The 72,089-nt window shown below is 36.3% G+C and overlaps 3 protein-coding genes across 3 annotated transcripts; all 3 read right to left on the bottom strand.

Annotated features, from left to right (window-relative positions):
- Positions 1-22,353: 22,353 nt before the first annotated feature.
- LOC113277761 (early light-induced protein, chloroplastic-like) lies at positions 22,354-23,279 on the bottom strand. Its single transcript, XM_026526757.1, has 2 exons — positions 22,929-23,279; positions 22,354-22,820 (listed from the first exon to the last, which is right to left on the bottom strand). Exons 1-2 carry the CDS (start codon positions 23,184-23,186, stop codon positions 22,473-22,475), a joined length of 606 nt encoding a protein of 201 aa, XP_026382542.1. The 5' UTR covers positions 23,187-23,279; the 3' UTR covers positions 22,354-22,472.
- Positions 23,280-41,504: 18,225 nt separating this feature from the next.
- On the bottom strand, positions 41,505-42,351 carry LOC113277760 (early light-induced protein, chloroplastic-like). Its single transcript, XM_026526756.1, has 2 exons — positions 42,055-42,351; positions 41,505-41,955 (listed from the first exon to the last, which is right to left on the bottom strand). Exons 1-2 carry the CDS (start codon positions 42,271-42,273, stop codon positions 41,608-41,610), a joined length of 567 nt encoding a protein of 188 aa, XP_026382541.1. The 5' UTR covers positions 42,274-42,351; the 3' UTR covers positions 41,505-41,607.
- A 9,140-nt stretch (positions 42,352-51,491) lies between these two features.
- On the bottom strand, positions 51,492-52,792 carry LOC113277759. Its single transcript, XM_026526755.1, has 2 exons — positions 51,999-52,792; positions 51,492-51,860 (listed from the first exon to the last, which is right to left on the bottom strand). The coding sequence occupies exons 1-2, from the start codon at positions 52,260-52,262 to the stop codon at positions 51,600-51,602; spliced, it is 525 nt and encodes a 174-aa protein (XP_026382540.1). The 5' UTR covers positions 52,263-52,792; the 3' UTR covers positions 51,492-51,599.
- Positions 52,793-72,089: the final 19,297 nt, after the last annotated feature.

The following is a 72,089-nucleotide window of genomic DNA, read 5'->3' as shown; positions in this document are numbered from 1 at the left end:
AAAAACATACAGGAATAAATGTTTTCCAGAGCTAAATACCGACATTACATATCAATTAATTGGAATGTCGGTAGCGTGTACCGGCTTGGGACAATAAATTACGACAGTGCCGGCACCTTGTTTTCCGGCGTTGCTGTCTAATGAATAATGTATGCCGGAATATGTTTCAAATTTGGTCTTCAGTTTTGGCTAAGTTCGACAATGTCGGAACATTGGTCGAGCATGCCGGTACTTGTTTCCGGCATAGTGTTTTAATTTCGTTTGGAACTAATTTTCATTCGATCTTTAGGTGGTGACATATATTGATCCAACAAATGCAAAGCCGCTTTATAGGGATACGTCGGAATACTATAAAATACCTCCGATATGTGACCAAAGAATACTTTACTAATGGATTGCTAGTAATGAACCTTCTAATGAATGTGAAATTGATCTTATGTAGGGAATACTAGATCGAAATGAAGCAATCGCTTGTGCTAAAGAGACGGCTCTTAAGAACATGTGTGTGTTGGTGAGGAATACCGAACGTTTAAAGAGGCGTTTTGAGATGGCTTGCGAGAGAAGTGGGAAATAAAAGGAGAAGAATAGCCACAAGAGAAAGGATTATGTATATCCAAAGAAGACTAATAGGGTATACAAGACTCGTACGAGGAAGAATGGTTGCCCGTTTAAGCTTGTTTTCCGTTTAAATGACATGAACAATTGGGATTGTGAGGTTTTGTGTGGCTGTCATAACCATCGGGATTCGAAAAATTTTGTTGGTCACTCCCTAGTTGCGAAGCTGAAACCTCATGAGTTCGAGGATGTAAAGAGATTGACCAAAGCACTTATTAAACCGAGACAAATTCTCAGAGGCTTCAAGGAAAAGGATGAGTTCAACGTGTCTTCTCTACGTACAATTTATAGCGCACAAGAAACTATTAGAAGGGTGGAATGGGAAGGGAGGACCGTTATGCAAGAATTTGAGAAGATGGATTGGGATTACAACTACACTCGCATCATTAAAAGAGGGCCGGACGAGAAGCCCCTTCAAATATTCATTTCGCATCCTTTGCTTTCACAATTGGCAAATACATGTTGTGGTGTTCTTATGATGGATTGTACCTACAAGACAAACAAATACAATATGCCGTTGTTCAACATCGTGGGGAAAACCTCGGACAAGGTAACAGTCACATTGCTATAAATCGATTAAAACACTCATAAAGTAGTTTAAAATCACTTACCTTCTCACAGAAGCCATGGTTGTGAGAGGTTGATTGTCAGAATCCGCTGCTTGTTCTTCTTCTTGCTCTTGAGCAATCTTAGCAATTCTTTGTTCCTGTTTTTGTTGAGCAATTGATTTTGAGTTCGATTGGGCATTCGTTTTATTTCGTGGAGGCATTGTTTATGATTCGGGTAGGTTAATTGACGAAGAAATTTTTGAATCGACGATTAATCGACGAAGAACGGATGAAGAACGATGATTTTTTTTTTTTCAAAAACCTAAATCTAGGTCAGTGTCGGTACTGAGAAGAATGGGGATATGTGTTTGGTTTTTAGATTTTAAGTTTTAGGGGAAAGGGTATAGTAGTCTTTTCATAATGTTTTTTTAATTAATCAAAGGGTATTTTAGTATTTTCATACACAAAAATCATCCCTTAGCACACACCATGGGTTGGGGGAAGTAATCAATATCCCCCAATTCCTTTTTTTATCCCCCAATTAATTATCCTTTATAAATGGTACATTCAAAATACTTTTGTAAATGATATATCCAGGTCCTAAGATATGCCTTAATTTTCAAGGCTCTCGAAAAGGTTTAAATGGTTCTACGATAGATTTAGTTGGATTTCATTCATTCAATAAATATTCATATTGAATGTGCAAAATTACTTCAAGCATAACAACTATATGTGTTCTGGTGTCTGTAAATGTTATTGATGGATTTAGAATTGTTTATCAGAGTATCCTTATTTTAAATGACCTAAACTGAACGGACACTATGAAGAAAATGGTGCAAGATTGGAAGCGTACAAATTTTCTTTTGCAAGAAACTAAAATCCAACATTGCTCTAGTCTCATTGTTTGGAGTGTCAGGGCAATAAGAATGCTAAATTTATTGATTCTCCTTCACAAAGGGAGCTTAGATGGCGTTCTTTGCCTTTGGGAATCTTCCAAAGTTGAAGTGCTAGATATTCTCGTGGGATCATTTTCTATTACCATATTGTACACGTTATCTTTAGTTTTTTTGAGTGGAGCATATTCCCTGGACGATCTTAAAAATAATATCTAAGGACAATCTAGAATAACCTCTTCAAGATCTTAATTCCAACAAGAGCAAGTCATGTATACTCTATTTTTCAAGAACTATATTGAGCAAGGATAATTAAAATACTTATTTGCTTTCATTTTAGTTATTCAAAAAACTATAATGCGAAAATAAAAAATAAAGCAAATGCACATGATTTTGTTAACCTGGAAACTACAATCTTGTAGAAATACATCGGACCCAGTCTAAACTATATATACACGCGCTAATTTAAGTTTTTATACATCTGGCCTACTATCCTACTTCGGACTCAATGTAATACGAACAAGATACACCCTCAAAGTTGTCCTGCTTCAGTTGTATCGGGAACTTGTAAAACTCCTAAGAGAATCCAACTCTCTTTAGAAGTTGCGCTTGTAAATCTTCTATTAGAAAAGTAATTCTCTTTAGAAGTTTCCATCAACGAGACGCCTATTTGATTTCCTTCAGATTTGTTTCAAACAAGGTAACATGAATATATTTTATTTGAGGGATCTTCAGGTAAAAAAAATGTAGAGCAAATCTCAACAATTAAGATAACTTATTCTCTTTAAAATCTATAGAGATGTCTAATTAATTCTACCTCACAAAAACAATTTTAATCAAGTTGTTAGTCTTGCAGAACTAGAAAGTGATAGAACAAGAACTCCTTTTAGTTTCGATCAATTTTATTCCTCAATCACATAGTTCTTGAATGACTATATAGAAAAAAGAGACAAGCCTTTAGAATAAACCAAAACTATGATGATCAAGAAAAGATTGTGGATATCAAGGATCTATCAGGTAAAAGATTTTCTGAATAGGCTTCGCGAGTCTCAAGTAAATTTTTCGAATTCACAAACTAATTATGTTTCTCGAAGAAACCTAGATCATTTTAAGACGACTCTAACAACAACAAGGTCATATTATCCCAACCGTAGACAAAGTCGGGGTAACTTATGGTTGGGAAAATTGTGAAGATCAATCACTTACGGTTGGGAAAATTTTGAATTATTTGTTTTTGAAATTTAACATATGATTAGATTTCTGACCGGAAACATTATATAGGGTTGGAAGTTCATATTTTCCCGATTGCAGAATATTTTTACGGTTAGGAAATTTCATATTTTCCCAACCGTATGCAGTTCAGAAACTAATTTTAAAGCCTTAATTTAATCAAATTAGCATACTCATGCAATCAAAACAAATAAAAAAGGCTGGATTTTTCGATTCTTACCTAACTGAAGTAATTACTTGCTGAGAATTGACGATTGATCGTCGTTGAAGGGAAAAAAAAAGAGGAAGCCTGGAAAAGAGGAATAAAGGAAGAATATGAAATATATTAGTTTAATTAAGTTAATTTGTTTTAGTTTTTAGTTAGGTTTAGGTTACAAAGAAAGGGAAATAAGGTGGTAATAAAACTAATCAAGGAACCCATCGGAGCCCCCAAGTCCTTAGTTATAATAGGCTTCAAAGTAAAATGAAATTGATTTCACTCCGCGTAAAGTTTAAAAAAAAAAAAAAAAAAAAAAACTTTTCATTTGGACGAAAATTCTGGAGTTTGTAAGACTATAACATCTTGCAACTTAATAATACTTCGTAATATAAGTAGGATTACAAGGTATAATCTAAATTGTATGAAGGATTTTATAACCTGAGTTACTTCATCTTCACCCCCACCCCCACCCTATCCCCTCTCCTGCGATTTCAGGCATCTAGAAACCCTTATTTCAGCGAGCTTCTCTGCTCAGATCTACTTCATTTTGGACTAGATCAGAGCAGTACCCAGTTTCTTCTTTGCTTTTGTTAGTTTATTTTATAGTTTAGTGAGGTTTTTCTAATAGCTTTTAGGGTAAGATCCATTAATAACCTTATCTTTCCGATGGTAAGTTATCTACACATTCATGGTATTGTTTATGTGCTTTCATACCACCTTTTGTTGGCTTTCATGGTTGTTCTTTGTTGAGTTTATCATTTTTCAGGTACATCGGCGGTGAACTCCGAAAATCTGAATCCTCAACGCTCCGCTCAAGATTTGAAGAAAATTACTCCTTTGGAGTATATCTTTCTCATCAAGAAGGATAAAATCATCAAAAATGGTGGACGTATGATCCAAAAACCATTTATTCTCTGATTCAATCGGATCTCTTTTCGTACATGTTTTTAGTATCCTCCAATGTTATACCTCTTCTCTTGTTGTAATTATTGTTAAGACATGTAGATGATATAGAAATATCGCATTGCTGCACTAGGTTCTATATTTTTATAATTGTTCCTTGAGCATTTGGTTTAATATTATGAAAAAACAAGTTGTACTTGCCCTTCCAAATGTACCATACAATGTGCATTAATCCGCATACATAGCTTTCAGAATTAATAACATTATCAGACAGATGCTTATCACTATCAGTGAACCAACTTGTCACTCATTCTTATAAGGAATTAAAAATCCGTGTAGAAGCAGAGATATTCACATCCACATCCAACCATATTAATCTAGCATAAGCACATTCACCAAAAAGATGTTTTGTTGTTTCTATGTTATTATTGCAGAAACTGTAATCTATTTCAATATCATTCTTGTATCTTGTAGTTTCCTCTAGTATGCACAACATCTTTTAAGTATTTCATAATAAATAGTTGAATCCTACGAGGAACCCTAATATTCCAAAGTTGTTTCCAAACATCTCTAGAAGTAGTACTCCACTTATAGTACTATTGACATAATTAGAACACAAAGTATTATAAACACTCTTCACTGAAAATTTACCTCTCATATCCAGTTTCCAAATAAGATAATTCTCACAAGTTGAAGGAATACTCATTCTAAGGATAACACTGGAAGTATCTTCATTAAATATAGAGTTGATGAGTTTAATATTCCAAACTCTAGTGTCATATAGGAAAAGATCAAAAACAAAATTATAAGAAGGCTAGAAAAACCAATAATTAGAACAAGTGGATTATTATAACCAATAATCCAACAATCTATCCAAAAGTTTATTTTAGTACCACAGTTAACATCCCACATTGAGTTTTGTTGAACCACCTTAAGCCATCATAAATGCTCCTCCAAAGCAAGAACAATCATCCTTGAGTTTACTTAAGTGAAGTAAACTTCCTTTTTTCATATTTAGCTCTAACAACTTGCATGCAGAGAGCGTCCTCATCACTGCAAGCTTTACAAGCAAGTTTAGTCAATAAAGTAGTATTAAAGTGTTCAAGATTCCTAAGCCAAGACCCCCCAAAGCCTTAGGGATACTAAGCTTATTCCAACTTATCCAGCAAAGACCCTTATTATTCTAGTGACCCCACCAAAATTGTTTCTGAATATAGTCCATTTGGTCAATCATATTCCTAAAACTACCCATTTGATGAGTTGGTAAAGCATTTAGGACATGCTTAACCATAGTATTCTAGCAGATTAGTTCATGGTTTTACCTTTCCAAGTTTTAAGCTTGGAATCAAAAGAATGAATTATTGTCTTACAAGCTTTGGTTTTGTTTCTACCAATCAAGATATTAATACCAAGATATTTTTTTATATCCTTCATCTCAGTCATTTTGAGTTCTTTGACAATGTCATGTCTAGCACTAAGACTAATATTATGACCGAAATAAACACTAGATTTATCTAAATTCAGCATTTGACCCGAAACTTTACCAAATTGATCTAAAACATTCATTATAACAATAATATTATGCGTATCATTTAGTAAATCTAATAATATCATCGACAAACTTGAGATGAGTAATACCTGGAGCATTTCTAGCTTCCTTAACACCTGAAATTATGTGATTAGTTTCAGCATTTAACAAAAGTATCAACAGATGTATTCAAACCAAGTTTCCAAAATAACAATTAAAAAAGGTTATTCTAACCTATTAAAAGCCTTAGAAAGATCTACTTTTACAGTCATATTACCACTGTAACCCTCTTTATGTTTCATGGTTTTTTTTTTGCCTTTTTCTTTTTGAAGCAATAAAAGAATTTTATTAGATCTCATATTAAAGAGTTACATTCTTAGCATCTTCAGCTAACTGATGCAAACTAATTTCTGGTGGGTTAATACCCAAGAATTGGTAACACCATCTACTCTAGCCAATTTTGAAAGAATGTCAGCAACCTTGTTCCTTTTTTTGGAACATAACAAAGTTTCCAAGACGTGAAAGATTTAAAATACTATTTGATATCCTTGTTCAAGTTTTTCAACCTCCAATAAATAACTCCTTGATGTTTATTGACTATATCTACTACGAACTTCGCGTCAAGCTCAAAGATCACCCTGGATAACTTTTGTTCTTTAGCCCATTGCACTGCTTCCCAAGGTCCCAGACCTTCAGCCTGCTCCGCGCTCCTGACATCCTTCAGATGGATGCATTTTTCTTCTTGTTGAATTCCTGCAAAATTGTGCACAATTAGACCAATGCCACCAAGATTATTTGCAGATTGAAAAGAGATATCACTGTTAATAGTAAGAAAGTCAATAGGAGGGGGATTCCAGTGATCAATCTCTTTATTCACACTATTTTTCCTAGTCAGTTGTGTATTCTGGGTAATCGCATGATCTTTAAAACACACTCTGCAGGAACTAATGATCTAATCAATGTTCACATCTTTATTTTGGAATACTTTATCGCATCTGGCTGACCAGATATTCCAAGCTACAATAGCACGTTTAACCAAGTCTTGTTCAGTGATTTGATTGTTGTGTAGACTATCAAACTAGCTGCAAATCCAATTTGTGAGACTAATATGATTACCAGATACCCAACTAATGGTGGCAAACCAAAATGCTCTGGAGGTGTTACAGTTCATTAAAACATGAGGTGCAGTTTCTTGATGGAGACCACAAAAGGGACACGAATCATCTGATCCAACAATGGCAGGGCCTAGAGCATCTCTGGTAGCGAGAAGATTCGAAGAAGTTTTCAACATAAATTGACAAACCCTAGGAAGATTAGGGAGTTTCCACAGTATTTTATAGATCTTTTGCATTATGGGGCCCACCGATTGGTGCGAATATGATTCTTCATACATCTTTCTATATCAAGACTTGACAGTGAAGTCACAATTCTTCTCGAGCAACCATATAAGATTATGTGTCTGATTTGTATGGATAGAGAGACCAATAATGCATGCAGCTCACCGTATTTGCTTCGAAAAGAACATTAAGAAGATTAATATCCCATGTTGTAGAGTTTTGTATAAATAACTGATTCACTTGGGTAAAATTTGCACTGATCATACAACCATGTTTAGTTTGTGGAGGAGCTTGCAACTCTGGAATCCAACGATGTTTCCATATGAGGATAATTTCACCATTGCCCAAATTCCAACAACTATATTTTTGAACAGAACTAATACTTCTCCATGACCAGGTGGAGTTGTACTTCTTTTTAATTTCAAAAACATCTCCATCTGGATAATATTTTTCTTGACGAAATTTATCCATGATACTAGATTTATCAGTGCAGAGTTTCCATGCTGACTTTGCAAGAAGAGCTCTATTGAAAGTCTTCATATCACAAAAACCCAAACCCCCCTCTTCTTTTGGTTTACTTGTTCTCTTCCAAGTAACTATATATCTACATTTGTTAGACTTTTTATTTCGCCAGAAAGCTTGCTGAGAAGATCTCATCTTATTGATGGTGACATCAGGTAACTTGAAGATATACATGGGAATGACATTGGTAACATTTCGTATCATCACACTTCTAGATGCCTCTGACATGTTGTTGGCATTCCACTTAGAGTATTTATAATCCATCTTATCAACAAGAACGGAAAAGGGTATTTTCTTATTCCTTCCAACAAAAAAGGGGAGTCCCAGATATTTTTCTTCTTTGATATCCAGTTGACGAACCTGAAGTAAACCACTGATATCCCGGCAATCAGATGGATCCATATTACCACTAAAATAAACTGCAAACTTGCTAAAGTTGATGAGTTGTCCAGAACAGATACTGAATTCATTGATAACCTGCAATAATTTGGTTATTTGAGAAGTATTAGCCTTGCAAAAAAGTATGCAATCATCCGCAAATACTAAGTGGTTTATTTTAGGTGCAGAACGAGAAATTTTCACCCATGTGAGTTTTTCATGTTTTTCACAATGAGCCAGAAATCTAGAAAAACTTTCCATAGCTAAGATGAATAAATATGGTGATAATGGATCACTCTGACGAATCCCACGAGTTGGATGGAAAGGTGTTGAAGTATAACCATTGATGAGAACTTCAATTTCAGTAGTAGAAATGCACTGAGAGATCAGTTGGCAGAATTTACTGCTAAAACCAAACTTCTTTAAAATATCAGTTAGAAAACTCAATTTTAGCCTGTCAAAGGCTTTAGACATGTCCATTTTTAATGCTAAGTTACCTCCTTTTCCTTCTTTCTTCTTCATTGCCTGAACAATTTCTTGTACTAAACATACATTTTCAGAAATCAATCTTCCCGGTACGTAAGCAACTTGCATAGGAGAGATTATACTTGAGATGTGTTTCTTCATTCTTAGAGCAATAACTTTAGAAATTATCTTGTACAATGTGTTACACAATGCAATTGGTCTAAAATCCTCCGGACTGTGTAGAGATTGTATTTTAGGAATCAAAGATACTTTAGTTTTGTTCAGTTGCTTCAAGAGGAAACCTGAATAGAAAAAAGACTTGATAGTTTTACAAACATCATCTTTAACAATCTGCCATTGTGTCTGATAAAAACCAGGTGGAAAACCATCTGGACCTGGAGATGTCCACGGATCCATAGTCATCAAAGCATTATATATTTCTTGCTCAGTTGGGATGGCTTCTAACTCTTCATTGTCTTCCTCTGATATACAAAAAGGAATATATTTAAGAAATCTGCACTATTGGAAGGATGAGAGGTTGTCATGATATTCATAAAATGATTTTTTAGAAGAACTTCCAGGGATTCTCTATCCCTACACCAAGAACCATCTGTTGCAAGTAAAGCATCAATTCTATTACGCGCTCTTCTTCTGTTAACCCTGATGTAAAAGTATTTTGAATTCCTGTCCATTTCATTGAAGTATAAATCCCTTGACTTTTGTCTATTTGAACTTTCTAACATATTAGTTAATTCACGGATATCTTTTTCAAGATCTATAACTGCAGTTGTTTTGTTACCATCTATATCTGTAGCTTGGAGCTGAGAGATATTTTGCTGCAAATCTGAGATTCTTCTTTGTATGTTACCAAAAGTAGTTTTACTCCACTTAGACAAGATATATCTAGTGTGAGATAACTTGTTAGAAAAAAAAAGCATTTGAACCAGAATAACAAGCAGACCAAGCTTTCTTAATTTCATCATGACAAGTTTCATTTTTTAACCAATATTCAAAGAATTTCCAGTTTCTACCTTTAACTAGACTTTCCTTGTGTAACTCTAATAAAATTGGAGTTTGATCAGAGCCTCTTTGGGGGAGATAGGACAGAATAGCATTAGGATAATCTATTGACCAAAGAATGTTAATTAAATACCTATCAAGTCTAGATTTATACTTTCCAGTGCCATGTTTATTACTGGTCCAAGTATAAGGACAACCATTGAACCCTAGATCATATAAATATGAGTCTTTTATAAGCTCAAGAATTTCAGGAGAAGTAGTAGAAGAATTAGTATGGTTTCTATCTTCAGTGCTCATAGTGATGTTAAGATCACCTAAAATACCCAAGGAATAATAACAGATTTACTAAGATCCTTTATATAAAACCATTGTTCTTTTTGATCTGTTTTATATAGAGTACCATATGTACAAGAAATAAACCATTCCCCTTTACTAGGGTCATTGGACACTATAGCATGAATCATGTTACTAGTGGAGCCAACAATTTATACTGAGAAGCCATCTTTCCACAAAAGAATTAGGCCTCCAGCAGCAACAACAGATGGGACTGTTTGTGGGTAAAAACTGTTTCTGCTGGTTTTGGTAAATTTGGGTGTGTGGATGAGAAACAAATCTAAACCTAAAACAAATGCACTGCACGGGAGTACTTTAGATTCGAGAGATCAATCTGTACAATCCTGGCCTAAACCAAGAAATGGTCGTTCCAATCTTGCTTCGGTCACAAAGTGAAGGAGAAGGGTTGGTCTTAGGGAGGGAAGCGAAGAAGGTGTTGAGACCAGAATGGTTAATTCTGAAGGTGTGGCTAGTTTATGACTTGTATCATAATTTTGGAACTGGCTTGTGGAATGAAAGCTATCAGTTCTTTGGTGTTTTTCTGGATACTGTGTTGTTCTAACCAAACTTGTTGTTTGGTCGAAATAGGTAAAACCTATTTATACAAGTCATATTGAACGCACCCTGGTCTCGTAGAAAGTGGGAGTGATTGAGTAATGGAGAAGTGGAACTATGTGTAAATGCCAGAGACCACGTTCCCATCATGGAGGAAACTGGTTAGTTTACACCCACTACTTCTTACCGGTACTAACTTCCTGATAAGCACGAAAGTGCGACGCATTTTCACCGATAAAAAATACATTAGCTGGGACTCATTTTATCACTAATAAACTTGTTTTAATTATTTTCAAGGAAATAAGCTCTTTTGGAAAAATAGATCGAAAAAAGTGTTAAAAGCAGCCAGAAGAACTGATAAAGGCACCCATCATTTCAGATACAGTCACCCAACTTGTTAAAGACACCCAACAAATGAACAAATGGATAGAGGCACCCTCTTCTTCTTCATTTGAAACAGATTAACATAATTTATGGGAGATCTCAAAGATTTAAGGCAAAGATATCTTGTTTCCTATTATACAAGAAGTTTTCATATCTTGAAGTTAAAAGAGATAATATATTGATGAGTTTGTTTTTATTGAAAAGAAGAAAGAAAATCTGTGGTTTTATTTATAAATAAAAAAATAATAATATCCCCAGGATTTTATTCTAGCAAATAGAGGAAGATGTGTGATAATGGAGAAAGAAATTATTCCTGAGATATCTTTCATCAAAGAGAAGATCTGGTGGAGTCACGGAAGAATATTTTGAAAAGATGTTTGAGTAATGGGTTGTTGTGTATAAATAGCGTGCTAATAGGACCAAACAGGAGAAAAAGAGGGGGGAGTTTTGGTAGAGTAAAATTGTTGCGTTTAATTTTTCTTCATTTTCACCATTGTAAACACCATTTGAGCTATTAATTATATTTTTTGAGTGTGTTTTCATCATGAGAAGCTAAACCCCAACATTGGGTCGACGGAGGAAGCCGAACTTCACACATGGGTGAGTTTGTATTATTTTCTGTATGACTTTTGCACTTTTTAAATTGATTTATGATTCGAATTAATTAGTTATCATTTTATTAGATGGGTCATACTTGCTTAGATGTTTGATGTCCCATGCTTACGATTTATAACTAATGTATTGAGGATCTACTTTGGAAAAACAAGAGTCGATGTTTTATTAATTTATTGAACTTTAATTGTTGAGAATAAATAAATTGAACCATGTGTTATGAATTCGGTGGATCATAGTCCCAATGAATCTCTCTTTTATTTATTATTTTATTTAAACCTTTAAATTTAGTCTTCACAAGTCTTAGAGTTTGAATCCTTATTACAACAACGACAATCAAAAACATTATCATTTTGGCGCCGCCGACACGGATTTGTTTTTAGATTAACTTTTTAGGTTTATTTATTTTTATTTAGTATAGTATTTTCATTTCATTTTAGATTTTTTTTCCTTTTTATGCGTTTCTTTTTGTATTTCTTTTTAGGGACTTTTTGAGAATGATGACTTCTTCTGAGGAGACGTCACCTACGATGACGCTGGCGGAATATATGCGTAGAAAGTCAAATTATCAGGAAACCTCATCTGAGATGACGCTTGCTGAATATATGCATAGGCAATGGTATGGAGTTTCTACTCTACATGAGGTAAGTGAAGAATCTCCTCTAGAGATATATGAGAAGTATTACAAACACACACCGCCTAGTTTGGAACAAAGATTGAGAGTTCTTGAATGTAAAAGATTATTTGCTGATGATGATGAATCTGGTAGTGACTCTCTGTTCCAAACAGAACATATAGATGACCATGTGGATGATTATATGGATGATTTGCCTAATTTCATAGATGAATATACCTCACAAGATCATTCACCCGACTTAGAGGTTGTTTCTAGACCCCTAGACTTCCAAAAGTTTCCTAATTTAGGGTTAGAATTGTGTGCTTCTAAAGTATTGTTGGATTAATTTGCATCTAAGTACCCAGAGGACTTGCCTATTCCTGATATCGTGCATGAATCAATTGATATTTCCCCAGTCTCAATAGAATCCCCATATTTTGTTCTTTACGCACTTCCTTGTGTAGTAAAAACTTGGTTTAGGGGTAAATCTTGGTTTTTGACAGTTTCAATGTCACCATATTTTCATAGCATAATTGTGAAGTTGTCGTTTGTAAATATACTGTATTTTGGGTTGATCCCCAAATTTTCAGACTGTAAATTTTTAGGGATCCTTTTTGTATATTCCATTAGGTGTACTTTTATCTTATTTATTTTTATATTGTGTTTACTTTTTCCATTATGAATTTCTCATCTTAAGTTTTGCGTTGGATGACTCAATTACATTGAGGACAGTGTAATGTTTAAGTGTGGGGGAGTGGTTAACTTTTTACTTTAGCGTTTCAGGAGTTTCATTGCAAATCATGATCAGCTGTTGAGCGAGTCTATTGAAGGTTTGTAGGTAGTTTATGACCAGCTGTTGAGCGGGTATATAAAAAAAATGTAGTTGTTAGGGTTATGACCAGCTGTGTAGCGGGTCTCTTTCTCTCTATCTTATTATATGACCAGCCGTGTAGCGGGTCTTTCCATTTTTTCTTACATGTTACGGCCAGCTGTGTAGCGGGTCTTTAAAAAAAATAAATAAATTATGACCAGCTGTGTAGCGGGTCTCTCTCTCTATCTTGTTATATGACCAGCTGTGTAACGAGTCAATTTTTCTGTTTTGCTCGAGGACTAGCAAAATGTAAGTGTGGGGGAGTTTGATAAGCACGAAAGTGCGACGAATTTTCACCCATAAATACATTAGCTGGGACTCATTTTATCACTAATAAACTTGTTTTAAGTCTTTTCAAGGAAATAAGCTCTTTTGGAAAATTAGATCGAAAAAAGTGTTAAAACCAGCCAGAGGAACTGATAAAGGCACCCATCATTTCAGATACGGTCACCCAACTTGTTAAAGACACCCAACAAATGAACAAATGGATAGAGGCACCCTCTTCTTCTTCATTTGAAATAGATTCACATAATTTATGGGAGATCTCAAAGATTTAAGGCAAAGATATCTTGTTTCCTATTACACAAGAAGTTTTCATATCTTGAAGTTAAAAGAGATAATATATTGATGAGTTTGTTTTTATTGAAAAGGAGAAAGAAAATCTGTGGTTTTATTTATAAATAAAAAAATAATAATATCCCCAGGATTTTATTCTAGCAAATAGAGGAAGATGTGTGATAATGGAGAAAGAAATTATTCCTGAGATATCTTTCATCAAAGAGAAGATCTGGTGGAGTTATGGAAGAATATTTTGAAAAGATGTCTGAGTAATGGATTGTTGTGTATAAATATGGTGCTAATAGGACCAAACAGGAGAAAAAGAGGGGGAGTTTTGGTAGAGAAAAATTGTTGCGTTCAATTTTTCTTCATTTTCACCATTGTAAACACCATTTGAGCTATTAATTATATTTTTTGAGTGTGTTTTCATTATGAGAAGCTAAACCCCAACATTGGGTCGACGGAGGAAGCCGAACTTCACACATGGGTGAATTTGTGACTTTTGCACTTATTTTAAATTGATTTATGATTCGAATTAATTAGTTATCATTTTATTAGATGGGTCATGATTGCTTAGATGTTTGATGTCCCATGCTTACGATTTATAACTAATGTTTTGAGGATCTACTTTGGCAAAACAAGAGTCGATGTTTTATTAATTTATTGAACTTTAATTGTTGAGAATAAATAAATTGAACCATGTGTTGTGAATTCGGTGGAATCCTAATCCCAATGAATCTCTCTTTTATTTATTATTTTATTTAAACCTTTAAATTTAGTCTTCACAAGTATTAGAGTTTGAATCCTTATTATAACAACGACAATCAAAAACATTATCATTTTGGCGCCGCCGACACAAATTTGTTTTTAGATTAATTTTTTAGGTTTATTTTTTTACAGTATTTTCATTTCATTTTAGATTTTTTTTTCCTTTTTATGCGTTTCTTTTTGTATTTCTTTTCAGGGACTTTTTGAGAATGATGACTTCTTCTGAGGAGACGTCAGCTACGATGACGCTGGCGGAATATATGCGTAGAAAGTCAAATTATCAGGAAACCTCATTTGAGATGACGCTTGCTGAATATATGCGTAGGCAGTGGTATGGAGTTTCTACTCTACATGAGGTAAGTGAAGAATCTCCTCTAGAGATATATGAGAAGTATTACAAACACACACCGCCTAGTTTGGAACAAAGATTGAGATTTCTTGAATGTCAAAGATTATTTGCTGATGATGATGAATCTGGTAGTGACTCTCTGTTCCAAACAGAACATATAGATGACAAGCTAAGTTTTCGATCTAACGGTTGAGAAATATTAGCTTGAATCTAAATCAGGTTTTCATCTAAGGGTTAATATGGATTATGTAGTTGAAGGAAATCCTATACTACACCCCTCATATGATTTCATTAATATTCAACTCATTTTTAGATTTACAAACTTAATTTTATTGATGAATCTTTGAATATTCTTACAAGAAAAGATAAAAGAATCAAGAATAACCTCTGCTCTAGACTTTCTCTCTCTTATTTACTTATTTCTTACTCAAAAAATATCTCTTTCCCTTTCCTCACAGCTGAACGACTATTTATAGGGAAATACATAGTGGATGACAGCTAATCTGTCCTTTATTTTCGGATATGGCTTGCGACATTCTCGCAACCTTACAAATGTTAATCTCGCAAACTCTCTAATTTTCGCAGGATCGTCACATCTTTCTCATGATTTTAGCTGACATTGTTTATTATATCGTTTCTGAAATTGTTCTGCGACGCTGTTGTGTTGTTGATAATTTCGCTGAAATATTATTGCTGCGAGATTCTGATCTTACATCTTGCCTCTTCTCATATCTTCTCTGCAAAGTAGAGAATGATGTGAGAAATGCCGCAGTTGTTCATCTCTTCATATTCTGCATTTATCATACGTATTCTTTCTTCCATCTGTTTCTTGACACATCTTTTGTAACCGCTGCTTTTTAACCGCTTATATCTTTCCGTATTAATCGTGTTTTATCGTCTCGAGGAAAAATTCCCTCTATATATACTCTTTATCATTCTCTTTTTCTTTCTTTTTATTTCCTCTGCAACTTCATCGTTCTTCTGAAAATTCCGTTATTGCAACTTTTCTTCTTTCTTCTTCAGTCTTTTTAAATTCTTCTTCATCTTCATACTATTTCCTCTGAAGATCTTCATCATTCGTAATTTTCTTCGAAATAATCTTCCTGCTAGTGTTTTCCATGGATTCATCAAGGTTAGTTTTCTTTTTTCTTCTTTATGGGTTTTGCTGAAATTGATCTTGTTTACTGCCTTATTTGATGTTGTTTATGTGATTCCCATACTGTTGTTATTTCAGCAAAAGCGCCTCCAACACTAAATTTACGGTTCAGAACCCTAATATTCCCAAACCGCAACATAAGATTGTTGCGCATAAAAGAAAGTCTGCGAATCAGAAGGTAGTAAGAAACATTATCCTTTTTTAATAACAATATTGTTGCCTCTGTTTCTTATCTAGATTGTAATTCGCAGGGTGATAAGGATGTCAATAAACCTCTCAAGAAATCTCGCCACCTTAAAACTGTTGAAACTTCTGTTCCATTCCACTTACTTATGTCTTCTAAATCTCCTGCGACATCTTCGCAAGATAAACCATCATCTTCAATTCGCGAAAAAGCTGCCTCAGACTTCATTTCTTCAGATGCCATTATTAATCCCTCTGTAAATGAAACTTCTTCTCTTCCTATTGATAATATTTCTCAACCTTGTATCATTGCCAGTTCTCTACCTGAGTCTCTTCCCTTTTCGAAAGAAACCGTGGAAGGAATAGATATTGCTTTCAAAGTTTTGTCTGAGGTCCTGGATGATGGTAATAAGACTTCCATTGATCCTGTCAAATCTAGTATGTGCGAAATTATGAGTAGGTATTTCGGTTCTGACAGAGCTGCTTCGCAAACAGCTTTTGAAAAAGAGTGCAATGCTTTTCGTCTCGAAAATCAAAAGCTTCAGAATGTTTTGTTGGATCGTGACAACCTTCGCAAGAAGAATGATGAATTGAGAGGTATGATTTTCTTATCTGTGTCTTCAATTTTCCTTTTTAATGGTTTTATCCTTCCCATATTTAATTATCCTTGAAATCCCTCTTTCGCATGTTAAGCCTTAAACCAGAAACGAATAATGGAGAGATATCAATTTGAATCTGCTGTTGAAGAAGCCCGTGTTGATAAAAAAAATTTGATGGATCAATATAACCAATTAGATAACCTCTATTCATATTCTCTTGATCATATAAATAATCTTACCAATGAAAATACCCAATTAGTTCAGAGGCAAGATTTATTAAGTAATGAAGTATCTCGCCTTTCTTATTCTTTAAATAAAGCTAATTTAGGGATGTAAACTTTATAAGATGAGAATAAAACCTTATCTCAAGAGAAGCGAACTTGTTTAAACAAGATGGCAATATCTTCGCAACAACTTAGCATTCTTCAGAAAGTATGTGATGACCAAGAGCAATCTCTTCGCTCATTGAGAAATGAACTTAAAGAAGTAACAAAGTCATCTATCGCTGAAAGAGATAAACTCATTCAAGGTATAATAACTTTAAGTGTAAAGGCGAATCAACTTAAAGAACAATATTCCAAATTAGAAGAATCTTATTCTTCTCTTGCGAAGAAAAATGCCTTTCTTATTTCTAAAGAGAAAAATCTTCAGTCTCGACTTAAAGGTTTAGTTGGAGATAAATTTGATGACGCAATGGACCGTTGGGAAAATAGTTGTCTGACCTTGATTCAACACCTTATTTCGCAAAAGGAAGGTAGTCATAATAGTTTGACTGCCTTAACTATCTTTTCTTTGTCATATCTTTTTGAGTTCTTCGTCTTATTGAAATTTTGTATTCTACCTTTCGCAGAGTCTGAGAAGAATCTTCATTCCTCCATTTCTGTTTTGGAGGCTAAATATGCCAAAATTCGCAAAGAAAATGCATTGCTCGTCTCTGCCCTTATTGGTTCTCGCGACCGAGCAGAAAGAAGACTTGATTATCTTGCGTATTTTAAGGATTTTCAAGATAGGAATCATCAGAGAGCACTTCTTCGTCAAGTTCATCTCCTGGCTGAAGTCCTTGTAAATGATATTTTATTGTCTAAATATCTTCCTCCTACATCAATCGAACCTTTGGAAGTAGATGATGATGAAGTTCCTCGTCCTGCTGATAGTGATTATGATTATGAAAGTGGTGCAGAGGATAATCTCTTGGAATATGAAGAAGAAATTCCTTCTAAGGAAGCATCTACTGGTGTTAATCAAAATGAGAATGAAAAAGAATCTCTTCTGAAGAAGTACTTGCTGGCGATAATCAAGGCGCTAATCAAGGCGAAGATCAGATATGAAATGAAGGAGAGGCTTGCGATAATGAGAACATTGGCGAAGAACGTCTATTATCTCCTTCTACTGGAATTAATATTCAAGCATGAGCTTCTTATCTAGTTCTATCTTCTTGAATTGTCTTATCTTTATTACTTTTTGCGAATAATATTCTTCAACCAACTTTGGAATCAATTTTCCCTTTTAGTATTTTGCTGGTGAGAAAGATAATGCTTCTTGTTTATTGATACCCATACTTTCCTCTCATTATCTTTCTTGCGAAAAATAATCTGTTATGAATACTTATAAATATTTTGTTTTGTCATGTGGTCTTATTTTTCCTTCCTAATTAAAGGTCTTATTATGCCACCTCTTGTCATTGCGACAAAATCGCAGGACGTCCTTGCACTTTCATGCAAAAACCCATTGATCTTGCCTTAACTTTTTCTTTTGTATTATGGCCTCTTCAGGAATGTTGCGACAATATGACAGGCCTAAATATTCTTGCGAAAATAAAGCCCCATGACATTGCCGTCTTGCGACGAAATCGCAGGACGTCTTCGCACTTTAATGCGAAAACCCATTGATCTCGTCTTATCTTTTTCTTTTGTATTATTGCCTCTTCAGGATTTTTGCACAAATATGACAAGCCTTAATACCCTTGCGAGTAAAAAGCCTCATGAAATTTGCGTCTTAAGACACTTATCAGCTCCCTAATGGAGGGTGCCCCCCTTATATCCCCCCTGGGTGCCACTTCAAGGAGGCGTACTTCTACCATACAAGGTTAGCTCCTCCCATCCAGTCTTAACAACAACCAATTGTTTTCGCACCCTCTTATTCCTTTTCCCTATAGGGCTTATGGTTACGAGACTGCACCCTAAGTGGGGTTTTCTTCAGGCCGAGTGCAGTATAAGCCAAGACTTGTCAAGAATGGCAAGGTACGCTTCAAACGCCCCTGGCACTCTTGACTCAACCGTGTACCTCGGCGCCTTGATCAGATATGCACTCCTTGGGAGAGTCCTTATTACCTTAGTCTCCCAAGCTAAGTCATATGCTTAAGCTGAGAATCCAAGGTGCCTCTCCCGGATGGGCTTTATTGACCCCAAATATCCATGACTCAGGTTCCGGTGGCGGTGTATCCTTTCCCTGAGCCATGCAACAGGTACCCCCTAATATGACGTACTTTAGGTCTTACATTTTCCTCTTGCGAAATTTTATTCGTGAACTAAGGTGTACGCCATAAAGGATCGCCCCTTTCTTTTATGTCATGGTTCTGTGATTATCTCTGCGAAAATTTCGCACATCATGATCTTGTTTTGATATGAATAATCTTGCAATTATTCTTTCAGAATCCATAACTTCTCAAAGCTTCTTATGGATAATATTTTTTTAAGTACAACCTGTTCCATGGTTTGTCAAGTCTATGACCAACATCTCTACCTTCTGGATCCATTAATCTATAAGCTCCTGTTCCAACTATCTCCTTAATGATGTAAGGTCCATACCAAGTGTATCAGCTAGAAGTCTGCAATCTGTAACTATTGAAACACTAGATAAAGTTTTTCTGCTAGCCATTTACTTGCCTTTAATAAGGTTTTGCTTCTGCATGAAAAGCCGAAGAAGCCCAGTCTGACCCTGCTGAGATATGCATGAATTCATATTGATCTACTGAAAAGTAAGAAGGCATATCCCATAGACAAATCTTCTATCTTTAAAGAAACGTCAATAAAAATTATCCGGTCTGAATTCAAAGAAGTCCACGATGATTTAACTATTTTTTCCTTCTGCTGGTGAGTGCTTGGCAATCTGTCTTTTGTGTTGTTCAATTGAAGAAACTTCTTTATTTGTTCAATCAGGTTTGTTGGGTCCGGTTTTAATTTTTCAAAAATAACTGAACATCTGTGTTTCGATATGAACCAAAGAATAGTTGCAATTTTATCTGCAAATTGTGTATACCTTGGGTTGGAGATCCAACTTTCTACCCATGTGTTTATCGGGTCAGTTATTATTTGAGTATTAACCGCGTCTAAGGAACACCCAAACCATATTGATCTAGCAAATGGGCAAGACCTAAAAAGGTGTTGCTCCGTTTTTTGGGCTTGAGAATTACACATTTGACAGCTTGATTATTGGAATTACTTACAACTTCCACAATTTTTTCCAAGGAAAATTAACATTTCCATCATTTGTAAATATTTTTTGCTGAAAAATTCCCCGAAGAGCGATGTTTCCATCTAATTTTATTATTTTCTTTACGATTAGGAGATAAAGCTAGAATTTTGCTTTTAGTTTCTACTGAGAATAAGTAATCTAGTTTCGAATTGTCCCAGTTTCTCTGGGTAGTTATTAGATCTTGAACTTTCTGAGGCAACGACTCATCTTTATTAGTTGATTTAGGTATTATATCTGAATTGGGTATCCAACTGTCTTCCCAGATATTTGCATTGGCTCCATTTTTTACCTGTCAAATAAAATTTCGATTGATAACGAATATGCGGGTACTTTCAATCTTTTGGCACAAAGAAGAAGTGGGCTTTATTCTAAGAGTATTGGGTGATATACCAGGCTAGAGGGTTTAGGCCCCGGCAAAGAACTCACATATCCGGAAAGAACGGTTTTTTGGGGACCATGGTTATTTTGGGGGACCATGTTTTTATTTTGGGTAAAGACATTAGAAGTAATTATAGGTCACCCCTTATTTAGATATTTATATTAATACCTAAATTACCCTCTTGATTAATTTTTTGGTAATGATTAGTTAGTGTTAATAATAGTTAGCGTAGTGATTACTAAAATGATTAAGTTAAAGATAATTAATGAGATTAAAAAATCAGATGGCTTTTTTTTAAAAAAGAAGCAGAATTATTGAGAGAGTAAAGTCGGAGAAGATGAAGAAGGAAAACATGAAAAACAAAGGATTTTACCAACCACAACCGAAGGAAGAGTATTTGGGTACCCAGGTATGTTTCAAACTTAGATAATGTTGGTTGAATTGCTCCAAATTTTCAAAAAACTGTAAATTTTTAGGGTAGATTTGGGCTTGTTCGGTTACCTTATGTGAAGAACAGGTTACCGAACTCATCTGAAAGTGTAGTTCGGTTACCTTTTCCATATACGCAGGTTACCGAACTCGTTCTTTAATGGAGGTTTTTAGTTGTTCGGTTACCTTTTCCATACACGCAGGTTACCGAACATTGTTTATAGGACTTACAGAGTAATGTTCGGTTGTTCGCAAACTTTAACCCAACAACATATCTAACTGAACTCCACATGTATGGAATTAGTGAAGAGTTCGGTTTGTCAATATTTTTTGCGAACAAACCGAACATAGTGGAACAAGTTCGGTTAAATTGAAACTCAACATAGTAGGCAAAATAACACAGTTCGGTTACATTGGAAAAAAAATTATTTTTGGAATATAAGTAGAGTTCGGTTACTAGATAGTTTTAGAAATTTTTGCGAACCAACCGAACAAGGTAGGTAAAGTTCGGTTATATCATAACTCAACATAGTAGGAAAAATAACACAGTTCGGTTACATTTTTTTTTCCTTTTTGTATTATGGGTAGAGTTCGGTTACTAACTAGTTTTAGATTTTTTTGCGAACCAATCGAACTCGGAGTTCGGTTATGAAAAATTAAATTCGTGATAGCCGAAGTGTTCTTCGTGTTCTTGGTTTCAGAATGTTCGGTTACAAAACTAGTTTTTTTAAAACTATTCCTAACCGAACATGCCTTTTTAATATCCATTTAAACCATATTTTGATGATTTCTACTCAATTTTCCTATCCAAAAACGAATTAAAAAGACTGATGAGTTTTTCAATCGAACGAGGAACGTCAAGGAAAGAGAGAAGAACAAGAGAATAATTTTTTTTTCAAAATTAAAATTTTTCGATTGCTCTTTTGATTTTGATTTGATTTTGATTTTGGTTAATAAATTCATTTAGATTAGATGTAGGAGTATATGATTAGATTTATATAGTTATGAAGTTAGTTTTAATTTAAATTAAAGTAAAGGGTAAATGGGTATTTACCTAACTTTGGGACACCCCTTATAAGTATAGGGAAGTTGGCCTAATAAGACCATGATCCCAAAAAAATCATGGTCCCTAAAAAATCGTTCTCCCGAAAATGGACAATTAATCAATCATTTTACATTCTAACAGTGGTGTCAGGTGTGAATGGGCAATTACCACCGATCACAGAACTTAGGAATTGGCTGAGGGTGCTCCAGCCTCCAGCCACCACCAAAATCTTAAACTTATTCTAGAAGAAAATTTGCAAGGTATTTATAACGGTGCCACCACTGCCAATAGCAGTGTGGTAACCTGACAAGAAAGCGGGCTCTATATATGCTCAAAGAAAATCCTCCCAGACATAAATGAACTAACATCTCAGTATAGTTGTTGGTTAAAATGAACAAGTGCAATTTTTCTTTTAAAATTTTTCTCCCTTTCATATATGTATTGATCAAAAACATTTACATGGCCTAGTTAGATTAAATTTGTAAAACACCAAGTAGGAATACAGGAATGAGTAAATTAAAAATTAAATTAGAGCTCCACCTTTTGCAACCTCAGTAAGCACTAATGCGACCAAACCCAACATTGTAACTCTGCCGTTCCACATTTCAGCACTTGAAGACATCAAACCGTCCGACTTTGATTCAACACTGACACCTTGAGACAATGGTATAAGAGAGGCCACTGATAGCACAACACTAGTTATCACAAACCATGGAAGTCCCCCATCTGCCAATTGTGCTGCGACGTCGGTACCTCTTGCAAGCTCTACTCCCATAGCAGCAACAAACCCAATCATGGCAAGTCTACCGTTAATTCTCTCCGGTGCTGGACCACTGAATGCTAATAAATCGCCAAACTTTGTGCTCATCTTCTGCGCATCATCAAATAAAAACATTTTCATTAGCTTAACCAGAACATGGTATGCATCAAGTTACAGAGATTAAATTATTATGACATATGTATAATTTGTGCGACATACCTTTGGTGCAGCACGCCGTGGTGGAAAAGTAGGAGTTGCAATTGGAGTCTGTGATGCTGCTGGTGGTGGTGGAGTGGAACTACTGGTTGTCATTGGTTGTTGTGGTTGTTTTTCCTCAGCCATGCAACGAACACCGAAGCTAGCATTTCCTCGTGTCTGGGTTCGGACACCGCTGACATGGTTAAATGAGATCTTAATAAGACGGGAAAATTTACCGTTAAATCCTGTTATGCTGCTTTGGAGAAAGAAAATGATCATGCTTCTCTAAATTTAAGAATCTGGTCAAGACGCTGGCCACATAAAATTGGTTTCTTCCTTTGGTTGGTTTTTCATAAACGTTTAGTCGCTATAGATTATCTTTATAAGAGAGATAAGCTCCTAGTAAATGGTTGCTTATTGTGTTGTTCCGCATCAGTCTCACATCTTTTGTTTCATTATAAGTTCTCTTCTCAAATATGGGACCACTTTATTTCGGGAATGGATCTTTTTTGGGCGCTTCCGATTTGTATCGATGCAATATTAAAGATGGGAGATGTAAACTAGTTCATCTTATAGGTAAAACGCTTTGGCCTTTGATTCCTCCAGCCATATGTTGGACATTGTGGAAGTTTAGGAACGCTATTGTCTTTGAAGATGGTTCTGCCCGAGTAAAAAAAATGGTAAACATGTGAAGATCCAAGTTTTTAATTGGGCTCGTAATGATGAAGTCCTTAAAGGTGTATGTCTTAATTTTATTACCGTTAACTGGGGTAGTTACTTCATTTCTTAAATGCTTCTCTTGTTTAGCTTTTAATTCTTGGGTTTGCATGTTTCTGTCTAGAAAATTCTTCTTCTCAATTGTCGTGGTTTTTTGCTGTAGCTGTTGAGCTTGTTCCCTACTTCTTCTTTGATTTTGTGAATATATTAATTTTTGTCGATCAAAAAAACCAAAGTTACTTAGCAGCAATATCCTTGGCTAATGTATCTTCAATTCAATTAGTCCCTATATATAGAGGTGTAAAACGTGCCGGTCCGGCATAACCCGACACACGAAATCGCGTGCTTCACGTGTCATGTGTCGTGATGTACCAACGATTTAAACATGTTGTGCCGTGCTGTGTTTTACTAGTCAAAAGCTAGGCACATCACAACCCACGGGCACAACACACGAATAAACGTGTTGTCTCGTGCTGTGCCGTGCTAGCACACGTGTTATAAACAATTTGAAGTCACTTAGTGGTATACATTAAGTCGGACATTATCGCGAGAATCTAAATAAACAACATATCATTTGAAATTATTTCAAGTAAAATTAACAAGTTTATTCAATAAAAAGAAATAGCCCATCAAATATAAAATTGGATCATTGTCATGTAAACTAATGCTGTTAAATATAGGTAACGACATTATAACAACGATATTGAAATAAATTTTCCAAATATTTAAGTATTATATGTGTTGTTATAAAAATAAGCTAGCATAAAATGTCAAAAACTAGTTTTTTTTTTTTTTTTTTTATGAGTTAGGTATTACATTAAAAAGACTAACTTATGGCGTTAGCAGCCGTGGTTACATTAGTATTATAGCCATCTATTGCAGCTAACAAATTAAAGGAAATACATGAAAAATAAAAAACGAAAAATAGAAGGTAGATGTGAAAACCACCAAAAAGAGTGTTGGATACGCATATGTTGCCTCGCCAAAAACTTTGTCAAGGAAAACCCAAAGCCAAAGGGATAAAACATTGACGAAGGAAAAGAGCACAACGCGATGAGTCCTAGACAAGATCCTAAAACCAAAAATACAAAGATAACCAAACCATTTTTAATTCTTCAATAACATAGGAAGCATTCGTTCTCCATCGTTACCCAATGAGTAGTCTTCTAATACTGGCAGTATGTAAGGATCCACAAGCGAGTTGTGAAGGTATGATAAAACTATCAAGATGGATTCCTGAGCCCTTCTATCACGATCAAGTATGATAAAAGTGTCACTGCGGCCTGTACAGCAAAGAGATCTCTTCTTAATGATTGAGGATGACGGTTTAGCCTTTTCCGCAATCGAAGATTTTGTTGGTGAGAGTTGTATCTTCGAGAGAATACAACCAAATAGAATAGTGATTCTTTTATGAAATATACACAAAATGTGATATATTATGTCTTGTTATATAGTGTACTTGTGCATGCTATAACGTGTTTTCTTAACGTGTTGTGCTGGACTGGGCCACGTGCTTATCCGTGCCACGTGCTGTGATGTGTTACTGTGCCGATTAGGATAACCCAGCACAACCCATGCAACTAACATGTTGGGTCGTGCTGGGCTAAATCACGTGTTAGATTGGGATGGGCTGTGCTCGTGCTGGCACAACCCAATTTACACCTCTACCTATATATCTTGTCTATGTGCTTATAATTTGTTTTTTTGCTCATCTCATTAGACTTGACTTAAAAGAGAAATGTTGAATCGTTATGGAATGAACCATACTACCATAGGTTACACACGAAACGAGTCCACAATTTTTTCTATTATTTTTCTTCGTAAACGAGGGATTTTGAAATGATTTGGTTGGCCGGTTTAAGTAAAATATGGGGATATTATGATCCAACTTTTAGTTGGGTCGATTTCATTGTTAATGATTCCTTTTAACTATGACGCATAATGATCCTTATACTATATTATCAAAAAGAAATTAACTTGATGCATATTAATGCTCTAATTTTCTTTAACAACGAGATTAATATTTCACTAATGCCCTTATCTGTTTGTTGATTAATGAAAATTGTGGGCATGTTGCAGTAGAAGACGTCACAACTTCCTCTCTCATGAAGTGATCGTCAGGCGGTCACGGGACAACTCAGGGCCGGTTTCATGACTCCATGGTCGGTCCCTCGCCTCGTCATAATTAATTAGGTTTTCTCACCTAAGGCTCATACGAGTATTTTCGAATAAATGATTAAGCCAGCATTTAATCATTCTTTCACCAACAAATCGTCAACTCTTCAGGAGTTCTTCGTATTTGCTCACGTGAGCATATGGACACTACATGGTTGATCCACGGTCCCATGTAGTCGCTCCCTCCTTCATCCCATGGTTTAAATTCTTACGAACCATGAACTGATCATCAATTGATCAAATTAGGGTTTCTGAATCCAAGGATCATCATTCCAGATTCTAACCTTAATAATTTTATGACGACCTCATGGTCATTAATTTTATTAATTATGCTCGGTTCAACGACCAGTATTCTAATTAATATTTTTGGTACGCTGCCAATAATCTATCAGACGAGCAACACATGCTCAGACGATCAAATATTCAACAATTCATCACATGAACAACACTTGCTCAGATGATAAATATTTGTTCAAACCAAGGAATATTGGTTCAACAATCAATATTCAACGATCCACCGAATGAGCAATACTTGATCACCTCATCGTAAGAACTATACCTCTGTCTCATGACATGTTCAATTCACGAGTTTCAGAACATCATGTTCAACTCAGAAACTACATGGACTCATCGTCCCATCAAACCACGAAGTCATCAATTGACTAACAAACCACGAGACGTTAATCGTGTCACTTGGGGGGATATCACTTAGGGTTTTGGTCTGGCGGTCTACGGCCCGTGTGTTCAAACGCACAATAGAATGTGAGCAAGTCGTGCAATCAGTTAAAGGAATTCACGAGGTAGTGGGTGGAAAGCGACCAAGTCTCCACACGTTGAGAAACTGGTTTCAAACACGATCTCCAATTCCCCACTCCTTGATTCCATCAACTGTCACACTTCATGGAATCATGGTGTCTACAATTCCAGCGATATAAATAAGTCTCTGAATCATGATTGAATCATCATCGGTATCATCAATCTCACGTCTCATCGACAACACGAGATCATCAACACATCAATTGAGCAACTACTCTCAATTGAGCAATTTCAATCACTCAGGCTTATCGTATTCGGAATTCACACACCCACAATCTTTGATCACCATCGATTCCACACATTTCTCAGCTTCCCTCCTACAGATCAACCCATCCTCTCTTGCGACCGAATTTACTCTGGAACGGTCATTGTCTTGATTTAGGCCGGAGTACTACATATTGATCTCTCGAATCTAAAGCACCCCATTTGCAGCGGTGCATCTGTGTGAGGTTTAACATTTCGGTCGGTTCGAGGAGTCTCCTCCGTACGGTCGTCTCCTCCGTACGGTCGTCTCCTCAATTCCTTAAAAACCAGCAAATCATTTTTCCCCATCTACAACAATCTAACAATTGGGGGTCCATATGATAAAAGTGATGCCTCATACTGAGGTAGCAATTGTGATACATAAACAACTTTCCCTTCCTTTGGAGGTATAACTGACGCGCATGTGTATCCTGCAATAAACAAACAAATATAAGGTTAGTGTTTAACGTCTAAATTTCTTATAAAATCAAGTATACATTTACGGTCTTTCACCCACAATCATTTCTTCATAACACCCTTCCGACACATTGCGATATATTGGTATTTGGAGTGTAACAAAAATGTTGACCTCCCTCTTTATGGTGAAGATCCGCGACTTTAATGATTTCCATGTCCGACGATTGTTATTTCCAATTATTTCGGTAAACAATTGAGGGACACATATCCAAAACTCATTTGATTTTTCGTCCATTAATACGTCTGGATCATTCGAAACGTTGCAGTACGTCCGTGTTAGATCTTAATCTTCCTGTGAAGTGTACTGGGTTGCCATGCTACGTAGGTAAAGTGTGTAAAACTAAAAATAAATAATACTCAAAGGATAAAAGTAATATTACAATTTAAATATATAATTTTTTAAAAGAATTGCGTATAATGGGGGACAGTGAAGCATATTTATAGGTAAAATTCGACAATCCCGGTAACAGTAAACGACTTTTACTTTCTTCGAGAGGTGAATACTGTTTACAAACGTCCCTTAACATTCCATACCATCCCAATCTTTTTTTAACCAACCTGAACTATTCACAAACGCCCCTGACTCTTTCACCATGTTCAATGGTTCTGATGGAGCCTATTTATAGCTAATAATCAACAGACACGGTAAGAGTAAATGACTTATACTTTTTTGAAAGAGTATTTTCACTATTTACCATAGATATCCATAGGTCTGTCACAGCATGAGCATAAATTATCGTCTTCGAACAGAGGAATACCAAGGCGGTATTGCAGTACTGCCTGAAATTGACTGGGACCAATAGATTGACCAAGCCCTGGGATAGGAATTGCTTTGAGAAAGTCCAAAGCGTGAGGAAGCCGGTTGTTGTGCCATAAGAAAAGATCTCGCTCTGTGAAGGAACAAGTTGTTGGCAGGTTTTCAGCGATAATACCAAAGTATTTTGCTACCAGTTTGTGCATAAACTGGGGGGCAGTGTCGTTGATGTTGAAGTCGGAAGGAGAAATGCCAATAGCCTGTGTGTATGCAAGTAGGGAGACGTTGTAGTTGGCACATGAATCTAGTGTTTCCGTGCTGGCTAAGATAGTGTGTTGTAGCTACTGCGTTTGGGTGCATGAGGCAAGGTAGCAGTATACACTAGCATATGTCATCGTGAGGATGCCAAGGCCACCAAGTTTTATAGGCATGGTGGCCACGCGTTGTTGTGTAGCGCCAAATCCTGATCCATCACCAACAACTATATTCCGTAGGTAGTGCATAAGATGTTGGTCGAAGTTTGAAGTCGCGGGGGTGTGATGCTTGGGTACAGGTTTTCCTTAACGTGAAATATAACTTCGAAACACCACTGCAGTTTCGTAACGAAAGTAATTCAGCCTGTGGATCATGTAGTTTCTGGATTTTGGACATCAGCTGTACCGTACGATCGACCCTGTATTGAACCATATCTTGGCAGAATTGTAAGTCGAGACTGACCGACCCTCCTATCAGTTTCACCCCCAACTTTTGTGTGCTGATCTGCGTAGGGAAAACTCTGTCAACATCTCTTCTGGGATCATACGATGGCCAGAACAGCTTCGTTTTGGATAGGTTTAGGTGCAAGCCTCTCCGTGGACCTTCAGTTTTCAAAATATGCAATATCTTAGCAACCTCTATTGTGTCTCATGTTATTGTTCCATCGTCCAAATACCAGGCATGGAAGGAAAGAAAGCAGTGTGTAGCAATCATTTCGGCGATAGGTTGGAGTGCTAGAGAAAACAGAAGAGGGCCAAGGGGGTCTCCTTATTGGACACCTTGTGCTGAAGATAGCGCAGACTCTTTGTAATAAAGCTTAGCCGGAGATGAATAGCAGAATTCAACCCACTTTGCGATGTTGGGACAACGAGTTCTTACTTCTCTGATGATAGTTGAACTGTCAACTAAATTGAAAGCGTTTGAGAATTCGATTAATAACATTGTCATGCTGGGGTCATTAGCTTTCAGTTCTAGTAACCTCTTGGCAGCGTGAATGATACTTTCTCTACCACAGGGAATACCAACCCCAAATTGATAGGAACCTCTTGACTGCTAGAACTTCAACTGAGATAGGTGATGCGGGAATCACCGGAGTCCGTACCTCTGGGTGTTTGAGTTGGAGTTCATGCAGAGTGGCAGGGGTGGAGGGTGAAAATCAATATGATGATAGGATGCGTATTGCTGCAGAGTAGTGTCCATTGCTAATCTTCCATCGGTAAGCCTCTATGTTAGCGTCTTTCTTTTGCTTCTTGACGGATGCAGTGGGTCTTGGTTTAGGCTTAGAAATATCAAGCAAATTCTGTGTCAAATGGTAACACCCCTGTGGCTCATTCCATTTTACCAGAGCCTGATTGATGGCTGCAATTTGCAGCTTCTTACGAGTACCTGAACGTTCCTCTGCGGAACACTTTTGGACCTACAGATTTAAAGTGCAGACCGGTAAAAGAAGAAGCTCAAGCCATACATCCAGTTTTGATGGTTGTGCAATAACATCATCCAATGCAAATTTAAGGGTTCTGGAGAATTGTAAACGACACGGAGGGGGGATAGTTACCATTGTTGTAATTTTCTTACGGAAAAGCAAATCGAGTATCTCCTCTGTGAGATTTACGGCTTCTTCAACAGATTCCAAACCAAGCATAACCCAGATGTAGAAGCGCCACTGCTGCCTTGTGGTTTCGAAACACCGTGGATGAGAAAATATGCGCCAGTTCCATTGAGAGGGCCATCAAAGACCTTTGCAGGGTGAATTTTGGAGGTGCAAGGTTTTTTCCATGCATGAATGCATATGCATTTAATGCACAACCACATACGCATGTCTGTAAGAACTCCTTCCCAAGCATTGTAACAGTCGATATTATTTCTAATCCTCTTCCTGTAATTCTCCATGTCTGTGTCAGTACAGAAGTGTCGATCTGATGTATGCTTGTATAGTGCACCTTTAGCGTATCCTCTACCACCAGTTTCATTCTGGCATCTGTCATAATGTGTAAAGGGACAATTGAGTTTATCCCTCTGAGATGATGGGATGGTTGAAGTCTGAGATGGTGGAGGGGATTGGGACAAGGCTTCTATATCGGAATCATCAGGGGTTAGGGTTCGAGAAGAAGATGATGAACTTCTTCTCGGTCTGGGCATAGTTTTTCAAAAATAAGGATCCTGTAATCGTATAAAATTGAAACAAAAACCCCTGAAAAACTATGGTTGAATGATTGCATGAATAGAAAATAGTAACGAGGAGGGAGAGAGTAAGATTGTATGAGTGAAATCACGGTGAAGGAGGAAGATCAAATCCTGGTTTTCAACCACCGGGAAGAAATCGTCACAAAATCGCTGGAGTCTCTATCTACTGTTATATTCCCACCACTTGCTTACATAATGCCACCAGATAATTAAATACTTAAACTCATAAGAATAGATAAATGCAACTAACTGTTTGGCATTAGGTATGGCGGCGGTTTGAACCACGACGAATCATAATCACGTTTTTCATTCCCACGATAAAGTCCCTTTCAATTTCGTAGTACAGGATATTCAAATCAATTGACATTATCTCTTGTTTAGCTTTTAATTCTTGGGTTTGCATGTTTCTGTCTATAAAATTCTTCTCAATTGTCGTGGTTTCTTGCTGTAGCTGTTGAGCTTGCTTCCCTACTTCTTCTTTGATTTTCTAAATATATTAATTTTTGTCGATCAAAAAACCAAAAGTTACTTAGCAGCAATATCCTTGGCTAATGTATCGTCAATTCAATTAGCCCCTATATATAGAGGTGTAAAATGTGCCGGTCCGACACAGCCCGACACACGAAATCGCGTGCTTCACGTGTCATGTGTCGTGATGTTCCAACGATTTAAACATGTTATGCCGTGTTGTGCTTTACTAGTCAAAATCTAGGCACAACACAGCCCACGGGCACAACACACGAATAAACGTGTTGTCCCGTGCTGTATCGTGCTAGCACACGTGTTATAAAAAAAATGAAGTCACTTAGTGGTATACATTAAGTCGGACATTATCGCGAGAATCTAAATAAACAACATATCATTTGAAATTATTTCAAGTAAAATTAACAAGTTTATTCAATAAAAAGAAATAGCCCATCAAATATAAAATTGGATCATTGTCATGTAAACTAATGTTGTTAAATATAGGTAACGACATTATAACAACGATATTGAAATATATTTTCCAAATATTTAAGTATTATATGTGTTGGTAAAAAAATAAGCTAGCATAAAATGTCAAAAACTAGTTTTTTTTTTTTTTTTTTTGTGAATTAGGTATTACATTAAAAAGACTAACTTATGGCGTTAGTAGCCGTGGTTACATTGGTATTATAGCCATCTATTGCAGCTAACAAATTAAAGGAAATACATGAAAAATAAAAAACGAAAAATAGAAGGTAGATGTGAAAACCACCGAAAAGTGTTGGACACGCATATGTTGCCTCGCCAAAAACCTTGTCAAGGAAAACCCAAAGCCAAAGGGATAAAACCTTGACGAAGCAAAAGAGCACGACGCGATGATTCCTAGACAAGATCCTAAAACCAAAAATACAAAGATAACCAAACCATTTGTAATTCTTCAATAACATAGGAAGCATTCGTTCTCCATCGTTACCCAATGAGTAGTCTTCTAATACTGGCAGTATGTAAGGATCCACAAGCGAGTTGTGAAGGTATGATAAAACTATCAAGATGGATTCATGAGCCCTTCTATTACGAGCAAGTATAATAAAAGTGTCACTGCGGCCTGTACAGGAAAGAGATCTCTTCTTAATGATTGAGGATGACGGTTTAGCATTTTTCGCAATCGAAGATTTTGTTGGTGAGAGTTGTATCTTCGAGAAAATACAACCAAATAGAATAATGATTCTTTTATGAAATACACACAAAATGTGATGTATTATATCTTGTTATATAGTGTACTTGTGCATGCTATAACGTGCTTTCTTAACGTGTTGTGCTGGGCTGGGCCACGTGCTTATCCGCGCCACGTGCTGTGATGTGTTACTGTGCCGATTAGGATAACCCAGCACAACCCATGAAACTAACATGTTGGGTCGTGCTGGGCTAAATCACATGTTAGATTGGGATGGGTTGTGCTCGTGCTGGCACAGCCCAATTTAAACACCTATATATCTTGTCTATGTGCTTATAATTTGTTTGTTTGCTCATCTCATTACACTTGACTTAAAAGAGAAATGTTGAATCATTATGGAATGAACCATACTACCATAGGTTACACACGAAACGGGTCCACAATTTTTTATATTATTTTTGTTTGTGAACGAGGGATTTTGAAGTGATTTGGTTGGCCGGTTTAAGTGAAATATGAGGATATTATGATCCAACTTTTAGTTGGGTCGATTTCATTGTTAATGATTCCTTTTAACTATGACCCATAATGATCTTTATACTGTATTCTCAAAAAGAAATTAACTTGATGCATATTAATGCCTTAATTTTCTTTAACAACGAGACTAATATTCCACTAATGCCCTTATCTGTTTGTTAATTAATGAAAATTGTGGGCCTGTTGCAGTAGAAGACGTCACAACTTCCTCTCTCTTTTAACTTTCCTTTGCATTTTCTTCTCTCTATTAATCTTCTCCTCCTCCTCCTCCTCCTGCGAGTTCAAAATGGAATTCGCGGCCCAAAACCATCCGATTAATAAGATCTGACATCATTTAATTGTGAACTTAACCACAGTTAGATACCCGTATTTAGGACTAAGTTAAGTTACCGTATCTTTACTAAATATTTCAGAAAGCTCCAGTACCATAATTTCTAACGCAAGCCTTATTCTTGGCCTCGAAAGGGATCTTTCATATCTCTTTCTCGTTTTGGAAAACTTAGAATTATATAAACCCTAAGTAAGAACTTATGCTCGCAGAAATAAAATCACGAACACAAAGCTTCTCAAGGAATGTATTTGCTAATATAGATGAAGATGTTAAACAAGTCTTCCAATTTGATACCTCCCTTGAATTTCCGGTTAGTACAGACTTAGGAGAAGTACCCCCAAGCATACTTTAGATGAATCAATATGACTTTGAGTCTTAGTGGAGATTCCATTGAATGGCAGTTGTAGTTGCGGGAAATCCTACACTACACCCCTCATATGACCTCTGCTCTAGACTTTCTCTCTCCTATTTACTTATTTCTTACTCAAAAAAGATCTCTCTCTTTTCCTTTACAACTGAACGACTATTTATAGGGAAATACATTGTGGATGACAGCTAATCTGTCCTTTATTTTCGAATATGACTTGTGATATTCTCGCAACCTTACAAATCCTAATCTCGCAAACTCTCTAATTTTCGCAGAATCATCATATCTTTCTCATGATTTTAGCTGACGTCGTTTATTATATCATTTCTGAAATTGTTTTGTGACGCTGTTGTGTTGTGTTGTTGATAATTTCTCTAAGATATTATTGTTGCGAGATTCTGATCCTACATCTTGCCTCGTCTCATATCTTTTCTGCGAAGTAGAGAATGATGTGAGAAACGCCGCAGCTGTTCCTCTCTTCATATTCTGCATTTATCACACGCATTCTTTCTTCCATCCGTTTCTTGACACGTCTTTTTTAACCGCTGCTTTTTAACCGCTTATATCTTTCCGTATTAATCATGTTTATCTTCTCGAGGAAAAATTCCCTCTATATATATTCTTTTTCACTCTCTTTTTCTTTCTTTTTATTTTCTCTGCAACTTCATCATTCTTCTGCAAATTCCGTTATTGCAACTTTTCTTCTTTCTTCTTCAATCTTTTTAAGTTCTTCTTCATCTTCATACTATTTCTTCTGCAGATCTTCATCATTTGTAATTTTCTTCGAAATAATCTTCCTGCTAGTGTTTTCCATGGATTCATCAAGGTTAGTTTTCTTTTTTCTTCTTTATGGGTTTTGCTGAAATTGATCTTGTTTACTTCCTTATTTGATGTTGTTTATGTGATTCCCATACTGTTGTTATTTCAGCAAAAGCGCCTCCAACACTAAGTTTACGGTTCATAACCCTAACATTCCCAAACCGCAGCATAAAGTTGTTGCGTATAAAAGAAAGTTTGCGAATGAGAAGGTAGTAAGAAACATTATCCTTTTCTAATAACAATATTGTTGCCTCTGTTTCTTATCTGGATTGTAATTCGCAGGGTGATAAGGATGTTAGTAAACCTCTCAAGAAATCCCGCCACCTTAAAACTGTTCAAACTTCTGTTTCATTCCACTTACTTATCTCTTCTAAATCTCCTACGACATCTTCGCAAGATAAACCTTTATCTCCAATTCGCGAAAAAGCTGCCTCAAACTTCATTTCTTCAACTGATCTTTCAATGATTGAAACCCCCTTTGTTGATCCATCTGTGAATAAAACTTCTTCTCTTCCTATTGAGAATGTTTCTCAACCTTCTATCATTGCCAGTTCTCTACCTGAGTCTCTTCCCCTTTCGAAAGAAACCGTGGAAGGAGTAGATATTGCTTTCAAAGTTTTGTCTGAAGTCCTAGATGATGGCAAGAAGTCCTCCATTGATCCTGTCAAGTCTAATGTTTGCGAAATTCTGAGCAAGCATTTAGGTTCTGACAGAGCTGCTTCGCAGACAGCTTTGGAAAAAGAGTGTAATGCTCTTCGTCTAGAAAATCAAAAGCTTCAGAATGTTTTGTTGGATCGTGACAATCTTCGCAAGAAGAATGATGAATTGAGAGGTATGATCTTCTTATCTGTGTCTTCAATTTTCCTTTTTAGTGGTTTTATCCTTCCCATATTTAATTATCCTTGAAATCCCTTTTTCGCATGTTAAGCCTTAAACCAGAAACGAATAATGGAGAGATATCAATTTGAATCTGCTGTTGAAGAAGCCAGTGTTGATAAAGAAATTTTGATGGATCAATATAACCAATTAGATAACCTCTATTCATATTCTCTTGATCACATAAATAATCTTACCAATGAAAATACCCAATTAGTTCAGAGACAAGATTTATTAAGTAATAAAGTATCTCGCCTTTCTTATTCTTTAACTAAAGCTAATTTAAGGATGAAAACTTTATCAGATGAGAAAGAGAAGCGAACTTGTTTAAACAAGATGGCGATATCTTCGCAACAACTTAGCATTCTTCAGAAAGTATGTGATGACCAAGAGCAATCTCTTCGCTCTTTGAGAAATGAACTTAAATAAGTAACAGAGTCATCTATCGCTGAAAGAGATACACTCATTCAAGGTAGAATAGCTTTAAGTGTAAAGGAGAATCAACTTAAAGAACAATATTCCAAATTAGAAGAATCTTATTCTTCTCTTGCGAAGAAAAATGCCTTTCTTATTTCTAAAGAGAAAAATCTTCAGTCTCGACTTAAAGGTTTAGTTGGAGATAAATTTGATGACGCAATGGACCGTTGGGAGAATAGTTGTATGTCCTTGATTCAACACCTTATTTCGCAAAAGGAAGGTAGTCATAATAGTTTGACTGCCTTAACTATCTTTTCTTTGTCATATTTTTCTGAGTTCTTTATCTTATTGAAATTTTGTATTCTACCTTTCGTAGAGTCTGAGAAGAATCTTCATTCCTCCGTATGTTAAACAAAAAGGTGACATTCCAGTAGCTTCTCTTCTAGTTGTATTATAAGCCCATATTGCATTATGTACTTGTTCGCACCATGTTCTGTGATGTCCTTCCAATTTCTTCTTTAATATATCTGCAATTGTTTTGTTTGTTGCTTCTACCTGCCCATTAGCTTGTGGATACAAAGGAGTATACTTTCCATATTTTATCTTGAATGCATTAAGTAGCATTTCTATATTCTGTCCTTCAAATTTTTTCCCATTATCAGATACCAACTGAGCAGGAATTCCAAATCTGCAAATGATATTTTCGAATATGAATGTAAAGATATCTTTGTCGCGAATATGCTGTACTGCTTTCACTTCTGTCCATTTTTTGAAATAATCTGTTGCGACTATTAAATATCTTATTTGTCCAGAAACTGGTAAAAATGGCCCCACAATATCTAAGCCCCACTTTCCAAAACTCCAGTCACTGGTTGAAGATGATAACGGTGCTCCAGGTGCACGTATTTTCTTTCCATGCCGCTGACAATCTTCGCAGCTCCTTGATATTTGTTTTGCATCTTCGTGCATGTACGGCCAGTAATAGCCTTGCATTTTTGCTCTATGTGCCAAAGATATTCCCCCGCTATGATTTCCAGCATCCCCACTATGTAACATTTTTAGCACTTTTTCTCCTTCCTCTCGTGTCAAACATCTGAGTGAAGGTCCGTTAAAGGATTTTCGGTATAGCAGCCCATCTCTTAATTCATAATTCGTTGCGCGGCTTTTTAATTTGTGTGTTTCTAACCTATTCCTTGGTGTTTCTCCTTTCGCCATATATGCATGAAGTTCCATTCTCCAGTCTGCGATATTGTTCGTTTATTCTTCTTCTTCATTATCTATTATCATCACATCCACTTCTTCTTCTTCTTTATTGATTGATGGTAATAGAAGTGTTTGTATTTTTATGCATCTCGCAGTTGGATCTGTCATCATGCTTGAGATGAAAGCAAAAGCGTCTGAGTCTGTTATCCTTTCTTGAAATGTGCCTCCATTTTATTTTTGGGATTTTCGCTGACAATTCTTAAACGAGCTTCTTGTATTTCTTCAAGGATGGTTCATTTGTAGTATACTCTCCCTTTATTTGGCGAATAACTAGATGCGAATCACTAGTGATCCTGGCATTTTCTAGTTTCATTTCTATTGCGAATTTTAAGGCATGTATCACAGCTTCATATTCCGTTTCATTATTAGTGGATGCGAATTCCACTATGAATGAAAAAGCCATCTTTATTCCTTCTGGCGAAACTAAAACAATTCCAACTCCATTTCCTTCTTCATTTGATGATCCATCTACCAATATCTCCCATCTATTTGGTTCTGTTAAAAAATCTTTTGGATCTCCGTGTTCTTCTTTTATATTCATCATTTCTTCTACTGCTTCATCTTCTTCTAAATGAAATTCTTCCAAGAACTCTGCAACAACTTGTGACTTTCGTGAAGACAAAATTTCATATTTAATATCAAAGTGGCTTACTTGTGCATTCCTTCTCTCCACTCTTCCTGATCTTTTAGAATTCTTCATTACTGATTCAATTGGTACTTTTGTTAATACCTTTATCTTATGCGCCTGAAAATATATGTGGAGCTTAAATGATGCATAAACTAATGCTAAGATTAACTTCTCAACCTTTGAGTAATTCTTCTCGGCAGTACTAAAAGTTTTGCTAATGTAATAAATGGGTTTCTCCACTCCTGCGTCTACTCGCAATAACACAACACTTAATGCATGCGACGTCGTCGTAAGATAGATCAATAATTCTTCTCATGATTCTGCTTTTTGTAAAATAGTTGTATTCATCAGATGTTCTTTGATCCCTTGAAAAGCCTTTTCACATTCATCAGTCCATTTAAATTTCGCACCCTTCTTGAGTATATCGAAAAAATATTTGCATTTGTCTGATGATCGCGAAATGAATCTCCCCAGCGAAGCTAGAAGCCCATTCAACTTCTTTACATCTTTTATTGTTGCTGGTGTTGGCATGTCATGAACTGCTTGCACTTTTTCTGGACAAACCTGTATTCCTTCCTTTGATACAATGTTGTCTAAAAATTTTCCCGATGCAACCCCAATAACACACTTCTCAGGATTCAATTTAATGTTATACTACCGCATTTGTTCAAAAATATCCCTCAGGTCTTATACATGGTCTTTAGCTTCTTTACGCTTTACTAACATGTCATCCATGTATACTTCTAATGTTTTGTATATCCATTTTGCGAATACCTTCTCTACCATTCTTTGGTATGTCGCTCCAGCATTTCGCAAACCAAATGGCATTTTCGTGTGACAATATAAACCTCTAGGGGCGAAGAAAGCAGTATGTTCTTGATCTTCTTCAGCGAGAGGGATTTGGTTATACCCTTTGTACCCATCTAAAGACGATACTCTATCATTTCCCGCTGCGGATTCCACCATTTGAGGAATATCTGGTAACGGAAAACTATCTTTGGGGCAAGCTTTGTTTAAATCAGTGAAATCTATGCAAATCCTGATTCCTTTGTTTTTCTTTGGGACAATGACCATATTCGGTATCCATTCTGGGTATTTAGCTTCTCTTATGATTCCCGCATCAAGCATTTTCTGTAGTTCTTCTTCTATTTGGGAATGATAAGTTGTTGCAATTTTTCTTATTCTCTGTTTAAATGGTCTCACATTTTTGTTAATCTCCAACTTGTGGCATGCAATTGATGGATTTATTCCCGGTATCTCATCCATGCTTCCTGCGAAAACATCTTTATATTCTCGCAAAAGGTTAACAGTTCTTTCTTCTTCTTCCACATCCATTTTGGTTCCAATTCTCAATATTAGAGGTTCTTCTATAGTCCCAACGTTTATTTGTTTTGTTGGTTCTGCGGCAGTGTAACTGGGTTTAAGTTCTCCCATTGGTGTTGGTTCTTTTATTGTTTTCACAGGTCCTTCTCCTTCTTCCAAAATTTCGTTGGGTATTCCTTTGCCTTCTTTTGCCCTTATCATATATATTCTGAATTCTTCTTCTTTCTTTGCTTCCTTTGCCAACTTTCTGCGAAATTGTTTCTTTTTTGCTTGTCCTTCATAATGCTTTACTTCAATTTGATGACATAATTTCGCATTGTCAACATCTCCTGTGATTTCACCTATTCCATTTGGTGTGGGGAATTTAATACATTGATGCAACGTTGATACTGCAGCTTTTATCGCATGTATCCATGGTATTCCTAATAACATATTATATGGAGATTCCATATCCACCACGCACAGTGTTACGTGTGTTTCGATCTCTCCAAGTGGAATTCGTACCACTATTTCTCCTTTAGGTTTCGTTGTTGATTTTCCAAAGCCGTGAATAAAATATGTTGAACTGGACATTTCTTCGTCTTTAAATCCCATTCCCCGAAATGCATGATAAAATATTATATCCACTGAACTTCCCGTATTGATTAAAGTTCTGTTCAATATCCACTCTTCCGTGGATTTTGTTGTTGTCTCCTTCTCTTTTCGCATTATAGGCACTGTAATAACCAATGGAGACGTGTGGTTCAAATTTTCTTTTGGTATTTCTGCCTCCATGAATGTAATTTTTTGCTTTTCTCAATCTTTCAAGGGTGATGTCTTTTCTACCGCCGTAACCTTCCATCCTTCAAAATTTCGTTTATGTATTCTTCCTTTGATGTTTTCATGGAATTCATTAATCATCGTTTTTGTTATCATATTACACTCCAATCTTTTGTCATCTTCATTAATTCTAATCATCTTTCTTTTAACTGGTTCATTGATTTATTTAATCACTTTCTTGATTTGAACATTCTCAACAACAATTTTCAACTTTTAGTTCCCTGTTTCTAGCGCCATTATGTAGTTGCAGGAAATCCTACACTACACCCCTCATATGATTTCATTATTACTCAACTCATTTTTAGATTTACACTCTTAATTTTTATTGATCAATCTTTGAATATTCTTACAAGAAAAGATATAGGAATCAAGAATGACCTCTGCTCTAGATTTTCTCTCTCCTATTTACTTGTTTCTTACTCAAAAAAGATCTCTCTCTTTTACTTTACAACTGAACGACTATTTATAGGGAAATACATAGTGGATGACAGCTAATCTGTCCTTTATTTTCGAATATGACTTGCGACATTCTCGCAACCTTACAAATCCTAATCTCGCAAACTCTCTAATTTTCGCAGGACCATCACATTTTTCTCATGATTTTAGCTGACGTCGTTTATTATATCATTTCTGAAATTGTTTTGCGACGCTGTTGTGTTGTGTTGTTGATAATTTCGCTAAGATATTATTGTTGCGAGATTCTGATCCTACAGCAGTACTATCTTTAAGCAGCTCAATTCAACAAAATTCTAATATCAAACTGGAGATTCTACCATTCCATGATATCGATACTCTGTTACCGTCCACAGCTTCACTATGAGATTTGTACGCGATTAACCTATTTTTCCAATTAAAAAAGCTTGAAATCCTGTATGGATTTCCTAGGAACACTCAAGGTGAAGCAACCCGTCGTATCAGCAGAACTATAGAGTTAAATGAGGTAAAAAATTCATGTATTATGTCTCTTTGTTTTTTTACTCCTGCAATTCTTTTGTTGATGCAATGAAATATATTAGCTAGTATATGGGTTCATGAAGTACTGTATATATATGTAGCATCAAAAAAACTTGTCTGCATGTGCATGTTGAGAGGTATCTAGTGCAGTAATAAAGAAACACAATAAGTGAATATATGAAAAATCAATTAAAATACGACAGTTACACCAACTACAAGTATCTAACTGTGGTTAAGCTCACAATTAGATGATGTCACATTTTAGTGATCGAATGGCTATGGGATTGCGAATTCCATTTTGAACTCGCAGTGCGAGTTCAAAATCTTTTTCTTTAATTAACTTTCCATGTGAAAGTCATTTTTTTATAATCCAATTCCATAGACCGAAACTAATCTATAACATGTTGCTCGGCCAACATTAATCTTATTGCACTTAAATCAAGTTTGATCAAGAACCATAGATAAATCTATCTTGATACATAGAACCCTAAGAAAGATCGAAAAGATTTTAACTGCAATCCTTCTTTTTTTTTTAATGAAAGAAATCCTCCTTTTATTTTTTTTTATTATCTTGCTCATCTCCGTTGAGAAATTAAGCCATTAATCTAAAGAAAAGGGAAATTGTTGACTTCGCAATTACTATTGTTATTCTAATGTTTTAAAATTGGATAGATTTTGTTTTCATGTGGCAAACGATTAAGGTAATTGAAAATTTGGAAAAAATATTTTTTGTTACCGGAGTTTTGTATTACTGTTGAGATCTGTCATCAGAGAAAGAAGGGAAGACTTCTGTTTCCCCCATGGGGCCGACAAAATCAAATAAATACGAGGATATGTATGTAAACTATGTTTTATTAATTAGAGTAATCTTTTAAAAAATAGGGTTTTAAAGTTCCAAAAAAAAGTTTTGAAATCAATATAAAAAATGATTAACTAATTAATGCTAATCCTATATACTGGTATACAACTTTAACACTCTACTAGTTGCAGAAGTTTAACAGGTTAATAAAAATGAACAAGTGTTGTTTCTCTTTGCATCTTTGTCTTTCTTTCATTTATATATATGTTGATCAAAAACATTTACAGGGCCTAGTAAATTAAAATGAAAATTAAATTAGAGCTCCACCTTTGGCAACCTCAGTAAGCACTAATGCAACCAAACCCAACATTGCAGCTCTACCGTTCCACATTTCAGCACTTGAAGACATCAACCCATCTGATTTTGATTCAACACTGACGCCTTGAGACAACGGTATAAGAGAGGCCACTGATAGCACAACACTGGTTATTACAAACCATGGAAGTCCTCCATCAGCCAATTGTGCTGCGACGTCAGTACCTCTAGCAACTTCTACTCCCATAGCAGCAACAAACCCAATCATGGCAAGTCTGCCGTTAATTCTCTCCGGTGCTGGACCACTGAATGCTAACAAATCGCCAAACTTTGTGCTCATTTTCTGCATGACATAAATAAAAATGATTTTGATTAGCTAAACCACAACCAGTAATTATCACACTGGTCTAAATTTAATTAAGATATGACTTGTAAAACGAACCTTGGGTGCAGCACGAGGTGGTGGAAAAGTAGGAGTTGCAACTGGAGTCTGTGCTGCTGCTGGTGGTGGAGTGGTACCACTACTGGTTGTCATTGGTTGTTGTGGTTGTTTTTCCTCAGCCATGCAACGAACACTGAAACTAGCATTTCTTGGTGTTTGGGTTCGGACACGGCTGACATGGTTAGCCAAGATCGAGTGATTAATTGAAGCAGTAGCCATTACTATGAAAACTAAAGGAAGTGCTGAAGAGCAGAGAAAGAGATGTAATAATGTGGATGATAGACTGAAGCTGCTTGATTGATGTTGAAAAGTATATATGTTTTAATATGGTATATATAGAGAGGAAAATTTGGACATGAATTGGTTGAAGTCCACATGATGAACTAGAACTTGTATAAACCGTTAATTTACTGACACATGAAGGTCTTTACGTTCACGGTCTAGAAGTGAATGACGTGGGTGAAATATGAACCGGTGCTAGTAAATATTGAAGGTGTTGTGTGTTGGTCGAGTTTTTTTGGTTCATTCACGGGATATACAAGACAAAATTGTCATAATGCATCGAGAAAGTTCAAGTAGAATCATGGGATGAAGTACGTCGACGTAGAGGTGGAGCTTGGAAGTGTCACGAGGTACGGACAAATAATCTTTGCTAGTGATTATTGCTGAACGAATGTGTTGCTGTGCAAAGAACAACAAGGCCCATAATCCACTTGATCATTTGTCAATAGAGGTTTCTTGATTTGAATTTTTAACTATATATCCGAAGGTAATAATTAGAAGGTATTTAAAGCAACTGTAAACATAACCACGTCTCACGGTAACAACCCATCAATGTTTATTTAACCCAAAAAAACATGCCCACACATAAAGAAATAAAAAACATAAAAAAAGGATAAACACAAACATTCTACATCTATGTCATTATCGCTTGACCTGCGATTACACTTAGCCCGTGTAACAAGCCTTTCAACCATTAGGTGACCCTACTGGACAAGTTGAGTCTCGTGAGATGGTGCTGCAGTTGTGCTAATCTTCGGCCTTATTTGGCGGAGGATTAACATCTTCAAGTTCCAAGAACTGTGGATCAAAATCCTCTGGAAAATGCATCTTCCAAACCTGGAAAACCTCGGCATGTATCCACACCTTCCTACAACCTCCCTATTCTTCATACTTAAGCTGACCTTCTCGGTACTGCAGTCAAATTCCAAATAAATGTTAGTGGTGGGTTCTCCTTAATAGAAGGTCAAAAATAATTTTGTTTAATATACTCACTGCAGTTTCCAAGTTGTATCCTCCGTCGAACATGTCTCTACAGTAATCCCTAACATGTGAAACATATCTTTTTTACCTCCGTTTTCAAATTACTAACCCTCTGCTGCAACGACTTCGTAGTTCTTACGGGATACCCTATCATTGCCGCAGTATCTTCCGCATGAATTCTCGCCCACAAGATCCCCGAATCCTCATACCTTTCCATGACATGATCACTCACAACCGAACAAAACACACTCATAAGAGATACATCTTGAGCTCTATCAAATTTTTGCATCTTTTGTAACTAACAGATGAAAATATTGGAAAGGATAAAATAAAACGAAGAAAGTAAGAGTACTTTGATGTGTTTTAGTTTGTACGAGTGAAACTATATTTATAGAGTTTGAGAAAGGGGACGACCAACGTTATTGTGTCTCGCCTAAGCATCCCAAAGTGTGAAGGTCAGACCTCATCCATATAGTCAAACTATTCTATATTGAAGATATTAAAAATACAACACGTTCGTATAATGAAATTTTAGTGTTTAAATTAATAATATCACAACTTCCCCCAGGACGTATCATTAAACACTTCTAACCTATAGTGGTATTAATTATTTAATCTATCAAAAATACAACTTACTGGTATTAATTATTTAATCTATAAAAAAAACAACTTGCACTAGGCCATATCATTACCCACATAACTTTAGTGTAGGACGTGGCAATTCAATGTCGATAGTTCAAAATATTGATGCTAATAATATAGCGGGTGTCGGAATCACGTGGGAAGGGAAATCAAACAAATAAAAATAAAATCATTGAAGATTGGGGATACGTAAGAAGAACCAACGACTTTTTCTTTAGTTGGATACACTCCTCAAATTTATTGGGACAAAATCAAAAAGGAAAAAAACAAATTTTCCATTATTAAATATGTCCTTTTCGCAGGACCCGCAGTTGCACTTAGCCCATGTAACAAACCTTTAAACCCCCAGACGACCCTAGTGGACGAGTTTAGTCTCGTGAGGGTTTACATAGAGGTGCACCCACAAAACCAAATTGTTTGATGTAATCATCCTGCAACACGGGCTAACAATTGAGGGTCCATATGAGAAAAGTGATACCTCACACTGAGGTAGCAATTGTGATACATAAATGACTTTCCCTTCCTTTGGAGGTATAACTGACGCACATGTGTATCCTGCAATAAACAAACAAATATAAGGTTAGTGTTTAATGGCTAAATTTCTTATAAAATCATTAAACATTTACGGTCTTTCACCCACAATCATTTATTCAGACCACCCTTTCGGCGCATTGCGATATATTGGTATTTGGAGTGTAACAAAAATGTTGACCTCCCTCTTTATGGTGAAGATCCGCGACTTTAATGATTTCCATGTCCGACGATTGTTATTTCCAATTATTTCGGTAAACAATTGAGGGACACATATCCAAAACTCATTTGATTTTTCGTCCGTTAATACGTCTGGATCATTCGAAACGTTGCAGTACGCCCGTGTTAGAGCTTAATCTTCCTGTGAAGTGTACTGGGTTGCCATGCTACGTAGGTAAAATTTGTAAAACTAAAACTAAATAATACTCAAAGGATAAAAGTAATATTGCAATTTAAATATATAATTTTTTAAAATAATTGCGTATAATGGTGGACAGTGAAGCATATTTATAGGTAAAATTCGACACTCCCGGTAACAGTAAACGACTTTTAATTTCTCCGAGAGGTTAATACTATTTACAAACGTCCCTTAACATTCCATAACATCCCAATCTTTTTTAACCAACCTAAACTATTCACAAACGCCCCTGACTCTTTCACCCTTTTCAATGGTTCTGATGGAGCCTATTTATAGCTAATAATCAACATACACAGTAAGAGTAAATGAATTATACTTTTTTGAAAGAGTATTTTCACTATTTACAAATGACCTGTTATTGTCACCAACGTTATAAACTTTTTATAAACGGCCATTGATGTTTACAAACGTCCCTTTTGCATTTGACTGACACTATAAAAACACCATTAAGGTTACCCAAAAATATCCACAAAGTATCTCACATCTCTTCAAAATAAACCTGGGTAGAAAGACAATCCTTAGCAATGAGTTCTAATCACAAGGGAAAAAAATAGTTTGTGTGGAAGCCAGAGAGATTTGTCCATTATGTTACAAGGATAACAATAGTTTTCTTGGATGCCCGTGGATCTACTCAAAGTGTCCCCAAAAAGATTGTACTGGCATTAATATGGCAATGGAGAGGATAAGATACGGTATTTGAGGTGTATGTACGAAAATTGTTGTGAAGAACCGCAATTGCTGTCAGATGCAATGAAAGCCAAGGAAGATGAACAGATCGATGAACTTTGCGAAAACTTGAAGAAAAAAGGAAAAATAAATATTGAGAACCAAAAAATTGCTTCTTGCTCAACTCTTGACTGCAAATTTTATATGAAACTCCATTGCTCAAAAGAAATTAACACGTTTGGCAGACATTTCTGGAAATGTTCACTATGTAAGTCCGTGGAATGGACCAAATAGGTGTCGCTATGCTAAAGTTCAATGAAGCTAAAGTTGGTGATGTAACGTGTGGTTTTATGTTTCATTGTTTGTTTTAGTTTAATGAACTAATTTATGATGTTAAGTGTGGTCGTATGTGTTAGTTGGAAATAAGGAGCAAAGGTAATGGTTGTGATGTAATGTATTCATTTTTTATTTCTATGATGTAATGAACACCTTTTTAATGACGAGTTTTATTATAAACATCTTAGTACATTAGAAATAATAATTCAAAACCTAACTCATTTTTGTAGGAATCACGGTTACACTTAGCATGTGCAACAAGCCATTAAACCTTTTGGTATCCCAAAAGGACGAGTCATGGTCTCGTGAGGGTTTAGAAGTGATATACCCACAAAATCTTTAGTAAAACCTAATTACCATCTACTCAGTAATCAAAGGGTAAACCGTCTGAGTCAAACTCTTCCTCGTACGAATCTCCTGAATTCAGCGTCATCAGGAAATTCATAAACTTCATTGTGAGGAAATTCCACCCCATTTTCTCGTCGGTACTCCTATTTTACCAGTAACTCCTACAACATTTAAATATTAACTATAAATCCATTTTGATTAAGTTAAAATCACCATAAACAGATGGTTAAAACATTTAACATTATCGATTGGGTCATCTCTTCGGGATTAGGGTAGTTATTTAACGCGCGTTTCTGTTGGAAGCAAAGACTAAAAAGTTTAGATTGGATTATTGTATACCTATCCTTTATGTGTTTTAATGTTCTTCCCCTTTCTGTTCCAAACTCCTCTTTGTAATACCAAAAAACCCTTAGCCAGAAAATTTCTTCTGTTATGACGCCTCGCGTCCATAGTCTTCACTATGTTTTTGGGCCAACCATATTTTCATAATACCAGATCTTCAGCAGAAACAAATTCGGTCATTGTAGCTTTGAAGGTTTATTTTTTAAACGACAACCTAACTAAAAATAGATCTAAACTGTTTACGGATGATTTTGAAGAGTACAAAAGGTATTGGTGTGTCAAATACTTTTGGGTAACCCTTCCTTTTATAGGATCCAAATAACATCTTGGTGTCAGGTAAAGTAAAACGCCCCTTATTATTGGGAAACAACCTTTACCGTACGTTAACATCCCTTACTATTATAAAACAACCCTAAAGCAATTCAAGAGACCCCCAGAACTATTCAGGAACAATAGGGGATGTGTAGTTAAAAATAAGGGATGTGTCGTCCCTTCGAGTCACTCTACACGAATGTATAGTCTCATTAACTATTATTGTTGCTTTACGTAATTTTTGGGGTTATAAACCCTTAAATTGGACTGCTCAAAAACAACCCAAACCTTATTCAAAAGTCGGTAACTTTAACCAGACAACCCTTACCTTTTAAGAAAAATCATCCAATAAATTTAAAAACATATGACATTTTTGCTGGGATCACTACTGCACTTAGCATGAGTAACAAGCCTTTAAACCCCGGATGACCCCAGAGGATGAGTTTAGTCTCATGAGGGATTACATAGAGGTACATCCACAAAACCTTTGCTTATATTGCTACAACAAAAAAATGTGATTTGTTTTTACACAACCACGTAATTCGCTTTTATTTGCGAGTACCAAATAATTCGTTCACCCCGAACTGTTTAAAAGGACGCATTTGTTCTGCTTCATACATGTCCATCACCAGTCCATGATCACCATTTCAAAGAACAAGTTACTGCCTAAAACGACTATAATACCTCTTAAGCGTGCAAACGCGGTGTTGGATACGTTGACGGGAATACGTATTTCTACCACTCCCAATTTTGAATAATACACTTTGCACCAAATTGAAACCAAAACTGCCTCCCCCATTGTAGGTTTATCTGGATTAAGAGACAGATCTTAAACCCTGAAATAACTTATGACGAGGGCATTAATTTTCTCGATTGAAAATTGAGGCATCGTGAGTGATTATTGTGGTAGAAATAGAAAATGAAACTGCCAAAGTTTGGGATTAAAGATTTTTATTTGATGGTTGAGTTTATATACCATTACACCTGTAGATATAATTGGGAAGACAAAAAATTTTTATAAATTAAATAAGTCCCCTGTTTTCGGCAGACTTCAAAGCTCTAAAAAATCTGAAAGATTAGTTGAAAAAACAACAAAGGGGATAGCCAATACTTTACATTGGGATGTGACAAAGCATGTCTGCATTATTGAGTAACATTATGTTTTGGATAACCTGCAAACATTATTAAAGGAAAAAGGTAACATAGCTGAAAAGACCCGACGATGCAAGGTAGGAAGAACATACTAATGCAATCTGCCCCTACAACATACAATAACTTAATGATCTCCCTACCACAAGTTGTATATAGTGTGTTCAGTCCTTTTGACACACCCTTCACGGATGACAATTTTATGGAACCCAAGTAACACTGTAAAACATTGATGCGGAAATTAAAGACAATCATTGTTCCCAAACAACCTTATATTTGCATCAAGAGTCGGCAACTGTTAACGCTGAACCCATTATAACTTGTTTGTATCTTTTCACACCCTTACTGAGAACTAGCCTGTCCAAATGTGATTAGTCTTATCAAATACTTCATGACAGTATATTAAGTTCATCTGTGAGGGCATAGACCACATACTTTTGAATGTCGGTGATTTATTTTCACCCTCGAACTTCCTATTTAAGGTCGTCCAAATAACCCAATACACTTAAATAACTCGTGAGACAAAGTAGTATATAATTTTAATTATATATAAACCATGCGCTTCAGTAATGAAGAAGATTAAGGAGTTGTGGGAGCACGGATTGCAATGACAAATCAAGGTCCACAGGGGGGTGGAGAAGATGATCAAAATGTTTTCCGGAACCATGTTTTTCAAAACTTTAAAGATCTTACCGGAAACGATAATGCCAGAACTAAAGCCTCCGTTAAAAAAATATTTTCTTTGATAACCACGGAAGTCGATGCTTTTGTTACATGTCTGCTTCATGTAAACATAAGCCATCCTACACTATCGTACGAAGCTCGGGTGAGTAAACATATCCTTCCATAAATACCCAGTGTAAGCACTCTAATTCGTAATACCTACCCCAACTAACCTGAATTATTTTTATTTTTTTACATGTACAGAAAACCAGAGTCAGGATCGATTTTCTTGTGGATTCAAAGAGGCCTTTCAAGTATAATGATTTATACGATCTCCTAAAGGACATAGTGCCGACCTACAATGTGGAATGAATAAATACACGTAACGGAATGCTAATAAAAAATCGTATGTTTTTTAATGCTAGGTTCAAAGTGGTTTCATTAAAATTGAAAGCTTAAAGAACATCGGGGGTACAGCGAATTAAGTAACTGCCACATTGGAAATTAATTCAAAACGGGAAATTAAATACTATAACGAGGTTTTGATAATTTTTCATAACAAGAGGTCTTTTACACGTCGATGGTGGGAAGCCTAGCAACAAGCTGGGCACCAACACCTTTTTGAATAGTTATTCCAATTCTATGAAAAAGACCACCTATCTTATAATTCGCATGTGACTTATAAGTCAGTTTCTTAATCTGTTCAGAAAAGCAATTGTGTCTTCCACTAATTCCCCTAAGGTTGAGAAAGCGAGTACGCCAAATCCATGACCATGAGTGGTGAACTTATCGAGGTATTTATTCCGTTTACGAGTGATTGCCATGGATATTGCATGTCCGGGAGTAAAATTGCGAGTGCTAGCACTTGTAAAGGGAGAGACACCCGTGACATCAAAACACACATCCTTTCCACCTTCCCAGTTGAGCACAAGAATGTCTGCCGGTTTAAGATCTTTGGCTGAGGTACATCGTAAGCCTAAGGAAGCTTCTTTTCTGGCTGGTAGACTAGCTTTATAACATATGTCTGAAAATACATCTCTCACACCATCATGTCGGTATTTACTTCCCACGTCTTTGGCACAGTGGACAGCATGGTCACCATAGATATCCATAGGTCTGTCACAACATGAGCATAAATTGTCGTCTTCGAATAGAGGAATACCAAGGCGGTATTGCAGTACTGCCCGAAATTGCCTGGGACCAATAGATTGACCAAGCCCTGGGATAGGAATTGCTTTGAGAAAGTCCAAAGCGTGAGGAAGCCGGTTGCTGTGCTATAAGAAAAGATCTTGCTCTATAAAGGAACAGGTTGTTGGCAGGTTTTCAGCGATAACACCAAAGTATTTTGCTACCAGTTTGTGCATAAACTGGGGGGCAGTGTCGTTGATGTTGAAGTCGGAAGGAGAAATGCCAATGGCCTGTGTGTATGCAAGTAGGGCGACGTTGTAGTTGGCACATGAATCTAGTATTTTCGTGCTGGCTAGGATAGTGTGTTGTAGCTGCTGCATTTGGATGCATGAGGCAAGGTAACAGTATACACTAGCATTTGTCATCGTGAGGATTCCAAGGCCACCAAGTTTTATAGGCATGGTGGCCACGCATTGTTGTGTATCTCCAAATCCTGATCCATCACCAACAACTATATTCCGTAGTAGTGCATAAGATGCTGGTCGAAGTTTGAAGTCGCGGGTGTAATGCTTGGGTACAGGTTGTCCTTAACGTGAAGTATAACTTGAAACACCACTGAAGTTTCGTAACAAAAGTAATTCAGCCTGTGGATCATGTATTTTCTGGATTTTGGACATCAGCTGCACCGTACGATCGACCCTGTATTGAACCATATCTTGGCAGAATTGTAAGTCTAGACTGACCAGCCCTCCTAGCAGTTTCACCCCCAACTTTTGTGTGCTGATCTGCGTAGGAAAACTCCGTCAACATCTCTTCTGGATCATGTCCAGAACATCTCCGTTTTGGAAGGTTTAGGTGCAAGCCTCTCCGTGGACCTTCAGTTTTCAAAATATGCAATATCTTAGCGACCTCTATTGTGTCTCCTGCTATTGTTCCATCTCCAAATACCAGGCATGGAAGGCAATAGAGCACTGCGTAGCAATCATTTCGGCGATAGGTTGGAGTGCTAGAGAAACAGAAGAGGGCCAAGGGGGTCTCCTTGTTGGACACCTTGTGCTGAAGATAGCGCAGACTCTTTGTAATAAAGCTTAGCCGGAGATGAATAGCAGAATTCAACCCACTTTGCGATGTTGGGACAACGAGTTCTTACTTCTCTGATGATAGTTGACTGTCAACTAAATTGAAAGCGTTTGAGAATTCGATTAATAACATTGTCATGCTGGGGTCATTAGCTTTCAGTTCTAGTAACCTCTTGGCAGCGTGAATGATACTTTCTCTACCACAGGAACCAACCCCAAATTGATAGGAACCCAAATACGCTGCCATTTCTTTAAAAACTGAAGAGGCTCTAGCTTTGAGCATAGCCTACGCCAGATTGTTCCCACCGCAATGGTCCTGATGCCTCCTCCTGGTTTGAGCAGTGGAGTCAACGGTGCGCTTTCAACATATTTCCCAAGTACCCCAGGGCATTTACCATCCATCCATAAGTTTACGACTCGAGCTATGGAGTGTAGGATTCATCTGCAATGGATTGCTGGGCCACCCATGGCATCAAGTAGATGTTGCGACGTAATCCATCCCTACCGCACGAGGTGCCTTTGGGGAAGCTTTTAATAGCTGCAAAGACAGATTTGGCATCGACTGCTAGAGCTTCAACTGAGATAGGTGATGTGGGAATCACCGGAGTCTGTACCTCTGGGTGTTTGAGTTGGAGTTCATGCAGAGTGGCAGGGGTGGAGGGTGAAAATCAATATGATGATAGGATGCGTATTGCTGCAGAGTAGTGTCCATTGCTAATCTTCCATCGGTAAGCCTCTATGTTAGCGTCTTTCTTTTGCTTCTTGACGGATGCAGTGGCTCTTGGTTTAGGCTTAGAAATATCAAGCAACTTCTGTATCAAATGGTAACACCCCTGTGGCTCATTCCATTTTACCAGAGCCTGATTGATGGCTGCAATTTGCAGCTTCTTACGAATACCTGAACGTTCCTCCGCGGAACACTTTGGGACCTACATATTTAAAGTGCAGACCGGTAAAAGAAGAAGCCCAAGCCATACATCCAGTTTTGATGGTTGTGCAATAACATCATCCAATGCAGATTTAAGGGTTCTGGGGAATTGTAAACGACACGGAGGGGGGATACTTACCATTGTTGTAATTTTCCTACGGAAAAGCAAATCGAGTATCTCCTCTGTGAGATTTACGGCTTCTTCAACAGATTCCAAACCAAGCATAACCCCATATGTAGAAGCGCCACTGGTGCCTTGTGGTTTCGAAACACCGTGGATGAGAAAATATGCGCCAGAAACATTGAGAGGGCCAGCAAAGACCTCTGCAGGGTGAATTTTGGAGGTGCAAGGTTTTTTCCATGCATTAATGCATAGGCATTTAATGCACAACCACATACACATGTCTGTACGAACTCCTTCTCAAGCATTGTAACAGTCGATATTATTTCTAATCCTCTCCTTGTAATTCTCCATGTCTGCGTCAGTACGGAAGTGTCGATATGATGATGTATGCTTGTATAGTGCACCTTTAGCGTATCCTCTACCACCAGTTCCATTCTGGCATCCGTCATAATGTGTAAAGGGACAATTGAGTTTATCCCTCTGAGACGATAGGATGGTTGAAGTATGATATGGTGGAGGGGATTGGGACAAGGCTTCTATATCGGAATCATCAGGGGTTAGGGTTCGAGAAGAAGATGATGAACTTCTTCTCGGTCCGGGCATAGTTTTTTAAAAATAAGGATCTTGTAATCGTATAAAACTGAAACAAAAACCCTTGAAAAACTATGGTTGAATGATTGCATGAATAGAAAATAGTATCAAGGAGGGAGAGAGTAAGATTGTATGAGTGAAATAACGGTGAAAGAGGAAGATCAAATCCTGGTTTTCAATCACCGGGAAGAAATCGTCACAAAATCGCCGGAGTCTCTCTGTCCTGTTCTAATCCCACCACTTGCTTACATAATGCCACCAGGTAATTAAATACTTAAACTCATAAGAATAGGTAAATGCAACTAACTGTTCGACATTAGGTATAGCGGTGGTTTGACCCACGACGAATCATATTCACGTTTTTCATTCCCACGATAAAGTCCCTTTCAATTTCGTCGTACAGGGTATTCAAATCAATTGAAATTATCTCATGTCAGTTTCACGCTCGTGGTTCATTGATAACAATTCATTGTTGGCTGATAATTTTCTAATAGATGGACCACCATCGTCTGTTCGAAGAAAATCCATCCTTTATTGAGCTTCTTGTTTCTCCCATTGTAATCTTCGTCGTTCCTTTGTTTAAAATATTCTAACGCCTGGTTCACTCCTTCAGTTGTCCTTCTTTCTTCTAGTCTATTTTGTTTTGCTTGTACTCTCCCAAGGCCCCTTGGGGGACCTTGTTCACGATAAAAAGCATTTCTTCGGGTGTAATCCAAGGATTCACCACCGATATTTTGTGAATCATGCAACGTTTCATCATTATCTTCCATCTCGCTCATCGGTTGGCTTGGTTGGGTAGCTTGGCTTGAAGTTTTAGGATCTAAGATCGACATATCATATTCCCTTGGAAAGTGCATCTTCAGAATTTCAAAAACCTGCTGATGTCTCCAACGTTTTCCGTGTTCCTTATCATCCTCGTATAACACTTCGCCATCCTGACACTGCATTCAAATTTATAAAATTGTATTAGTGTTAGGTCGTCAGGAATTATTATATATGAAATAATTAATGTTTTCAAACTCACCGCAATTTCCGGGTTCGCTCCACTGGCCATATTCCTGAAAGACTGTCTAACATGACCAACAAACCTTTTAACCTCTTTTTTCAAAGTGTCAACTCTTTGCTGGAGGGACTTGGTAGTCCCATTGGTGTCGCCCCGCCATTGTGCCTCGTATTCAACTACAATACGGGACCAGAACTCTCTCCCTTCTTGACCCTTACCTATAATCGGGTCACTTGTTATCGCACACCAAGCACCGATTATTGCAACATCTTCATTTCTAGTAAATTTAGCGATGTTTGATAATGGAAAGGTAGTTTTCGAATGAGAGAAATTAAATCAGAAGAATGAATGGGATTTACAAATTTTGTTGGTGTGTTTGGGTTGGTTGAAACCAAACTCTATTTATAGAGTGTGCAAAATATGAACGTTGGAATTATAAAACGGCCTATTGATACAAACCTTCAGATTGATTGTCCCGTTGGTGATCTAACGGTTCATAAAGGAGAAGTTGTTAGGGTGGGCGTCTGACGCCGTTAGATCATCAAAGGTTCACACAATCCGATGGTGTGTTTCAATGAACCTTTTTGAATTTTATTAGTGTAGTTCTGGGTAACGGCTAATTTCTCCGCCGTCCTGAAATAAACTGTAATCGTGAATCCAATTTGCTATCCCCAATCTTTTGAATTTTGCGTTTTTTTTTTCTACAGTCAGAAAATATTGAATGGCTCAATATTCATTACAGGAAGACAACCACCTTGTTAAAAGTTACTTCAAATGTAACTTCATTACAGGATCACACGCGTATCGGAGTTTGAATAATGTAAATTTCATAATAAAAATCATATTCATGTGAACGTCTAAGCTTAATTTATAATAAAAGTGCTAATCTAATCAAAAATAATTTGTACTTGGTGTTTAAAGTATAATTTGATTTTAAATTTGAAAACTTAAAAAATAATAGGAAATAAAACAATAATGCAAAATAAGTCTTAGGAAATAAAACATAAGTGCAGAAAAAGTCTTAGGAAATTAAACATAAGTGCAGTCTACTCTCCATTCTCATAAAAGATATCATCATCAGTTGGATAAACGTCTGCCTTCTTATCCACATCGGTAATACCGTCATCAGAAATGGGGAGGGCTTCCTGTACCTCAGCGGGGCCGAGTTGACCGTCTCGCAATCCTTTCAAGTGACGCTGTCAAATGTGCTCGGTTATATCTCCTTGTTGTGTATCCACCGGTCATGACTTGTCAAATACGCATGTGCTCCTACCACATCACCTTGTACGGGAGGCGTTGCCTATTCCCTATCACGATATTCACACTCCACACACATGTTATGCGTTATTAAACAAGCTCTCATAATTGTCTTTATGTTACGAGGAGACCAGTAACGACAAGAATTCCTAATTGTACCTCATTTGGACTTTAGACCACCAAAAGCACGCTTCACGTCCTTCCTCTGGCGGAGTAGTATTCATTAAATTTCCTATGGAGCGGCGACATAGTCTGACGTCTCTTACAGACATAAGACTTGTGTAAAGACTCTAGTTGGTTCTTATTGTTATGTTGCTTGGATATTTTTTCACTAAGATTGATTATTTCGACAATCATTTTCTTTGTTTGATCTTTAACTAAAGGATCTTATATTGATTAACGGAAGATATTTTACTCTACTTTATCGTTGATCTAAAATTTATTTGGGAGATCTATAAGTGAGTCAGTTACTTAAACGAATTTATTTCTTTGCTATTTCAGGTTACGATCCATAGGAGCTGAGAACAGAAGTCTTCGCAGCAGTGACATAACTCAAGATAGTGGATTCTGTCTTCGGATTCACGTGCGCATGCCAAATAAGTTGTAGGCGCATGGATTTGGAAGGAACTGAGTAATGAATGAGTGTTTAATTGGTCTCATCTATATGAATTTGCGGTGTTCAATTCGTATGTCGGCTTAATTCTCAAAGTATTCAAAATTGGACTAAGTCCCCATATTTTTCTTCTATGCATATTTTTTCGTTAACAAAATCTTGTGTGCCGTGCCATTATTTTACCTTTCCCATTATAATTACTGTTGAAGTTTAATTAAGTAATTTTACTTATATGTTAATCAGCTGATAACGATCAAATAGTTAGTTTTGTTTCGAACTCTGACTATTTAACTATTTACACCTTGTTGAAATAATATTTTAGCAGTTATTGTTTCTATAAGATTATACAAGGCGTGCCTGTGTAGGTTGATATCGAAAAATTGTGAAAAGGAGAGGGTACCAAGTAAACTACCAACTTTTTCGTTCCGCAACCTGTATGGGCAAAACCTAATACAATTGCAAGTAAATCTAATTAAAGATCCTTGAAAAATATGCATATTCTTTTTTTCTCTTCCATAATCAATATATCCGTGAGCCTGGTTGTGGAAGAGTTCTTGGACGATGTCACAAATCAATATCCAAGATCAATCTAGTCGTATTGAAATCAAGAGGATCCAAATTATGCCAAGTATGAAACTTGTTATCTATCTTTTAATATAAGAATTCAACAAGAACAAGACTATTATTGATCATAATTAATAAGGACTTAAACTACCTAGATTGAATATGTGCTACTGTGTTATTCCTATTATAAAGATAAAAAAATATAATATGGAAAAGGAAAAACGCATGATACTAGAAGTTTTGTTACGAGGAAAACTGCAAACTGCCAGTAGAAAAACCCAGGGACTCGTACAAAACCAGCCTACTATCAGACTTCGAACTGGAATGTAGTTGCGAACGAATTAACTATCCAAATATTCATATGCAGTTGTGCTCCTTGCATCTCTCGAACCTCACAAGGCTCTACGCAATTGATCCCTTAGTTGACGTCCTTTACAGCCTAAGAGTGCTTCAACCTAAGTGAATACTTTTGGTACCAATCTTACTCTAACAGAAAAGCATATTCAATTTCCTATCATATCTTTTAGATTAAGGCTTAGAAATAGTTTTGCAATAGACAAAGTACGACAAACCTCAAGAACGGGAAGACTTACACTCATTTAGCTGAGAATCCTGGATTACTTACTACCTCTCAATAACAATCAAATCCGATCAATAAAGAAGAGTTTTAGATATATATCTTAAGGAATCGCAAAGTCTGATACAAAGAAAACTTTGCGATTTCTATTTTTTTGTTCTTGATCGGAGATTGACGAAAACCTCGACGATCAATACGAACAAAATCAGGATATAAGAACTATGAGGTAAAACATAGTCGGACCCGGATTCACGAATCTCTAAGTGAAGTCTTTAATATGTAAACCTAATTATGTCTATAGGAAATCTAGGTTAATAGAGGATGACTCTAGCAAGCAACTAGGTTACAGAAAGTGTCAGGGATTGGAATTCCTAGTTGTTTGAGTGTTTCTATTCATAGACTTTCAAGAATATAGGTATCTTTGAATTGAAGCTAAGATAACTTGACATTCAAGCAAACATTTTCTTAGTTTAAATAAAATTCTGATTAGGAATTCATGTAAACATGTGAGAAGTGTGCCTTGAAATTACACAGAAGAAAATACACTATAGTCCAGCATTCTGGAACCGTGATAATGATAGTTCTTTGCAAATATGCCTTATTAACTTATAAGCATAATCGTGTTCATTAACACTGAAGACTTAAAACATGATTCACAAACACAAAGTAATTTAGTGAACAAAGTTGTCTAAAAGTGTTTATGAGAGTTGTGGCGATGCCAAACATATTTATTAAAATAGTTTATGAGCATATGCTTAGTTTGTACTTGACAGGTATATGTATGGGTACGCATACCTATGGACCAGTTGGTGAACTCGGGCTTCTAGGGTACGCGTACTGGATATGTGTACCCTTAGCCATTTACGAACTCGGGCCCTTGGGGTATGCGTACCTCCCCTCATTCACAAACTCGGAACCTTAGGGTGTGCCGACGCCCCAACCTCTTAAACCTGCTTATCTAATAGGATTACATCCTAATTGAAGTATCAAATCTAAACTATCGATTTAAGTATCGTAATTGCGTAAAGTGAGCCAAGATAAACCCAAACTCTCTGATACTTTATAAATGAGAACCTCTCAGATGATATGAATATATTAATGTGTTGTTTTACAAATAAAACAGAAATAAAAATATGTAAAGATACATAACGTTCTTAGTAGATCTATAAACTACAAAAACGAATATCTTCGAGTGTGCCATCTCTTCTGATAACTGAAAAACACTGAAGTGGGAACATATGAGCACATCATCCTAAAAGGGTGCTCAATGGAAACAAGTAACTCTCAAGTAATCACTAATATGCTTCACAGTTCTAAGAGAATATAACTTGAAAGAAACAAGAAGAACTAATCATTCAACAATTTATGCAACACGAAGCAAGTGTCACTCTAACCTCGCCAAACTCATTGAGAAAACGACGAAGACGCAACCCTAATCAACAATAATAACATCGTCCACACAGAGTGCCCATACAAACCATGATTCAGAATATTACCATCAAGATCAGAAAGTTAGTCAAACAAGCATAATATGCACACGAGTGATTTCCCTCAAATGGAATAGTATATGTAATATCATAACAGATGAATTACGCCCTACTAAGATAATAATCAAACAGATGAGTTGCCGCCGTACTATATTAATAAGCAATAATATTAAAATGAATTAATTACCGCCTTACCAATGAAAAATATAAAAATATTAAAACGGATGACTTACCGTCCTACTATAATAATATTGTTGACTGATGAATTACCTCCTTGCTTAACTTAGCTAAGAGCCGTGGGGAAACACAGACACTCCTCGCAGGGAAATCTCACAATGCATATCACACACAAACACGTCATAGCAAACATCGTACATACAAATACAACATATACATCATACTCAAAGATACAAAAATAGTATATAAAAGTACACGCAATCATACACACAGATAGTAAAGACTCATCATGCTCGCGGATAAAGAGAAAGCTCAATGATTACAAGAAGGTTACATAGTTCCCACTTGTTTTGATGATAATCCACGCCTACCTTGTATTCCTCAATCCACCGGTTCATCCTTTAAATTGATCGTTGTTAATATAGACTAACTTGGCTTTTAAAGAATGTTCCATGATCATTTCCAATCATCATCATGCATGAAATCAATTAATTATAATTACATCACTTCTTCCTCTTTTTCTTAAAAAAATATAAAATATAGGATTCCTAATCTCACTCTAGCTACATATATGTGTATATGATCCCTCTTGCTATCCTCTCTAAAAGAAAACTCCATCCATTTCTCTAATGTCTACTCCCTTAGGTTTTAGATTATAATAATCTATTTTTATGAAGAACTAAACTAACTTATCAACCTTCCCTCAATCTCTTTGTTTTCTCCCTAAACCAACACCTCCTACTTCTCTTACTAACTTCTTCTCCGCACCTTCCTCTTCCTATCTTCACAACTAGGTGACACAGGAGAGCTAAAAAATAAAAGAGATAACTCTCTTATTCAAAACGATAAAAATTCAAAACCTAGTTAAGGTTTCTACTATTTAATATCCATACAACTTCTAAGGGAAAACTCTTTACTATATAGAGGTACATTCAAAGAAAAGGTCCGGTCAATGTGAGACAAGATTAAACGGTCAAAATTAGGGTTCGTCGGTCAACGTTGAAGTCAACGCCGGTTGACTATTGTCGAACTTCGACATCCAAATTCCCGAGTGCGATATCTTCTTCGTACGGTATTCGATTTGTGCGCTCTTGTAGTCCATTTCGCGTAACTTTCTGAGATCTATCCAATAGTACTAGTTTTATGTCCAAATTATTATTGTTTTTGTCGAGTTATTAGCGGCTAAATCGTCTCTTGACCACCTCTAGGCCGGTCAAATAGCATTGACGTGCTTGATGGTCCTTACAGGGTACGCGTACTGGGTATGCGTACCTCCCTTGTTACGGAACTCAGATGTCAAGGGTATGCGTACCTACCCTGTGTCCAAAATCTCAGCGTTTTGAAAACTTTCTTTAAACAATTTGAAACATTCTCAATCGCCATAGATATGAATATCATTGCTTTGGCTATTTCCAAATGATCAAATTGAAATAAAAATAGCTCTTGAACAATAAATTATTCTTGACTAAGATTATTAGGGATCTATGAACCTCAATTGTTTGAATCATATTTCGAGAGATTTATCAAGATAAACTTGACTCGAAATTTCTTATTTGCAATATTAAATCTACTAAAATCATACGACATAATGATAAATATGGTAAATGCGTTAGTAAATAGGATGGATCAATCTTCACATACCTCTTTGTCGATGAAGTTCTCCAAATGTCTTCGTTTGATCTTCAGTCTTCAATCTTCGAGGGTCTTCAGTGATGTTTGATACTCAACTATCATACTCTAATCCTAGTCCGAGAATTGACTTTAATATACTAGAAATCAAGATGTAGTTTTGTGCATCTAACATTGATAAAAGCTTGAGATAACAAAACTTGTGAGTTCGACCGAGCAGTGCTCTAACGGAATGTTGTACTCAGTACCCTCATCATTTAATCAACTCTTAGCCGAATATTTTTCTATATACTTCTCCAAAAACTTGATATTTTGGATCGAGGTTCGGCTGACTCGATCTGAACAATTACCAGCCGAACATCTCTCTGTAGACTCAAGTCTTTCAATATTGTCTTTCCCATAACTTATTCTTCCGATGTCGGAATAACCCCAATCTTTTTATCATTGGATTTTTCTTTCAATTATCTTCAAGATGGAGGTGAGAAATTTGGGTTTGAACAAATTCTTATAGGTCTTCATTTGTAGAATTCATTTCGTTAGCACTTTTATAAAATTTATAATGTAATGCAAGAGTTATAACTAAAACAAGTATGGGATTGACACTAAAATTACGTAACTTAGGTACTTATCAATTTTTTTGGCATTCCTTCTACACCCGCTAGTCTTGATATACTATTGTCATTCCCTCCGCACCAGTTATTTCTTCTTCAACAGCTTATATTGATGTTACATTACAAGTTCAAAATGCTCATTCAATGGTAACCAAGGGTAAGGTTGAAACATTTAATAAAAAGGTTGTTTCTAATGTACATGGTATATCTGCTACTTTGACTTCTCTTACTCCTCCTGATGTGCCAACTTGTTTTTCTCAAGCAAACAAATGTCCAAAATGGAGAGGTGCTTCGGTAGAATAATATAGTGCACTACAAGGTGCTGGTACTTGGTCTTTGAATGATCCAGATCCATTTCATAACTAGGTGGGTTGTAAGTGGGTCTTTGTGATCAAGCAGAATCTAGATGGTTCTTTCGAGAGGTATAAAGCAAGGCTTGTATCCAAGTTTTTACCAACAAACTGGTTTGTAGTACTGTGAAACTTTTAATCCAATTGTTAAACCATCTACGTTAGACTAATTCTGTCTTTAGTTGTTCATTTGTTGACACTTATATTTGTATGTTGGAAACAACAAATCTTATTGTTCTGACCTTATAACTACTCAGATCTCTCATTTTCATCAAAAGGATTACACGTTTTTCTACATTCCTTTTTTTAAATTGAAATAGAAGATTTATTAATATAAAAAGGATGTACAAAGAGATCTATCAGAGGTAGATTAAAAACAAAACATCAAACAAAATTACAAGAAGATTGAGTTCCAGTTACACAAAACCATATTCGAAAAATTCAGATGGACTCTATGTCCTGCTGTGCTGCCTAATCTAAAACTAGAGAAGATTGTTTTTCTACCCATTCCTCCAGTGTTGCGGTGTGATAACTTCAGTGAAATTTCTTTATCCTCAAATCCCATGTTTCATAAATGCATGAAACATTTAGTTGATGATTTTCACTTTGTGAGAGAGAGTAGTCCAAGCATATGGAAGTTCACAAACGTCTCTACTTTGGATCAAGTGGCAAACACTTTCACTAAAGGATTTTCTGGTCCTAGATTCCGTTATTTGCGCAACAAGTTAAAGGTTCTGCCTTCTGGGCACCTCAGCTTGAGGGGGATAAAAACACTTTTTCATAGATTACAATTATGTTATACTAAACTGTAACTGTCTTTGACTAGTTGTTCATGAGATGTAGTCATGCCTACCCGTGAAAAGTTGATTAGTTACGGGTGTGTTCTGGATTGGTCTCTTTTGTACGTTAGTATAAATTGATATATGTTTTTCTCCATTTAACTAAGACAATTGATCTGAATCAATTGTACCTGTAAAAATTTATTAATTGATGAATTGTAACATCTACTAACCAATTGGTCATAAAAAAAGTCAAATCTTTAAGTTAATTGTATTTAACAATCATTGGATGGTGCAAGAGCTTACACCTTCAAGGCGTTGGATTATGACTAAAGAAATCAAGAACGAATCTCGTGGGACAAACTTCGTTGCATTAAAAATGATTAAAACAACTTTTATGGATCCGAACTTTATAGGTTGTCGGTGTTCGAGTCTCATAAATGTTTTTCCAAAGTATAAGAGCTTATTGTTGTGCACGATTGAGAGGATCCAATGTATGAAACATATAATTATTATGCATAAATGAATCTTCCTCTACAATAATCTTGATATCACGAACTTTGGGGGAAGCTTGGTGTATTAGGAGATTAAAAATACTTGTTAGCGATTAGAAGAGAATTGTGTAAGGCTGTTTGAGAAAAAATGGGGAAGGTGTGAGTTAAAATGAAATTAGTTATCAATATATACAGGGGATTCAAATATAATCGATCACAACCAAGTTACCAAGCTAAGACCGCTAATGGCTTAAAAATGGCCGCTCGACCATAACATAGTTGAGCGGCTACTGTACCACCTCCATAAGTAAACATAGTTCTTGATGGTTTTTTTATCCGCTTTTTATGTGCTCATTCCTTTTTTTTGTTGATAAATAGGATATGACCTGTCCGTAACAGCCCGGACTTTTGTTTGTTGTGGTAACGGTGATCTCCAATTTTCCTCTTGTGCATAGATAACACCTACATTTTTTCTGGTTGTTGGTATATGATGCTTGTTTAGATTGGTATCAAAATTTAAATCTGTTGGTAGTTTATCTTAGTCATTTATAAAATTGTCATAAATTTATAAGTTATAACTACGTATGTAAATTGCGTATCGTTTTTAACTGTAGGAGTCATTACTTCAAAACTTTAAAAATTCATAACGATGTTTGTAACATAATACTTGCGAAGCAGCAGGATCATGAAAGGGAGGACTATTCCATGTAGCCCTGGTTGCTCTGGGCAGGGATAAAGTGTGCATGCTATTTTAATGGGCAGGGACTATTCCATGTAGCCCTGTTCAAAGCTTATGGTAGCTTCCATGTCAACCATCCAGCCAGTTAATGAATCATTTACTCATCTAAAGTCCCTACCGATTAACTTCTTAGTATGATCGCACAAATTGAATACGACAATATTTCTCAAAAGTAGGAACACCGTTCATTTTACACCACCGAAAAAAGTTGGATGAAATTTTTTACCAGCTTGCATAGGAACCGCCTAACTCATGGTGTTTTTTTTTTTATGATTGGTGTTTGTAGTAAATGAGTCGTTGTTTTCAAAAATAGTAAACATGAGTTGTAAGTCATTTCTGGTATAATGAAAACAATGTTCACCTTGGATGGACATTAAATTTGGAGAGTGTACATGTCCCACCCGCCCAAGAGGGGTTCAAGTCTTCCTGTGAAAGATCAGATAATATTTCCAGACACTTCAGTTGTTATGCTATGATGTATAGTAAAGTCGGGACACATTAAATCATGTTATACAAACTATGTTGTCTTAGTTCAATTGGTAAGGTGATCTAAAATTGCCAAATGTCATTCTTATGATTCCGTTCACATTGCACTTAAAAGTAAAAATCAATAAGTGCCTAAAGAAGTAAAAAAAGAGCCTACAAAAAACTTGAACTTGGAAATGTGGATCGGGTGGTAAGACTACCCTGTGCAGCACACCTCATCCTTATTTTTCACCACTTTCTTTGTGCAATGGTTATAAGTTGAGTAATTGGGTACACCGAGTTATAGATTATAAGGTTGTTTAGTCCCTGAAAATCGTTTTATTTAGCTACTGAAAACATAAGTACGTTGTATTAGAATAAAATTCGAAAATCTTAAATTCGTAAAATACCAAAATAAAATAATTAAAAACAATGTTTACTTGGAGGAGACCTTCCCTCTATCAGAAATGAACCTCGTTTCTGTACAAAAATTGACTTGGAGGAGACTCACCACTAGTAAAGCTACTTGCAGCACCTATTCGTCTAAAACCACCACCATTACCAACCCTATTACAACCACCATAGAAGCGACTCGAAGAGGTATATTATAAAACTCATTACTCCGATAATCATTGCCGCCACTAAAACCGCTAAAGAAATCACCTTGGATATAATCTGCATGATTCCAGACTATGAAAATAGTATAGTACGTCATTTACCTTGAGCCTAATCTTAGTTCCTCCTTTCTTGACAGCATATTTTCCTCACAACCGCAAAAACAAAATAGACCAAATGAAGTTAGCCAAAAACAAATTAAAAATAAAGGGGTTATGCAAATCCTAACGTTTTTTCCTCTTCCTGATTAACCAAAACAAACCGTTGTTCTTGTCGTTTAATTCACAACAACAACATGAGGAAACCTTCAGAATAAAAGAAGCTAGCCAATAACAAATAAAAAATGGCAGGTACACCTGGTTAATAATGGTGGGTGTCAGAGACGTAATATACACCCAAAAATGAAATTAGTTGTACATGAAATTTTTTAAGTTTGATATAATAATCAAGCTCAGGTCCATTGAGCTTCTCCCAACACTCACCAATTGTTCTGATTCTTATTTTCAACTTAACGTCTATATGGTTGGTCGCGAATAACTTCTTGATATGGCTCCCTAGATAACCTTAAATGTCATCAAAAATAGTACCTTGAACACATAAATCAGCTCCACGGTCCTGCAATACCAAAAGTACTGAAATTGAAACCATTAGAGGCCAAAATTCACAAAAGAAAAAAAAAAACACAGCCTACGGCTCCAAGCCTCCAACATGCATATGCATTGGTTTATTATGCAAAATCACAAATAGTTCTAATATACAAAGGGACTTTGATAGTCATTAACCTTAGATAATACTTCTGGACCCAAAGAAAATACGCATACTCTAAATGCACACTGCATATATCAAATAAACTTCATCTCTACTGCCTTCTCTGTCACAGTAAGAGATTTCCCAATAAATGTAGACTACATCAAATATCAATTCTACGTAGAAGAATTAAAATATAAGAATAAAAATAGCTATTATTCCTTGAAATGGAAAGCTACGGGGGCGTTTCTCTAACCAAATCAGTAATTTTTACATGATCGCTTTGATGGGATGCCTTCTAGAAGGTAAGTATCGGCTGGAAAAATGTCTCAAATCTTAGTACAAATTATATCTCTTGGTTACAAAATTGCAGTATGTGGCTACACATATAAGTGCATAAAATTGTTTAGTGGCATTCCATAACCGAATATAATTATACACAAATCACTACTGGAGATACTTTTCTTCCAAAGAACCTCTTTCTAATGTGATAATTACTTAAAAACTTGAACTTGGAGATGAATAACTACGGACATAGCATTGCAACTGTAACTCTAACTATTGATCTTTAGTCGCAGCACCTTGGATATAATAATATAGTGTATCTATCCAATTAATTCATGTTTTGTTGTATTCAATTAACAATCCTCTTAGGATACCTGAAACCATATTTTCTGAATCTGAATTTAAAAATGTAGCTTCCACTGTCCGCTACCATTTTCATTACAACCGTCTATGATACGCGTCGTGTGGCAATGGCTTGAAATATTTCCTTCTGGTACTTAAAAATGCTACCTATTTCTAATGCAATCATGTCTATTTTGCTCCCTTCTTTGGTGCTATCTCGACCGCCTCACTAAACAATGAAATCTATTTTATGCAAAGAGTTTGCATAGAAAAAACAGAAACTCAGTTTCATAATAGAATTTAAAGCACCCATGTAATAAACCAACCAAAAAAGTTTCATTAAAAGGAAAAGGTTAAGAAGACAAATATATGATTCAAAACTCAAATCTGTCTATGAAATCACTGATTTTTCCCATTTCTACTACACCGGGTATTTTTCCCTGTCAACCAAAAAGAACATCAAAGTTATTCACTAAATCTCATCCCATAAAAATAAGTAAAATAATAATAATCGAAGATGAGTGCGAATTCTGCAACCTAAATATGAATCAACGAGATGATGGTCATATGAATTATGCAACCTAAATATAAATCAATGAGATGATGGTCATACGACCCCATCAATATTTTCAAAACAATATACATTTCTTTGAGTCATTTCATCGAACACATTACAACAAAAATCAAGTAAAACCAACTGGTGCATTAAATTTAAACGATCTTTACTTGATAGGAAAATACATACTATTCATCTTTGAGCGGGGAAACTTGGAACAACGTATTTGTTGGAGTTGGAGGATTACTTCAGACCGAAGACCACAATTAGATGTTAACAACAACTCATGAAATTGTGAAACCAAAGGTATAAAAAAAATACAGCGGTAATGAGTTAGAAGAACCCGACACATACCTTCAAGAGAAAGAAAAACGACAATAACACCACCAATAACCCTTTTTCGCAGAGATGTTACGCTTTCCAGTGAATGTTGGGCATAGGCAGAGTTTATATCCTTGAACATTTGATCGAGCGTTTAAGAAACCTTAGGATTGATATAATGATGCGTACAGGGTGGTTAATGCGCCTTTCAATGGTGATTTTGATTAGACAGACAATAGATGAATAATGGTTTCAAATAAGCTTTGAACTGGCGGAATTTTATACCTGAATGACTGACATACGTCGGATTAGGGATTAGAAGTGGGTGCATTCTCAGCCAAGATTTGGTCTCTTGCACTTCTCCACATTTCAAAATGAACGGGAGCCGTCATCGCTGTGGTAGGCTCATGCATAGCCATCAGATTTTGACCCATTTGTTTTTATAAGATAGATGTGCATAAAAGAAAAACGACCAGGGTGTAGTAGCAGCCAGTCTTGGTGCGACCACACCTCTTACATTATTATTAAAATCTAAAGCAATAAAACTAGGATGTTTCTTATCCAAACTTCTTCATGTTACTTAGCAGCATGAAGGACCCAATGGGATAAGAATAAAAAGTGGAATTTTGGGCATTATTGTCAAGATTGATTTCAAGAAGGCATTTGATCATGTGTCTTGGAGTTTCGTGGATGAAGTATTAGCTAAAATAAATTTTGGCATCAAATAAAGCTTGGATTCAGGGGTGTATCACAATATTATTATCTTCATTTTTGTAGTTGCAGGAAATCCTACACTACACCCCTCAAAAAATTTCATTAACATTCAACTCATTTTTGGATTAACAATCTTAACTTTATTGATCAATCTTTAAACAATCTTACAAGGAAAGATAAAGGAATCAAAAATAACCTATGTTCTAAATTTTCCCTCTCCTATTTACTTGCTTCTCAGTCAAAAAAGATATCTCTCCTTTTCTTTACAACTGAATGACTATTTATAGGGAAATACATAGTGGATGACAGCTAATCTGTCCTTTATTTTCGGATATGGTTTGCGACATTCTCGCAACCTTACAAATGTTAACCTCGCAAACTCCCTAATTTTCGCAGGATTATCACATTTTTCTCATGATTTAGCTGACGTCGTTTATTATGTCATTTCTGAAGTTGTTCTGCGACACTGTTGTGTTGTGTTGTTAATAATTTCGCTGAGGCATTATTGCTGCGAGATTCTGATCCTATATCTTGCCTCTTCTCATATCTTCTCTGCGAAGTAGAGAATGATGTGAGAAATGCCGCAGCTGTCCATCTCTTCATATTCTTCATTTATCACACGTATCTTTCTTCCATCTATTTCTTGACACGTCTTCTGTAACCGCTTTTCAACCGCTCACGTTTTTCGCATTAATGGTGTTTATTTCTTTGAGTAAAAAAAATCTTCTCTATATATTCTTCTTACTCTTCTTTCCATTTTCTTTTTACTTTCTCTTCTCTTTTTACTCTCTCATCTCTGCAACTCTATTGTTCTTCCGTAAGTTCTGCTACTGTAATTCTTCCCTCTTCAATCTTCTTACTTTTCGTCCATTCCCATACTATATATTCATATATGCCTCCAAGTGGTAAAAAACATGAGAAAATCTTAAAGGATGTTCAAAAAGATCTTGCTGAGAAGGGTTTGACACTTTCTACCATTCCTAGTGAAAGTGCCAAGTCAATTCTTTCTATCAAACTTTTCTTTGATCAACATTGTGATGATCAATCAATCATAGTTTCGCTGGGTCAAATTCTCGCAGGTCTTCCCATTCCTCTTTATGACCCAAATTCCTCTGTTTTATGAAATTCTTGCTCACTCGCGAGCTATCTTCCAATTGAGTGGGGATTGCATCCGTCTGATGCCGGAGTTTGCTAACCATGGTGCTGGTAAAGGATCTCTTATTCCAAAGAACTTAGGTATCCTAAATTCGTAGATCTAGAAATAATCGCTGAAAACTATACAGTAGCGAATTTCTTCGAAAATTATGAATTAATATCCATGAAGAAAGAGAATACTCGCTGGGGTATTCGCTTGAAAAGTAAGGATGTTATTGCTGAAGATAAAATGCTCATGCATGACATTGATTGCCACTCTCGTAAGAACACAACCCCTCGCCAATCCAAATATGATAAATGATGCGTTTTTCCCTTGATGCTAAAAGGACCTTACATTGCCGGGTCAAATGTTCTTCCTGAGAATCTCGCTACTTATCAACCTTGGGCATTTTCTTGGCCCGAGAAGAAGAAAGAGGTATGTTTCTTCCAGTTTCGCCCACTTTACATTTCTTTATTTTTCTTTATTCTTTTGTTCGCTGATTCTTGCGACATTCTACAGATCCAGAAACTGAAAGATAACTACCATAGGACTGGGAAAGCCAGTACCTTGTTAGCTCTTCGCTCATACACCGATGAGGTAAGAAATATTCTTTTATGATTTTAAACAATATATTGTTGCCTCTATTTCTTATCTTCATTTGTGTGTGAAGATTATTGCTGAAGTAGAAGAACCCACCAAAGCTGCGACGGATGGTGATAAGGGTAAAGATATTCTTCGCAGAGGAAAATCATCTGCATCCTCTTCAAAGAAAAGAAAGAGAGGGAATTCTCCTCCTCCTTCAGATGTTCATTTCCCTGATGGTTCTGAAGATGATGAAGACAATAAAGATGATGATGACGACTCTGCTGCGAATAAATATTCTCCACCTGAATCCTCTATGGCACGGTTATCTGGTATCTTCTCTGATTCTTGGCAAGGGATGGGAGATAATTGCCTCGCCAGTATATGCAAATCTCTCGCAACTATTTGCGATACTCCTTTGTTGGATGGTGATAGTTCTCTTCGTGGGGTCTCCAGATCAGTGACTCCTAGCTTCCTAAATTCTCTCAATAGTTTGGTATGCCTTCGTCTTTTTACTTCTTCATTATTGTGACTCAAAATTTCTTTTTATTTTAGCATTTCTTGTATTTTATCGCAGGCTGGAAAAGCTTCTTTCGCTGTTGCCTCAGATCTGGAGAGGAGACGCGAAATTCTTGAAAAGAAGAATCTTCAATTTCGTACAAAGAATGAGGAACTGGAAATTGAAGCTAAGGGTCTTCGTGAGAAGAACGAACAATTAGAAGCTGAAGTCAAAGTTCTTCGCGAGAAGAACAAACAACTGGAAACCGACACTTCTTCGCAAAGGAAAAAAATATGTACTCTTCAAAAAGCTAATGATCAGCTCTATGGTATGCAATTTTTCTCCTTTCTTTTCATTCATTCATCCTATTGTCTTATCTTATTTGATTAATCCTTTTTGCAGACATTTATGGTCTTTCTGATGAAGCCATTCTTCTTCGTTCATTTCCCGATGCCTTAGATAATGACACTCTTCTTGAACATCTTAATAAATCTTTGAATAGTTTCTCTAATGATAAAATTTCATCTCTGCCTTTGAATGAACTTAAATCCAAATTTCGCCTCTTAGAGATTGATCATAGATCTAGTTTAGGTTTAGCCAACCAATTTAAACGTTTTTATCTCAATTCTACAGAGAAGATCAATGAAATAAGAATCAAGATTAGCAAACTTATAGATGATAAAGATCGTATCTCTAATCAAGGTGTTAAGGCTTTGGCGAAATTCCAAGAGACTCTTCTTGAGGTTCAAATTGAACGAGATGAAGCCAATCGTCAAAATGCTGTGCTTAGCGAGAGGTAAAACCAAGTTCGTTCTCGTCTTCTCATAAATATTGATGATGAGTTCGCTTGGGCCGCGACAATCTTGGATAACGCCAGAAAAGATTTAGGTGTAAATGTTAGTCTCCAAGTTGAGCATACAACCTTGATTAGAGATATGATTTCTGAGAGAGAAGGTCATTAACTGTTTTCCTTTATTAATCTTTGGTTTTTCACGAGTTTTTATCAAGTTACTGATTAATTGTTATATGCTTCGCAGGATTTGAAAGTAGATATCGCCAAAGAGTTGAGGAACTTGAAGCTGAAAAAGAGGAACTTGCAAAGAATATTTCTTCTCGCAACGACAAATATTCTAGATTAAAGAATCAAATCAAGATTACTGTTGCGAACTTTAAGAACGACGCTCTGCATTTTCGCAATAAAACTGTTCAAATGGTTTGTGATGACCATAGTATTCCTCACTCTGATTATCCTTGTCTCTTGGAGGAGATCCCAAAGAACATTCCTAGTCTGAACATCTCTGATAGCGAAGTTGATGATGAAGAATCTGATGGTGATGAAGGTTCAGATGGAGATAAAGGTTCTGATGCAGACGAAGAAGAGAACAAGTCTGATGGAGATGATGAAGGATCAACTAAGAAGTAGTCTTTGTTTCTTTCTTTGATCTTCTTTAAAACTTGTACATTTATTCATTCTTTTTGTATATTTGCGAATTCTTTTGGTTCCCCATATTCCTTAATATATGACTTTCTTTCATTTCGACCTGCATTCATTAAAACAATTCTTCCTTGCAATATGGTTAATCAACATAATCATTAATTTTTGAATTTTTACGTAAATATATCATGTGGAGAAAATTACATTTTATAATTTCATTCATTCCCATACTTGCCTCTGTTATTTGTATCCAAATGAGAGATTTTGCAGATTTTTCTTATTTTGTGCCTCAACTTCGCAATTGTTTATGTATAATTTCGCAATCATATGCGAAGTGAATTGTGATTCTTTTCGAAATCTCATTCCTGTGTGGTCTTATTTTTCCTTCCTAGTTAAAGGTCTTATTATGCCATCTCTTGTCATTGCGACAAAATCGCAGGACGTCCTTGCATTTTTCATGCAAAAACCCATTGATCTTGCCTTAACTTTTTCTTTTTTTATTGCCTCTTCAGGAATGTTGCGACAATATGCCTAAATATTCTTGCGAAAATAAAGCCCCATTACATTGCCGTCTTGCGACGAAATCGCAGGACGTCTTCGCACTTTCATGCGAAAACCCATTGATCTCGTCTTATCTTTTTCTTTTGTATTATTGCCTCTTCAGGATTGTCGCACAAATATGACAAGCCTTAATACCCTTGCGAGTAAAAACCTCATGACATTTGCGTCTTAAGACACTTATCAGCTCCAATGGAGGGTGCCGCCCTTATCTTCCCCCTGGTTGCCCCTTCAAGGAGGCGTACCTCTACCATACAAGGTTGGCTCCTCCCATCCGGTCTTAACAACAACCAGTTGTTTTCGCAGCCTCTTATCCCTTTTACCTATAGGGCTTATGGTTACGAGACTGCACCCTAAGTGGGGTTTTCTTCGGGCCGAGTGCAGTATAAGCCAAGACTTGTCAAGAATGGCAAGGTACGCTCCAGACGCCCCTGGCACTCTTGACTCAACCGTGTACCTCGGCGCCTTGGTCAGATTCTGCACTCCTTGGGAGAGTCCTTATTACCTTAGTCGCCCAACTAAGTCATATGCTTAAGTTGAGAATCCAAGGTGCCTCTCCCGTGGGCTTTATTGACCCCAAATCTCCATGACTCAGGTTCCGGGGGCGGTGTAGCCTTTCCCTGAGCCATGCAACAGGTACCCCCTTATATGACGTACTTTAGGTCTTACATTTGCCTCTTGCGAAATTGTATTCGCGAACTAGGGTGTACGCCATAAAGGTTCGCCCCTTTCTCTTTTGTCATTGTTCTCTGATTGTCTTTTGTAGAATTCATTATCTCTGCGAGATTCTCGCACATCATCACATCGTATTTGCACTTCTCAATCTCTTTTTTATCATTCAGTAAAATGTACTTTTGAGAATTTTATTTGTTGCGAGAGTGCAACAAATCAATCATTCATACACTTCTTATTTTTATTACCTTTGTCCATTCTCTGCTTCTTTGTTATTTTCTGCTACTGCTTCCTTGGTAGTGGTATGTT

The sequence above is a fragment of the Papaver somniferum genome, chromosome 5 (assembly GCF_003573695.1).
Source record: "Papaver somniferum cultivar HN1 chromosome 5, ASM357369v1, whole genome shotgun sequence".
NCBI lineage: Eukaryota > Viridiplantae > Streptophyta > Magnoliopsida > Ranunculales > Papaveraceae > Papaver > Papaver somniferum.
This window is presented reverse-complemented; position numbering and strand designations above follow the sequence as displayed.

What these genes read in the sequence shown, in the direction of transcription:
- LOC113277759 (XM_026526755.1), bottom strand. Translation starts at nt 52,262, where the DNA reads ATGTGTATGTGGTTGTGCATTAAATGCCTATGCATTAATGCATGGAAA. An exon ending in GTAGGAAAATTACAACAATG is followed by an intron (nt 51,861 to 51,998) that starts GTAAGTATCCCC and finishes TTAAATATGTAG; the next exon opens with GTCCCAAAGTGTTCCGCGGA.
- LOC113277761 (XM_026526757.1), bottom strand. Translation starts at nt 23,186, where the DNA reads ATGATCATTTTCTTTCTCCAAAGCAGCATAACAGGATTTAACGGTAAA. An exon ending in CACGGCGTGCTGCACCAAAG is followed by an intron (nt 22,821 to 22,928) that starts GTATGTCGCACA and finishes GATGATGCGCAG; the next exon opens with AAGATGAGCACAAAGTTTGG.
- LOC113277760 (XM_026526756.1), bottom strand. Translation starts at nt 42,273, where the DNA reads ATGGCTACTGCTTCAATTAATCACTCGATCTTGGCTAACCATGTCAGC. An exon ending in CACCTCGTGCTGCACCCAAG is followed by an intron (nt 41,956 to 42,054) that starts GTTCGTTTTACA and finishes TATGTCATGCAG; the next exon opens with AAAATGAGCACAAAGTTTGG.